General features: G+C 43.9%; 4 protein-coding genes across 14 annotated transcripts in view; 2 read left to right on the top strand and 2 right to left on the bottom strand.

Moving 5' to 3' along the window:
* sytl2b (synaptotagmin-like 2b) overlaps positions 1 to 11078 on the bottom strand; it is a 16692-nt gene extending 5614 nt beyond the window's left edge. For 4 of the 5 annotated variants that reach the window (XR_003932786.1, XM_030107971.1, XM_030107972.1 and 1 more), the window contains exons 1-9: positions 11044 to 11078; positions 10072 to 10201; positions 7034 to 7197; positions 6754 to 6865; positions 5228 to 5276; positions 5041 to 5134; positions 4525 to 4948; positions 4247 to 4449; positions 1318 to 3714 (exon numbers count right to left, since the gene is read on the bottom strand). Coding sequence is in view for 4 of the 5 variants with exons in the window: in XM_030107971.1 (XP_029963831.1) it covers positions 1318 to 3714; positions 4247 to 4449; positions 4525 to 4948; positions 5041 to 5134; positions 5228 to 5276; positions 6754 to 6865; positions 7034 to 7197; positions 10072 to 10172 (3544 nt within the window). In the remaining variant the exon portion in view is untranslated. Of the gene's footprint in view, positions 1 to 1317; positions 3715 to 4246; positions 4450 to 4524; positions 4949 to 5040; positions 5135 to 5227; positions 5277 to 6753; positions 6866 to 7033; positions 7198 to 10071; positions 10202 to 11043 lie in introns of those variants that run through there. The other variant, XM_030107973.1, reaches the window with a different exon arrangement.
* Positions 11079 to 13259: 2181 nt separating this feature from the next.
* On the bottom strand, positions 13260 to 32470 carry picalmb (phosphatidylinositol binding clathrin assembly protein b). 7 transcript variants are annotated; one of them, XM_030107976.1, is made up of 24 exons: positions 31874 to 32470; positions 25854 to 25996; positions 25680 to 25755; positions 25498 to 25600; positions 23614 to 23707; positions 23354 to 23465; positions 23138 to 23244; positions 23015 to 23056; positions 22381 to 22404; positions 21843 to 21928; positions 21625 to 21748; positions 21414 to 21547; positions 20636 to 20736; positions 20317 to 20469; positions 19966 to 20049; positions 19002 to 19088; positions 18750 to 18860; positions 17329 to 17445; positions 17215 to 17245; positions 17038 to 17137; positions 16035 to 16094; positions 15288 to 15392; positions 14861 to 14966; positions 13260 to 13953 (listed from the first exon to the last, which is right to left on the bottom strand). In XM_030107976.1, exons 1-23 carry the CDS (start codon positions 32001 to 32003, stop codon positions 14874 to 14876), a joined length of 2217 nt encoding a protein of 738 aa, XP_029963836.1. In that variant the 5' UTR covers positions 32004 to 32470; the 3' UTR covers positions 13260 to 13953; positions 14861 to 14873. The 7 variants fall into 7 exon arrangements, with proteins under 7 accessions (XP_029963836.1, XP_029963837.1, XP_029963839.1 ...); XM_030107977.1 differs by lacking the exon at positions 22381 to 22404 and adding an exon at positions 22512 to 22523 and having other exon boundaries at positions 31874 to 32469; XM_030107979.1 differs by lacking the exon at positions 19002 to 19088.
* Positions 32471 to 46630: 14160 nt separating this feature from the next.
* zpld1b (zona pellucida-like domain containing 1b) lies at positions 46631 to 53224 on the top strand. The gene is made up of 10 exons (XM_030108949.1): positions 46631 to 46769; positions 48466 to 48686; positions 48765 to 48946; positions 49295 to 49367; positions 50722 to 50819; positions 51158 to 51238; positions 52424 to 52595; positions 52670 to 52775; positions 52906 to 52935; positions 53052 to 53224. The coding sequence occupies exons 1-10, from the start codon at positions 46631 to 46633 to the stop codon at positions 53222 to 53224; spliced, it is 1275 nt and encodes a 424-aa protein (XP_029964809.1).
* A 4382-nt stretch (positions 53225 to 57606) lies between these two features.
* On the top strand, positions 57607 to 63797 carry LOC115400055 (zona pellucida-like domain-containing protein 1). The gene is made up of 9 exons (XM_030107705.1): positions 57607 to 57703; positions 58041 to 58261; positions 58628 to 58812; positions 58937 to 59009; positions 60290 to 60387; positions 61193 to 61273; positions 61512 to 61680; positions 61763 to 61877; positions 63733 to 63797. Exons 1-9 carry the CDS (start codon positions 57607 to 57609, stop codon positions 63771 to 63773), a joined length of 1080 nt encoding a protein of 359 aa, XP_029963565.1. The 3' UTR covers positions 63774 to 63797.
* The last annotated feature ends 6130 nt before the right edge of the window (positions 63798 to 69927 follow it).

Genomic DNA, 69927 nt, shown 5'->3' with positions numbered 1-69927 from the left:
TGCCAACACTGACAGCTGCACACGGACATGTAGATAAGGATACAGCTGTAACCAAAACACGGCGACAGTCAACCGTCTCAGCGAGCACGAGGTCTGGCTTCTCCTCAGCAGCTTGAAACTGCTTCACTCTGGAGGCATTGTGAAATGAAGCAACGAGGTCGTGAATAAACTAAAGCTGTAATATCTACTCACCAGCAGGGTTTCAGTTCTGTTTAGCTTTTACTTCTTCACCAACTCCAGCTTCAAAAAAGGATTAGAATAATTCCTAAAAATAATGTGACCAACATCCTGTCTGTGACACATTTATTGACAAATTTATGATGATTTTTTTCAAACTGGAATCTTTGTTGGGGTCGTTGGGAAGGAGCCTCAGCTCATGATTCTTTTTATAGTTTGAATATCTATTTATTCATCACTTTTTGCCTATTTTATTTAACCCTTGTGGTCTTCAAAATGTTTTTTATTTTCCATATTCATATTAAAAAAATAGGTAAAAATAGACTATGTGTTGTTATTGTGTGTTTTCTCAGCGGTTTTCTGCAGCTGACATTTCCTGCCAGGGATCGACAACATTCCAAGGGCTCATTAAAAAAAGGGTTAAAAATGATCGATTTAAAATACCAGATAATCTATACTGCCTGGATGCTATTGTTCATGATGTGAGATAAGCTACAGGCTTACTTTACTGAGATTTTCAAGACACTGATTTTTTCTTTTTTTTTTTTTTTTGGTAGCGTTAGGCCCCGTGTGCACGGAAAGCCTTGTGCATTTTTATTTCAGAGAAAGATTGCAGTCACACGGTTTTTTGAACCGTGTCCTTTACACAGAAAAAGCAAAAACACTGATGTAGTTAGTATGCCAGACCACCAGGAGATGCTGTTATCTATTTTAACTCCTGTGGACAGACTGTGAAGTTAGACTGCTAACTGCTAACTGGGACCAGGACCAGGAGAATCTGGACTGGGACCAGGACCAGGACCATATCCAGGAGAGCGTGGACTGGGAGCCATGATACTCTGGAGGAAAACATTGTTACTGTCCATCTCGCACATGAGCAGAAGAACTCTTTACGACCGCCGTGGTGCATATGGCAGTAGCAGTGTTTATGAAAAGTTTTGTTTTCTCCTGTCAACATGGAGACGGAGTCAGAGCCGTCTTCAAAAAGTTGTGCGAACAGATGTGCAAAACACAATGAAAATTTTCTGTTTTCACTCAAAAAATTTGTTGGGGTGAATTTAGCTTGTTCATGGAGAAAAATGTAAAGATTATAATTACAACAAAAACATCTACCGTACTCTAAAAAAACATGGCACTCACGGTTTTTTCTGGAGGACGACCAGCTTTCTGACGTACTGCTGAGCGACGACTCCTGCCCCGTGTCTGAACTGCTGTAGGTCGCCCACAGGGGGCGCTGGCCCGCCCTGCCGTCCCTCCAGCCGTGACGCTCCTCGCCGCTCACCGGCGTGCTGGCTCTCACCAGTCCCCCAGGGCCGGGTTCGTACCCGGACTTTCCCTCCGAGCCCTCGTCCTCGGCGGCCGGGGCGAGCGAGGTGTGTACGCTGGTCCTGTCGGTCATCCCCAGGTAATGGCGGTAATCGGTGGGGACGAACGCCCGCGCCAGCGGGGGAGTCAGAGCCTCCTCTCTGGACGCGCTGCCTTTGTCGGCGCCCTGCCTTTGCTTCCTGCTGTGAGAGTGCACGGGGCTGACGTCTATCCGGAGCTGGCTCTGGTCCGCGTCGTCCGGAGCGCTCAGGGAGAACATGCTGGTGGCGCGACGCAAAGAGTTTCCACGACTGCTGGACATGCTGAAGCTGTCCTTTCTCTTGGGGGAGCGGATGTCTTTCCGTGGACTGCTCTGGGGTTTGGGAGGTCTCTCCTCTCGACCGGAGTCCTTCAGGCCCCTCCTGGACTGCCTCTGCTCTGCTGACACGTGCTGGCTGCTTTTGCCGTCACTCAGAACTCTCGGTCCGGTTCCTGTCTGTCTGTCGTGCGGCGACTTCGGTCGGATCTGATGAGACGGAGATGATTTCGTGACCGGTGGTCTGCTTTTCTCGGCTGCCGAGGCTAATCGATACACCTGTGTCTCGCCACCTTTAGCCTCCAAGGAGGGCAGCTGTGCAGCTGTGGGCTCTTTTCTTTTGGGGCTTTTCGGTTTGTCATAAGGAGACAGACCCTTGGAGTCCGACGTGGTGTCGTCCCAGAAATCACGCAAGGTGTTGAACTGCGACCGGCTCGCGCTGAGGCTCGGAGAAACCTTCTCTAGTCTCTGATTCAGAGGAACAACCGTGAAATTGGGATGATTTTTGTTGGTGTGCTCCGGATCGCTGTCTAATTCATTCCCCAGTGACCTCAGGTCGTACTCCGACTTTGTGAATCTTTTATTCAGCTTTGCCTGATTGGCTCCACGTGCAGCTTTTCCATCTTCAGAGGGTTTTGGTTTGCCTGTATAGACTATGGGCCTGCTCCTCTCCTGCTCCCAGAAGGACTTGAGCTGCTTGATCTTCTCTGCTGTACTTTCTTGCCTATTAGAATGAGGACTATGAGCTCTGTCCTTACCCAAAGATTCATCTTTAGCTTTATGAGACGTGCCTTTGTCCTCAGAGTCCCTCCTTTTTCTCTCTTCAGTTGCCTCACTGTAAATATGTGCTTTCGTGGGGATTTGCACATCATTAACACTTAGCTTGTAGTCCATGTATGGACTGCTTCTGGACAGAGGGGCCTGCTCTGAGTCTAGACTTCCCCTGGTTTGCAGATTTGCATCTAGATGAGCTGCAGGAACGATCCTCGACGGCTCCTCCCTGAATGGTCTGACTGGAGCGGTGGTCTCAGCTACGAGGCCGTTGGCTGATTTTAAACCTGGGCTGCGTTTGGTGACACATGGCGTTTCCATTTCTGAGCTTCGGTCGGCCGCTTGAGGACTGTTCAGCAATATAAAATAATCTGAGCTGTACGTTACGTCATTGTTGCGTCTTTGAGGCGAATGCGTCACCGGATGGTCGGCGTGCTTTTGGTCATGAAGATGCAAACTGTCCGTCCGTGGGTTGATCACCAGCTGCTGCTCCCTCTCGTCACTGCGGCTGGAGGTGATCTTGCCGGGAGTCCCTCTCTCGCTGTGTGATCGAGGAGCAGAGAGGATATCAGACGCTTTCTCTGCTGGCTGCTCAGGAGGCTTTTGCCCTTTGTCGGCTGGTGTGACCAATTTGCTGACGAGTATTTTAGGGCCGGCGTTGCTTTTCTCCCAGAACGACTTCAGATGAGAGATTTTCGGAGGTTGGTTCTCATCAACACTGTTTTCTCCGTCTTGTGAGACCTTTCCCTCTCCTGTGCTCGTCTTCAGTTTTCCTTGAGTTTCGATCAGCTCCTTTCCACCTTTCCTGCCTGAACCTCTGAAGTCTTTCTCCTCCTCGGCGGTCAGTCTTTTCATCAGACTCTCCCTCTTTCTCCCGGTGGTGTCGGCCGACGGCTCCTCCCGTCTTGACGAGCCGACCTCGGAGAACTTTGTGGCTTCTGGCCCTTCGTCAGAGTTCAGCCACTCACTGCTGTCCACGCTGCGGCTGAACCAGTCCAGCACCTTGGCGATGGAGTCCTCCTCGTCTCCGTCGGGACTGCTGGTCTGAGTGGACAGTTTGAAGACGTGTGTCTGACCGGGCCTCTGGACACACTGATCGGACTGATCGATGAAGTGAAGATCGTAGGATATCGGAGGAACTGGATCTAAAAAAAGAGGAGGAGAGGTTGATGCAGCAACTGATACATTTGTTTGTGTTGTAAACAGTCAACAAGTGGCATCTAATTACTTAATCGATCACCGGCTCCTGATTAAAATTAAAAGATCTCAAGACAGTCCAATAGCTTCTTCTACATCCCCAAAACATCAGATATGTACAAATTGTTGCTGGAATTTGGCCAAACCGTAACATGAATGCACATGAAGGCAACACATGGATTTTAGTTTCCTAATTTCCAGGTTTTTAGATCATCAGAAGGTGAACAAGGCTTCAGCTAGTACAATAAAACAACATCACAACGTGGATCTGAACCGACCTATGTTGTTCTTTATAGCATGTAATAAAAACTATGATCTATATTTTTTAACTTTTACAAGTTCCCTTTCCCTCTTCCGGGTAGTTGATCCTTTTTGACTTTTACTGACACTTTATTGACATTGTCAGAATTTTTCTCCTGACTCTTTATTATGAACTTCCTTCCTTCGAAATGTACAGGGGTTAAAGGTCACTGAACTCACCCACAGTGCTTTGGGGTAAACTGAGCTCCTCCGGGGTCATTGCCGGGGTCATTGCCGGGTCCATGCGGCTGCCGATCTCTCTGAAGAGATTTAAATCTGGATGCTCTCTCTGTGTCCGACTGTCTTCTTCTTCTTCTTCTTCTTCAGTCCTCTGCTGACTCTTCCTCTCGATGGAGCTGCTGCTCCTGGTGAACACGGCTGGTCTGTAAATCCAGCAGACTGCGATGAGCAGTGGAAACATTAAAGGCTTTCATTAAATACAGAAGCTCTGAACTGACCTGTCAGTTTTTTCAGAGGCGGTGAGTCTTGGTCTCTCCAGACTGGAGTTGGAGGAGACCTGCGATGCGTGGCGTGGCGGCTGCGCTGGACGTCCGCCTGCAGGCCTGGACGGCTGAACAGGCTGAGGTATCCCATCAGGCAGCGGCGCTGCGGCTTTCGGAGGCATTTCTTCTCGGCTCTTTGGGCGGGACGACTCAGAGCTGCCGCTGGACGCCTGCTGGAGGCTTCGCCGCGGGGCGGGAACGACCGCCGCCGACCCGCCCGGAGCGTCTGCCCCAGAGCAGGTGCCTTCTGTCCGTCTTGCGAGAAACGTCCTTTTCTTCGGCACCGGCCTGAAAGCCACAGAGGAGGCGTCTGGCGTGACGGAGGCCTCCGCCTGGCTGGCCTCACACGCTGGGCGGCTCTTCAGCGGAGAGACGGGCGCTGAGGCGAACAGAGAGGAGAAAACAGGACCACTGTGCGACTTCCTGTTTCACCGGCTGAATGGAACGTGTTCAGGTCATCCGAGGTCAAACCTGTCTCTGGGTCCCGACTGGTCGAGAGGTCAGAACTGTTTTCAGGAGGCTCAACAACGATCAGAGACGGGCGGTTAAAAGGGTTGTGTCTCGGCTAGAAGAAGAACAAAAAGAGGAAAATGTTAACAGTCAGAACGGCTACAGAAGAAAAATGACCTTGAAAACAGGCTTTGAGATGTTTGCTCACCAGTCTGGGAGAACAAACTGATGAGTCCTGGTTTTCTTTCTCTGCATCGCTGTTGGAACAAAACACACAGAATGTTTAGTAACTAAAAAAACGAGAGAAACTTTAAAAATACGATGTAGCTATCAACACAATCCACTAATTTGCAGTTTTTTTTATATGCTTTAATTCATCCACAGTCATGTGAGTTAGTCACTTGTTATTTTCAAATTTGTATTAGTGTACTTTTTGACATTTTTGTCCAGCAGTCTATTCCAGTCTGTGCCTGGATCAGCAGGACTCCACGGTCCTCTCTGCAGAGCCGCCATCCTCACAGACTCCACCCTGACTGCATAGTTTCTGCAGTCTTGCACTGTCGGTATTTTTGCTGTCTTTTGCTATATTGATAATCCTCAGCAGAGTAAAAGTTATCTTTCCATAATCAATGCAAGGACATTTTTTTTTAAACATATAGGCACTCTGATTTGTGCTATTCTAAACGTAAGGAAGATTTGGCTATTTTTCACTTTTCACCTTCATGAAAAAGCTCTTTTTAAAGATGCACAGAGCATCTCTAGCTTTTTAAAAGAATTTTACATGATTTTCTTTCAAATATATAGTGTCAGATAAGATACAACTTGTCATTATTTCTCGGTTTCACAGCTAAGGCTGTGTTTTTTTTCCGCATGACTGGAGCTTGTTGGCTCGTGAATAATTACAATATCAAAGAGAGAAGATGAATCCTCATCCAGCCCGTCCAATAATATCAAAGATGTACCAGAAAACATCTCAAGAAAGTTATTTTACGCTTGAACACGATGAATGAAGTCTGTGTTCTGCATCAAAAGTGCTCGTAAAGTATAAATAACGCGACGGATTGTAAGAGTCAGGCTATAAATGTCTGAGAGGGGTCGAATGTTTTGAGCCTCGGCTCATCCAGATCAAATATTGACGTTAGCTTCGTCCTGAATGTGTCACATGAGTCACAAAATAACTTAACGCTGTGTTTCAGTCACAATGGCCGGTGTGTCCGATCAGGTGTGACAGAGAAAAGACTTCAGACTGTCGTAACATCTCGGTGTTTCTGAAAGAAACGCTTGGCGGTTCCGGATCGGGCCGTCCTGACACCTCCGGAGAACAAGCTGATAACTCCTGCTGAGAGGAGCTCGTCTTATCGCCGACAACTTTAAATAAACCTTGAAACCTTTTTTTTTTTTCCTGCTGTGGAATGAAGTGACAGTAGCTGCTGCTGAGCAATAAAACAATCAGCACCACCTATGTTTACACACACACTCACACACACCAAGTCACCATTAGCTCTAAACACACACACATTTATGCTGATAAAATAACAAAAGCATCATGAACAGAGAAGCTGGTTCAGATGTTCCAGGCTTCCACTCAGACATCATATCTTCTTATAATCTGGCAGTCTGTGGAGTCTCTGCTGACATTTGGTGTGCGTGTGTGTGTGTGTGTGTGTGTGTGAGTGTTTTTGATAGCTCTGAGACGAACAGATCACATTCTGAACGAAAAAAAGAATCTTTTACTTTCTCTGCTTCGGCTGCTGTGCCTCAAAACATCTGGCGGGTTTCTGCGGGGGCACGATGTCTGAACCGCGACTGCTGGACATCCTGGACCGGTCCACTCTCAGAGACCCGTCTGCAGCGGAAAGCAGCGTGAAGAAGCCTGTGAGCGGCAGTCCATTTCTCATTTCATTCGTTTCTTCCCTTTTTAACAGTCGGCCCTGAAGGAGAGAAACTCTAATCCCCGGCTCGAATTAAACACAACACAGCGAGTGAATAACAAGCAGCTGTGAGTTCTGCTGACCCAGGCTGGCCGCCCGGCCCTGCCTCATGGAGGCCAGGATGATCTCGGAGCCGTGGATCTTGTCCGAGTGCCTCTGAGACTTGGCCTCGTAGAACCACTCGCCCGTCAGGTACTTCAGCTTGCTGTCCGTCTGCGGCCCGCCGCTCAGGATTTTCTCCAGTTTCCTGTCGAGGAAAGCAGAAGCACAACAGAGACGTGTGTAAACGCTGGATTTGAGAGGCCTTTATCCGCCATGCTAATCCCAGCTGAGTGGCGTTTCCCGCTGAATGGCTACAGAGGCGAGGAGAGAACAAAACGAGACAATGCTTGCTTCGGGCTGCGGCGGCTGGAGAATCTGACACCGTTTTAATTCAGTTTGAGCTGCACTAATCTCCGAATATGAGGTGAAACATAAAGCTGAGGGCAGACAAAGCAACAGGGAGCACCGCCGGCTGTTTCATTCAAGCAAAGGAGGCACAAGTGGGGAAGCTTCTGTCGGATACTGAGTTTCCATTCTTACTTGTTTTTGTTTTTGATGTTAGGAAGTGTTTTTGTGGACCTTGGAGCAAAGGAATGAAATGTTTCTGTGATTTGAGTGAAGAAGAAAAAAACCCATGTGAGAAAAACATTTCCTTCAAGTTCAAATTAAATCAAAGAGAGAAAGGAGAAAAAAAAAAGACAGAGCAGTCAGACTCATCTTTCCTCTTGACAGGGAAGCACGCCGGTCATGTGAGGGAAGGGCCGCACATTATTACCGGCTGCTGGTTTAATCCTTTTACAGCCGAGCGGCGGAGACACAGCCGGCATTCAGGATCCCACTGATAGAAGGAGCCAGCCGGCCAGCTCCAGCCTGAACAGCTCATTGTTTCATGCTGACTTTTAAAGATGATTGGAAACGCATTCTGCCTTCTGAGGTATTCACATTATTCCTGTTAGATTGCAGGAGGCGGTTCGGACCGTCGCTTCAGTGGATGAACAGAGTGTTTGTGAACACACACCCATTGTTCAGTTCCTCTTCTCAGCAGGCAGAGGAGGCGAAACCCTGCGCTACTGCACCTCAGTAGATACATTACTAAGTAATTCACCTGAGTATTCATTTTTATTTCACTCACTGTTTGTAATTATTATAAAAGTGGCTCATTAGTTGTTTGAACCTCTGTAAGAACGATTTATAGTTACAGTTTATTACAACAAAACAGCTGAAAGTGAAGAAATAAATCAGCATTCGAATTATGGCTGAATACCAAGTTTTTTTGGTTTTGTTTCAATACTCAAAGTCCTTTAATAAAAAGAGGTTACATTGTTTGATATAAAGTAGAACTACGGTCGTATCTGTTTTCAAAGTAAAACATGGCATTCTGGTAAAAATGAATCCTACTTCTTTGTAAATTTCACTTCTTTGTAAATTTCACATTTGTACTGCAGTTGAGCCGTTTATCTGACCACACAGCGACTCTAAACTAACAATGATTAAAGCTGATTGGAGGTGTTAGTCGTTGAGATAAGGGTAGTTTCTTCAACAGATTCTGAAATTGGTGAGAATTACAAAAATCCAAAACACTTCTGCTTCTCAGACATCGTAGTCTGTCAAGTTTCAACATGCAAAAAAAATCATATATTTTCCACTTTTTGCAAACAGAACACTAGATTGTTTATTAAATGAGCTAAAAGGAATGTAAAACTTTTCCTACATCTCTGGGTTGATCTTTTTTTTTTTCATGTAGAGACAGTTTAAAGATATGAGATATAAAATATGATGCAGCATTATGCTTTAAATCAGAATACCAACACTTCTACTACTTCTACTTTAAAAGTCAAAATATTCTACAAACAGAAAATGAAAACTTCATTCATTCTTTACCGCTTTTCCCTTTCGGGGTCACTGGAGCCGATCCAGCTGCTGAGGGTGAAGGCGGGGTCACCCTGGACAGGTCGCCAGTCTGTCGCAGGGCTGACATACACAGACATACAGCCATCCACTCACACATTCACACTTAGGGGCAATTTAGGGCGACCAATTAACCTGACATGCATGTTTTTGGACCGTGGGAGGAAGCCGGAGTACCCAGAGAGAACCCACACACACACAGGGAGAACATGCAAACTCCACACAGAAAGGCCCCGAGCCCCGGCTGGTATTTGAACCCAGGACCTTGTGTGGCTAACCGCTAACCACTGCACCGCCGTGTGGTCCTATGAAAAGTTCTCATTTCAAAATATTTTAATGAAATATTTTAATGAGAGCTGAGTGAAAAATTAAATTTGTGCTTTTGCCTTGTTTCCCAGTCTTTTTCTACCCTGTAATTCTACTTATGTGAAGAATGTGACATGACGTTCCTGCCCTTGTTTACAAGCTTCAGATACATCAGAGATTCTCTTTTCACTTTACATGCCCTGAATACACACTGTGGGGCATCTAGACCTCCTCCATGAAGTGCACATTCTTCTTCTTCTCAAACCAAGCTTCAGTATTTCACACTTTGCTTCAGTCCCGGACTGAACGGAAGCAGAATCAGAGTCAGTGAAGCTGGACTGACTGGCCCCGAGGCTCATCGCGGCCGATGTGCGTCTCGTCGCCGAGGCCTTTCAGGGTTTCTATTCCTGTCCTGCAGACCGGCAGGATCCTCTCCCATGGCTGTAATCTAATTTCTGAGCTCACATTGAGGTTTCTTCTCATCCGAGGAGTCAGCGTCTGTATGGGCCCAGGCCGTTATTGTGTTATTCCATTATGGGCATGCAGGCATTATTTTAACCGTCCCACAAAGACGCCTTCTCACAGGGCGAGTGATGGAAATACTCAGGAGCGCTTATTAAATAGAAGAAATGACATTAAGTCAACAACATGACTCCAGCTTCAGTGTTGGCCCCAAAGCTCTCAGCTCATGTAAGATGAGAAGAAGAAGAAGAGGAAGAAGAGGAAGAAGAAGAAGAAGAAGAAGAAGAAGAAGAAGAAGAAGAAGAAAAGGAAGAAGAAGAAGAATGCAGGATTTCATTGTACGATATCAGACAGTGTAATTTAATGTGAGATTAAAAGAACAGTCATTGTCACTATTTTCGACCTGACTCGCTCCTCCTCTGCTTTCTTCAGCTCAGCGTCTCTCCTCAGCACCGTCATGATCACCTCCTGCTCCTCCTCCGTCAGGTGGCTCAGGTCAATCATCGCTCCTCCTCCTCCTCCTCCTCACTCAGCTGGCGGGGGGAGGAATGTTCAGTCCGTCACACATCAGAACCACAACAGCGTCAGTCGCTTGATAACTTTGTTTTTTTCTCACTCTGCAGCTGCAGATGGTCTAAAAACAGATAATTAAAATCCTTCAGGACTTAGTTATTTGACACTTTCCACAGCACGTCATTCACCAACTGCAACGCTGAACACATCTCCAAACATCACATCTCTGAATATACTGAAAACAGGCATATGTGACAGAAACTTCTCCCAAGACAAAGAAGATTCAGTCATTCTATAATGTGTGACAACTTCAGCTTCAAAAGAGCAAAATCAAACCATCTGATTTCAACTTTTTGTTACAGTAAGGCCATCTAATGTTTTCAATTCATTAATAAGAAAAAAAAAACGAACACAGAAAGATTACAAATAAGATAAAAATATAAAAAAAGATCTACTGAAGTGGAGCAAAATAGAAGCACATTAAATTCACTCAGGCATTCAGTTTGGCCACCTTGACCATCATCAGAAACTCTAATGCAAAAATAAATGGTCCAATAATAATAACAGCTGTCAAAGCAACGACTTAAAACAATGTTTTATCCAGTTGCAGGAAAAGTAAACTCCAAGTCTTGTCTCCGAAACTAATCTAAATAAACGTTGTGTTCATCTTTCACTATCTCTCACAACAGAAGAAGCACTTCGTTAAAGCAGAGAAGAAACTGGTTTTAAACTTCTCTCTGCAAAAACATCTTTCTTCTGTTGTTTAAGCTCAAATTAGCTTTAAAAGATTAATATGAATAATAAAGAAGAAGAGTGACAGAAGTTTGAGTTTCACCTGCAGCAGGACACTTTATCCTCTTACCTGTCGTCTTCACACCAGCTGCTGCTGTATTTCCCGGGATGACAGAGGAGCTCAGAGAGCAGAATGAAGTTTTCGTTTAGTTTTCTTCCCTCCTGCTCGACAGGTCCGCTGCCGCTGGATGCGCCCGGAGCTGAAGGGGCGGATCAGAGCGCGTGGACGGGGAGGACCAGCCGTGCTGCCCCGGCCCCCCCGGGGGGAGGCAGGGGGCTCCAGGAGGCTCTGGAGGGCCGTCTCTATCATCTTATGATCTAAATATACCATTAACTACCATGCTTAATGCAGATTTTAAGGTTTTATCGAGTCAAGCTGAAGCGTGTTTGCGGTGTAATGGCCGGTGCTGACCAGCAGGGGTCTCCAGCGCTCACTGATGGTAATAATGTTTGATTAAAGGGTGTGGGGCAGAAACACAGAGACCAGGACGCTTCAGACTGCAGCTGTTCTACTGAAACACTTCAGACTGCAGCTGTTCTACTGAAACACAGAGACCAGGACACTTCAGACTGCAGCTGAAACACAGAGACCAGGACGCTTGAGACTGCAGCTGTTCTACTGAAACACAGAGACCAGGACACTTCAGACTGCAGCTGTTCTACTGAAACACAGAGACCAGGACACTTCAGACTGCAGCTGTTCTACTGAAACACAGAGACCAGGACACTTCAGACTGCAGCTGTTCTACTGAAACACAGAGACCAGGACACTTCAGACTGCAGCTGTTCTACTGAAACACAGAGACCAGGACACTTCAGACTGCAGCTGAAACACAGAGACCAGGACACTTCAGACTGCAGCTGAAACACAGAGACCAGGACACTTCAGACTGCAGCTGTTCTACTGAAACACAGAGACCAGGACACAACTGCCCGGACTGCTGTGTGCTTTAACAGAACTATGAGGGATCAGGAGGCCAGCGCTCCGGCCTCTGCAGGGTCAAATGTTCAGGGGAAAGACCTGGAAACGTCCTGAAGTCAGAAGCAATATAAATATTTTATTGGAATATTACTGAACCCTTTACATGGAAAACACTAAAATAATTTCCTATGCACATGAATTTGGAAATAAAAAAAAAGATAAAATAAGCCTCACTGGATTTCTGTAATATGGCATAAAACATTACCAAATTCTAATAGTGTTCTTTTTAACTATGCTCAAATGTGTTCTACAGATTAAAACGGTGATTAAACTAAAAGAAATGTGATGAAAAACAGTCCAGGAGACTGTATTTGTGGAGGCAGTTTCAGAGCTTTGGGGGCATTCGGTGAGAAGGCCGTGACCCTGAGGGGACAGTGGTAGAGTGGAGGTCATCTGGTGGGTGGAGGCTGCAGGTGAAGCACTTCATCACATTTCTACTGTCACTGATGTACATTCACTTACCTGGTAAAAGCTCAAGTTTTCATAACTAAATGAAGTACTCCACCATCCTGTTTTATTAGGAAAAAAAAAAAAAAAAAACATCCAGCGTTTTGTGGAAGCTGCTCTTTATTTGAAAAAGAAAGAAAAGACTTCAGTCGTTGTCTGCTACACGTTCTAATTACATAAAGAAAATATCTGCGGAGACAAACGCAGAGAATATCCTGAATCAAACTTAGGTAGAGTCAAATTTGATTGAATTGCTTTCATATTTCATACATCTTTCACTTTTGCACTCAAAGAACAGTCAGTTTTTATATACACGGAGCGCCGATCAACAGCGCTCCACCGCTCCGCCCTGGTCCTCGGGATCTTTTATACAATTAAATTTACATCAAGTCTGTGAGCGCCCCCCTCCCCCCGTAGCCTCACCCCGCTGCCCCGCCCGCTCCCGCTGCCAGCCGGCTCTCTGAGGGTCTGTAGTGTGGAAAGATGTGTGCAACATGAAGACAACTCTTTCACATTCAGAGTAAAGGCAGCCTTGATTACAGTCAGTGAGTCAATGGCATGCCAAGCTTAAAGCAAATGGAGCCCGACACCCAGTGCGACGCTTCGGATTGGTGGATGAAGTGTTTGTCAGCTATTCAGGAAAACGGATCCATCGCGAGAACAAAACCCTAGAGGCACAGAATCGACTAGATACTGGTAACTGACTCGTACTCTAAGCCCTGCACTTTAAGTACAATGGAGACTGTGAAATCTTTCATCTAGTAGAAAATTTTCTTAACACAAAACTCGGAGAATATTTAGTGCTCTATCATTCCGCTTAATAGGTGTATTTCATATAATATCTATTTTTTTTTAAACTCTACCTCTTAATGATAGTCGGAGATCCTTGTTTTTAATGCTGAAGCACTCCCACACGTGTTCAACGTACTGCAGATTTTACATTACTATTTTTTTTTTAACCCCGCCCCCGGTCTTAAACCAATAATCATAAATAAATACAAACAACACACAAGGAATGTCTATTGTAAACACGGTAAAAAAGACAAAAACTAAATAGGTGTAAACGTCATTAGCATCACTACTTAGTGACAGTTAAATAACTGCGGGGAATGGATGACCGGTGATCGGATGGAGAAAGGGGAAGGACCGCTCTCCTGGTGGCTCCGCCCCCTCCGCCCTGAACATCCGGCCGTGACATCCGACCGCAGCAGCATCTCCAAAATACATAACGTTAACGTTTCTCAGCAGCCGAGACTATCTTTACAGATCGCGCTGCAAGACGGACAGGGAGTCCTCTGAGGGGAGGGGTCAGACAGCAGCGGCGTCTCGGACAGGTTACAAAGAGGTGGAGTGTGAGCTTTCGCCAAGCGGCCGCCGCTGTCCGGGACGGGCGCGGCGGCCGCACCGTTCTCCACACGTCTGCATTTATAGAAGGGGGGGAGGTGGGGGGTGGGGTGGGTGGGGTTGTGAATGTTTCTCTGAAGAGTTAGACCGCTGCTCGAGTGCTTCGTCTTCCGAGAGACACTTCCCGTCAAATTACATGAACTGCATCTGCAAGAGAAGGCGAGACGGCGAGTCAGGAAGAGACGGCGGCTGAATAAAAGCTGGAGCGTGCACAAGTGATCTACGTTTGCTAAACTCTGCCCTCAATTTAAAGAAATGAACATTAAAAGAATCTAAATGTATATTTAAGGCGTTTGACTTAGAGAGACAAAATGAGCTGGGAGAACATTTCCCAGCATGCATTCCTCTTTCAAGAAATTATGATAAATCTGTGTTTTTATCGCAACAAGAACAAATCAGAAGCGATAAAAGAGGCCATGGTGTTTAATTAACCATCAGGTGTGATCACTATGACATGGAACAGGTAACGCTTTGAAAATGATGTCTGTTTCCACACTGCAGTGAGCATGCTGGGCCACTAGTGGGTGCTGTTGGCTGCTTTTTGTGGTGAAACCACACGTGCAGAGAAGAACATGCTACAAACATTAACAGTGGCGAGTGCGCGGTCGTTCAGACACCATCATGGAGACTCAGCTAGAAGTTGTTTCAGTCTAGAGCGATTCCAGTGATTAAAAATAAAAAGACAATTTTCCTTAAAAAAGAAAAAAAAAAGTACTTTTATTAAATATTGTAATGTAAAAAAATAAGCATTAACTGCATTTGGTGATTAACAGAGGAGTCAGAGTTTAGCAAACAGGAAGTGAATTAAGTTCACCGATGGGAGGAAAACAGGTTTGAGCAACAGGTGACGGCGGCGGCAGAACAAAGGTCCGAGCGATCCCGTCTCATCAAACCCGTGCAACACAGGGGCAGTGGAAGCAGGGCGAGCGAGGATCAAATGCAGACAATGCAAACAATCAGGCGCGTTTCAGCGCGGGGCGTGCAAGTTCATGCAAAAAAAAAAAAAAAAAAAAAAAAAAAAAAAGAGCGTCTGCAAGCAAAGAGCAGGATGTACCTAAAGAGATGCTCTACAAGAAATCCTTGAGAGAGAGGTGTGCAAACGGGTCCTGTCCAGGGGCTCGGAGAGGACTCTGGCTGGAAGGACTAGAGGCTGCAGAGGGCTAGTTCAGGAAGAAATACAGGGAGGCGGGAGGACCAGAGGAGAAGTCAGAGTCAGTACGGAGACCGGAGGAGGGATGAGATTAGTGTGGAGGAGCTGTGATGGACGGAGGACGGGTTCACAGAGACCCGGGGGACAGGGAGTCAGAACCACGGGGGTGATTCACAGTTCTGCTCCATGTTCAAACTGTCATCACCGCCGGTAACGATGGCACAACGTCACGGCACAACGCGCACAACCTGCCGACTCCACCTGGGAACTGAGCAGGCGGAGCGGCGGGCCGGCCGGCCGCCACGCCGCCGCCAGGCCGGCGGGAACCCACCTGAGCGCTGGACACCGAGCCAAAGGGGTTGGGGGGCCTCATGACGGGCTGGCTGTACATCATGGTGGGAGGGTTCATCATCCCCATGGAGCCCATCTGTGGAGGCTGCAGCGAGTCCAGCGGAGGAGGCGTCAGTCAGGATAACAACACGGTTTACATTATCTGTCGGCAGCTCCTCGTTTCTCTCCTCTGTGTCGGTAAAATCTGTTTATCTTCCTGAATTACATACAGTTACAGTCCAGTGCTCTGTCATTCATTCTGAGCTCAGTGGATCAACGCGTTGGCTTTAGTTTAGCTTATTGACCTTGCTGATTATCACAGAAATAATCATGGAAAACAAGATGATTCAAAGTTTTTTTTTTAGTTTGAAAAATGCCGTTTCTGATTCTTCTAATCCTCGTCCTGTAACGTCACTTCCTGGCTGAACTGAGCAGAACTGAGCAGCTTCTGACAGGTTTTATCATTGAATGGAAAATCCTAAAAGCTGAGAGGAGCTCGTCTTTATTTCCCTAAGTCAGTGACAGCTGGTGATGGGGTTTAACATGGTCCGTCTCTTTACATTATATTCCTTAATAACGGCAGCAGTTACATTGAAAATGACTGAAACTGGTTTCAGCTGCTGTTCGTCCACCCAGTGCTTCATTTCCACCGTGAGTTCAGAATGTTTCATTTCATTAAATTAAAAAAACTGAGAAAATACGTCTGACAGCAGTTCTCTGCACACAGAAACCAGGGTGAAGGACTCACCATGCCGTATCCCATCATGCCTGTGGGCGTGGTGGCAGGGAAGGCCATGATTGACGGAGGCTGAGGAGACACGAGCGCATCAAGTCAGACGTTCGTTCAGGAGCAAAGAGAAGCAAGCAGGAAGAGTTTGACCAGCTGCTGATAGATTTCACTGAAAGAACACAGTACAGAAGGGAACTTTATATGTATTTGTGTCTGAAACCGTTCCTGCCGCCGCCGAGGCGACTGGAATCTCCCCACAGCGGGCTTCAGAAAGTCTCATCTTATCTAATGCAGTGAGACACTCGGTGGTGGTGGTGTGACCGCCTGTCGCTGGTGCTGGAGAGGAGGAACCTTCTGGAGAAACCTCTTCCTGGCAGAAGAAATCTGCCGCCGTCCGACGAGACGCTTTGCCTCCTCGTCATTTAGTTTGAGAGAATCTCACATAATGCTCACTCCGGAATCACTGGTTTCAAAGTTATTGTTTTATTTCTTTTAACCATTAACTTATGTGTGAGAATCATTCAATTCATAACAAGTCATAATACTGAAATATAATTATCTATGTTGTATAAATACAGAAAGAAAGATCCATAAACTGTTTTAAAGCATGTGAGAGATGTTTGTGTTTTTAAATGTATATATTTGTCACAAAATAGGGAAAATAACTAGAATTTTTTTTTTACTTCACTTCGTAGATGCATGAATTGAACTTATTAATGTCAGAAGTTTTTTTTTTTCTATTACTCATGTTTTCTCTTCTCATATTGTCTCATGGGTTTATCCTGCTGAAGCAGCTTCTGCCTCTGTGTTATCTGTCAGACCGTCTCTGCTCTCCCTCTTCATCGTTCAGGTCGCGGTCTGCTCGTTTCGTTTCGTCCTGATCCCTCTGAATGTCACCCTGATAACGCCCAAACTTCCTCCTTTACTTTTTAATGCAGCACTCTGTTTTCTCCCTGTAGCACGCGGTCTGTGTGTTAACTTGTACAATACGGGACGTCGCCGTCGCCACAGTGTGCGTCACCATGGAAACGGGGTTCCAGGTCGTGGTGGGTGCCGCCTTGGGCTGCCAGTTGGTGCCGCCGGTCATCCTCTTCTCCCCCGGCTGGCTCCAGTGGATGTCACTGCGGATTAAGACGGAGGACGTTAGCGCCGGGTCGAGAGCGCCCTGGAAGCCGTGAGAGAGAGAGACGCCGCTTACTTTTTCATGGTGCCGTTCCCGATGCCGAGGTCTGGAGGGGAAAAGAAAGGAGCGCGGCGTCAGTCCACTGAGCCTAATGAACACGTGCTCCGGTTAGCGGGGCGTCACACTCACTGCCGACGAGGTTGGCCAGGGAGGAGTCGAGGTCGTCCGACACCAGCTTCTCCGGCTGCTGATTGGACGGCAGGCCGGAGCCGGCCAGCGTCGGCTTCAGGATGCTGCCGGTGATATCTGGCCAGACAGACACAGGACTGACTCACAACCTTTTCTGAACCCCTGGCTTTGGCGGAGAGTGTTGACAAATATAAAGCAAGCCGGTTTTCATTGTATTACCAGTCAGATCGTTATCATTCAGACGTTTTATTGCTTTCTGCAGAAAACAAACAGCCGAGCGCCGACAGGAAATGAGAGGAGGACGCTCGCAGGAGTCGCACACCGCACGCAGCTCAGCCAGATGCAATCAGTGGGAAGGCTGCGGCGGTGGGCGCCTCCTAATAACTGTAAATGCACGTCGGCGCTCAGGCTGCCGTCACAATCCAACATCCGCTATAGAAAACGTAAAAAAAAAAAAAAAAAAAAAAAAACCTAAACTGGATCCGTTTCCTCATCAGCGTGGAAAGAAATGTGACATGATTCAACCTGAACTCAGGTTTCCTCTTTTAGAAAAAAGAGCAAGAGAAAAGCAAGCGAGAGAGGAACCTTTGTCATGAGATTGGAGTTCTATCTGACTGGAGTCGTTACTCATTTCATGTCTTTATCAGGTCTCATCAAAGTTTGGAGAACAGTTACTGACGCAGATTACTTTGGGGAGCATTCTAATACGATCGATTTGATCTATTTTGTGCATTACGGACCGATCAGTAAACAGAACTGATTCAGACTCATCTGAATCGATTCTGAGCCAAAGAGCATCAAACAACAAATAGTTTTATTAACTTTCCCAGTCTGAATAACAGCAGGTCTAAAATATCCAAATTTATCAGATTTGAAGATCTTAGCGTTGTTCTCCTCTGCAGCTTTAATGACATTAAATGTAGGACTGGATCATAGTTTGAATTTCCAAAAAGCAATTTGATGATTTAAAAGGCTAAAACACTCATATGGACAGAAATAAAAAAGAAAAAGAAGAGGAAGCAACAATGGAGTGAAACTGTGAGCCAGCTACATGCAGTTTTGGACGGTTTGCAGAGCGAGTTAAAAATAGAGCGGGGAAGATGACTGTGTGTTCTCCTGCTGGTGATTTGTGAGATAAAGCTGAGTGTTGCAGGTGATTCAGCTGGACTGACGTCAGGAGCGCAAACGGCTCGGTATGCAACAAATCACCTGACTTAACGTGCGTCTGGGATCATTATCCTCCTCGTATTGACCTTTCTGCTTCCAGAGGATCACCTCAACGGGTTGGAAGGCATTCGCGAAGCCTCTCGGCTTTCAAACCAAGTCCCATGCGGGACGGCTCCCGAGTCACGCCGCCTGCATGCGCGGTTATTTATGGTCGCCGTATTAAATATAGCGAAGCGTGGAGGGGAAATCCTCACCGTCTGAATTCAGGCTGCTGCTGCCTGTTGCTTTGGCTCCGAAAACCGACTCAAAGTCCACCTGGAGCCCTCCTGCCGGCGGCTGTGGAGGAGGCTGTGGCGTCGAGTATCCTTCAGGAAGAGATGAAGAAGAAGAAGAAGAAAGCTGGAGTCAAACGGCCACACGAGGCGGAATGAGTCTGAAAACTGATCGCCGACTCGATACGTCACAGAAACCCGGCTTCACTCTGGGCCTGGAGGAGCCTTCAGTACCTCTGAATAGACCTGCTACAGTAGAGGGCTCAGTGGGGAAGGGAGCCTGGTGTGGGAGGTGCTGGGCAGCCGGACCACAGAAGGAGTCTGACAGGCCGCCAGAAGCAGGAAGGCAAAGAGAGGAAGAGAGAGAGAGAGAGCAGAGAGACCACGGCATTGTCAGGTCGGGAGAGAGAGGCAGGTGGGAAATGACAGCACTGCAGGCAGAGAGAAGGCAGCGAGCATCACACATTCACTTAGCGGCTGGAATTTGGGGGTTTTAAGGGAAACTACAAACATCTGCAGGAGGATAGAACTGTGCAGAAAAAGTAGGATAGCATCCCAGAGAGATGTCAAAGGAATAGTTTGACATTTTACGGATATAAGCGCAACGACTTTCTGAACTTTATCCTGCGACGAGATGAGCTCAGCTTCCATTAGAAGATACAAATCAAAGTCCAGCCAAGCACAGCCGACCCAATCAGGAGTATCAACAGTTTTTATTGATTAAATGATGAGTTAAAGCTGAACTGAAGTACTTAGTGGAAAACACTCTTTCCTCTAACGGTTAGCTGATTTTAGCTTTTTGCATTTTGTAAATCTTGTAAATCTGTCCTGCTGCTCATCTTCTTATGCAGTCAATGGCTGAACTCTGAATAAAGTTCAGCTCATTAAGCACTAAGAATTCATAACAGGTGGAAAAAAAAAACTCACTGGTGCTTCTAAATAACAGTAAATTCACCTGTGAAGCTGTCAACGGTAACACTCCTGCTTTAACAGAAAGTGTGAAAACAAGGTCTTCACAAAGATTAAATCTTAATTATCAACAGGTATCTGAGAAAATGTCAAACTTTTCCTTTGGTACTGGTTTACGTTCACATTTCTACTTCTATCAATATGAAAAGAAGGAACAAGAGGCTGCGGGGGATTTGCACAGGACGCTATGTTTGCCAGCAAACATAGGCTGGCGGAGCCGTCATAGTACCTGAGATGGAGTGCTCTATCCGCACTGTGCGTTTGTAATTGGTTGAAACTGATGAGTTTGTGTCAATAAAGGGATTGTAACGATCTGGAGAATCAAAAATAGTGTTGGTGAAAAGGAAAAAAAAAAGAAAAAAGAACAGGTTTCAACTTAAAGCTTTAAGGCATGTCTGTACATCACGTGAGCTCGATATGAGGGGCAGAGACAACAGAACATCACTGACACACCGGCACAGACAGGAAACCAACACTGGAGCTACGGCGTTAGCAAACATGCAGCTCATGCTTATCGGTAACTGCAGAGAAATGAAGAAGAGCGACAAGACTTCTGAGGAGGAACAAAATGAGTCGTTACCACCAAACATTTCATGAGCAGATGTCCTAGAGGAAAAGTTAACACCGTCTGAAGACACGACAGGTAAGTGAGTGGCATCGACAACGAGTTTTGAGAGGAAAGGGTTAAGGTTTGGCATGGATTCATCCCCGGCTTCAGCAGAGGTGAAAGGATCTACGCAGGCAGAGGGGAGAGAAACAAAAGAGACAGAGAAAAGAGGAAAAAAAAGAGAGTGGAGAGGAAGAGGAGGGCGTCAGAGTCAGACAACAACAAGAGAAGGAGAGCATGCAGAACAACAGTCGGGAAGGTGGATGTGGAGCGGAGGAGCGCGACGCCGTACCTGCCCAGGCCGTGGCCACCGGGAGCCCCGAGGAGCCCGACTGCATGGAGGGCTGGAAGGTGGACTGCAGGTCGAACAGGTCGCTCTCCATCTTCACCGCGCTGCGCATCACCAGGAACATGAAACAAGCATGAAAATATCCACCACGGCTCAGGAAGCATGGCAGGATTCAAACTAACAGATGTTCCTGATGCTTCCTTTAAATTAATGAGGGTGATAAGGTGTGTAAATAAAACGAAAAGAAGATAAAAATGTAGTCAACGCTTCAGGGAGCTTCTACAAAAAGGGCCAAAGAGCCACATGTTGCCTGCAGACCCAGAGCCAGATCAACAACACACAACATAACGCAACAGCATACATCAGAACCAAAATGTAGAAATGGTTTCACGGTGCTGGTGCAAACCGAATCAAAATGGTTTTGTGCTGCCAGATTGCATATTTCCAAGGTTCTGTGTGGGAATTCATCCCATCCCAGATTACATGTTCTCATGACTCACCAGCTCGACTGACTAATAAATAATTATCTGTGAAGCCACACTGAGAAGAGAACAGATGAGCAGTCGCTCCTATAAGAGTTTTCAGGTCAATTTCCTGACTTTGTTACTTTGATTCCAAGGTTCAACTGAGAAACAAAAGTCAAGTACAAATCGGAAAGCTTCTTAATGCTGCTGATCACCCAAACATCCAAGCTGGGATCACAGAAGTGCCAAACTAGAATCACACAGTTCTGTGAAGCTGCTGTAGTTGGCTAACGGATCACTGGGGGGTGGCGCCGTACCCGTTGGAGCAGCTGGGCGTGGAGAAGAGGTCTATGGCTGGTGCTGTGCTGATGGTGCCCCCGGTGGTGGAGACTGGTGACGTGTCGGTGGTTGCGAACGACGGCCTCTTGGAGAGCTCCTTCAGCCTCTGTTCCTGCAGGAGTGACGAGAGCTCAGGCGCCGCCGCTCTGCAAACACGTTTAACAAGCGCTGTAAAATCCCGGCGCTCACCTTGAGAGCTTTGAGCCGAGCCTGCTCCTCCTCCAGGGCCGCCTGCTTCTCTCGCTCATCCACTTTGGTGAAAGACATCCCCGTGCTGGCCAGTGACGACACTGCGTTGGACAGAGTGCTGGCCCTGCAGAAAACATGAAAAGCCACACTTTATGAAGCACAGAAAAGGAATAAAAGGCATCAGAATTCAGAAATGAAGGAGAAGAGGATGAATGTACCTGCTGGCTGCAGTCGAGTCTTTGACCTTTTTGCCCTCTAAAGAGGCCAAATGCTGCTCCAAAGCTTCAAGAAGGCTACTGGGAGCCTGTCATGACAGAAAACACACAGTCAGCGGCTTCTTAAGGCGCCGGAAATGTAATCTGTGTGGACATCAAGACCATAAAGGGCAGTGGTGGGCAACCAAGACGAAGCAGAAAACACTACAGGCCATGAGAAGCAGCTCGCGCTCGCCATCAGAGTGCAGACGGCCAATTCATTTCCCTCATTTCCCGACCAGCTCTGAGCTATCTGGTTACCCACCACTGATCAATGACGGCATTCCAGCCAGAAAGCTACTTCGGATGAGAGCGACATCTGTGTGGGATGATGTACTGCACCACAGCGCCTTCAACAACCCGGGCGTTGTTGAATCGGCCGTGCCTAAAGCAAACACAGGGCAGCCATTTCTTTCTTTTTTTTTTTTTTTAACGGGAGATGAGCTACGCTGGCCTCAAAAAAAAAAAAAAAAAAACACGACCAAGAGTGAAGAGGATTTACCACAGCCAGTGTTTTTTCCTTCAACTGTTTTGCACCACGATGTCGTGGACAGAGTCAGAGCAGAGGCATGCAAAGAGACAACACTGAGGCAAGTCACGCACACACAAGAAGAGTGAAATGATAGTACTTACACAAACTGTGAACTAAAGTGGAAAGATAAAGGGGGGGGAAATACAGAATATAAAGGTGGTGACAGTCAGCGGGAAAAGCATTTCACCTGCAGCTCTTAGGGGGAAAGTATGTCTGTGAAATTGGAGGAGCACAATAGGATGTGCCGAGTGTTTCCATAATTAGAGGATAGGAGACTCTACAGTGTGGTCTTTATCTACACCTTTATTTACTGTTGAAACAGTCAGAAAAAAAGGTGGCGGTGAGAAGAAAAGGGGGGGGGGGGGGGGGGGGGGGGGGGGAGAATAAGAGGCAGCAGAAAGATCCCCTCCGTTTGGAAAACATGCGCCCGAGAGGGAAATCATGCAAAGTGTTCAGGTTTCTATCGGTGTTGGGTTCACTAAGATCTAGCTGGACAGAGACAGCTGATGGGGGAAAAGAGCAGTCAGTGCTGGAAGTCAGACTGAGGAAGCAGAGCAGGATTTCCTATTCAGAGGGGGAACCGCGTCGCAGGGTCACTGCTCACCTGTGAAAGGTCGGGGATATCGCCTCGATCGATTCCCACCTGCTGCAGGGCAGAAAAGCGAGGCGCGTTGAGTTCAGTGCTCTTCAAAGTTGTTGTGTTTATTAATGAATATGTCAACTATACCTCTGCTACTTTGAGGAACTCCGATATCCGAGTCATTCGGGTGAGAAACTTCTTATAGATGTCCAGCCCTTCTTTACACTGAGTCTTCTTCATGTCAAAGTATTTCTCTGCGTTCACAATGAAATCATCACATTCATGTGGGAGTCGGGACGGGACAGAAATAACTACAGCACAACCAGGAGGTGAAACGTGAGAGTGGTCCTTTAAAAGGCTCACCGAGCAGGTTAATGATGCCTTCATTATAGGCAGCGAAGAGCCTGATGGAGTCTTTGAAGAGGAGCATGAAGGCTGCATTGATGACACCATTAGTCAGCTCGTTGGCATTGACCTGCAGGAAGGCAATCAGCGCCAACATTTATCTTTCCGCTTCCTCAAAAGGATTTGTTGACGCACAGAGAATCTAACACAGCGGCCTCGGTCTCGCAGCAGACGGATTTCGTGCTGCAGACCGGCGGGAGGCTTCACCTCAGACTCACATTGAAATCGAGGAGGGCGTCCATCTGGTTCTGAATGATGGGGATGGTCTTCAGCAGCTTCTCTGTGTTCATGGTCCTCATTACGCCGTCCACTCTGCGTGGACGCCCGGCGAGAGGCGGCGGATCAGAGAAAGAGACGTTAAAACACCAGAGCTTTCCATACACTGACTGCAGGGGGCCAAACAACAACTGTCTGCCAAAGGAAATGATGTCAATCTGCAAAAAAACATATTTTCCACATCCCAAGGCAATCTGAGAGCAAAACACAAAAATATTTCGGCTTACAACCCTTCAGGTGTGAAAAATAGGAGCAAATACTTGAAAGTCTCACGACGTTTAAGCCCAAATTAATCAATAATGATTCTTCTGATATGAAAAATCTGAGGATAAACCTGCTCTCACTCTGGAAATGTAAACACTGAAGGCCAACTGTCACTCAAAAAAATAACATCAAAATCTATTAAAAAAACATGTGATTTAGTGTCTGACTGCTTCGGGTCTGAAACTGTTCAGATCACTGAAAACCTGCCTGCTGCTCTAACTCTGTGTGTGGGATCCTCCGTCTTTCTGCATTTCAGCCTGTGATGGACTGAGGACTGGTCCAGGATGAACCCTGCTGTCACCTCGACTCCGCTGGGACCAGATCCTGCACCCTGGAGTTGATTTCTGAGTGGAAATCTGTGAAGTTCGGTCATTTCAGAGCTCTTGAGCTTGTTTTCACTCTAATGGAACTTTAATAAATTTGCGATTTGCTTGGAAACACCTGGAGATCTTTGAGTCTAATCAGACTTTGTGTGTTTGTTTGCTGTGAACCTGGAGCTTCAACATGACCACTGAAGTAGGGCTGCACGATATTGGAAAAAACTGACATTGCGATTTTTTGGGGGCTTGCAATATATTGCAATATATATTGCAATATTAAAAATAGAATAATTTTCACCAGATGACCTGAATAGCTGTATTTGGGGAGATGGCCACTTGAGAGAAATACGTGGTGTTTCATACCGCTTGTCGAGCGTGTGGATCATTTTTTTAAATCCCTCTTTAACGATCCACGGTGTTCAATGACACCATGTCTTTTGCTAGGTAAAAAGTTATTGCATCCATGATTTGTCGATGCTGTTTGGAGTTCCTATCATGCGGTGTTATGCCGGCAAAGGCTTCTGTAATTTTTCTGGAAATACAGGAGCTTGTGATGGCGTTTCAAATGGTCCAACAGGTTTGACGTATTACCTCGTGTTGAGGCAACCACGACGAGGCACTGTCGGCAGAGAACGTTTTTTTGTTCTGTATCATCTTTTTTTACAGTCGAAATACATCCAAATTTTGGATGTTGACCTTCTTTTGAGGACTAAATCCTTCGTCGCTTCCTCCTGCATGTCGCCTGTGTTCAGAGTGGACCTGAGAGCGGCCCCTCCCCTCTCCTCTCTGCTGTGGAGGAGGGAGGGGGGCGGTGAGTGCCGAGCAGGAGGGAGGAAGAGAGTGCAGCTGTGCAGAGCATGGAGCAGCTTGCTGCTTTTACGAAGCAAAACAAAAGTTAATAATAATAATAATAATAATAATAATAATAATAATAATAAAAAAATATTGCACATCCTGCGATGTGACTATTGCACATGTGCACATTGCGATGGCGATGTTCAAACGATATATTGTGCAGGCCTACACTGAAGTTAATATGGCTGCTGTGAAAACTCCTTTCGAGAATCCAGAATGTTCTACATGGATTCAAATGAACACAATTTATGACCAAACAGCATCGAGCAGTTCAGAACTCAGGAGTGTGCCGCAGACAGTGAACATTAGTGGTAATTTCTTTAAAAAATAAGGCTAAATGTGTAGCTGAACGGTAGAAGAGAAAACCTCTGGACTGCTCAAACTCACCCGCGTTTCACTTTAGTGAAGTCGAAGGCGACCTGTCGGTACGACACAGCCTTCTCGTTCAGGTAGCGACTATACCTCCTGATGAAGGTGGACATGTCATAGCCTGCAGCACGAAAACACAAGACGGGACTCAGCCAATACTTATTTCTTTTTTTAAAAACAAGCTATGATCAAGAACGTACCTTGTAACCCACTTTTGTCCAAAAAATTACTGAGGTTGAAGAGCGTATTCCTCGAAGCCAGGTACTGCACGAAGCGCTGCGGGAGAGAGGGAGAAGCTTCTCCGTCACACACACGGGTGGTAAACATTCGACGGCGTCCGTCGGCAGGCGTGGGAAGCGGCCGCAGCCCCTCACCTCGTTGCCGTAGACCATGAGGTGGTGCGTGGTGATGAGGGACTTGAACACCACCACCCAGCTGGTGTTGGTGGTGCGCTCGAACAGCGAGTCGGCCAGCTGGGGGATGTTGACGTTCATCTCGTTGGTGCAGTGGATCAAATCTGAAGGACAGGAGACGACGGTCAGACGGGAGAAAGATGATCACGTTAATCCTTTCAGTTTGACGTGTTGGGAGTTGATGTAGTTTAAACATGGCCGCCCGCTTCACCCTGCACTAACATCCCCACGATGTGACGGAGCAGCGACGTTCATGAACGACCCGCATCCATTAAACACAAACGACGGGGACAGAGTCAGTTCGCTCTTTGTTTTCTCTCTGTGCTTCACACAGAGGAAAACACTGGAGCTTTTATACAGAGGCTGATTTAAAACCACTGTTCTCAGTGTGAGGGCAGAGGGATGAGCTGAAGTGTGTTTAGAATGAATGCAGATCCAAACTGGACCAATTAAACTGATCAATATCTCAGAATAATTCAGATTTTTCCTCATTTCTCCCAGTTTCCGTTAAAGTTGAAGTGAGTTATGCCCGAGCTGGCCAGTGGTCCATCTTCTTTAAAAGGATCTTGTCTGTTGACACGTTGTTGTACAGCTTTATTAAGGTGGAGTCTGAAATATAATGTGGAGACGCCAGAAAACATTGTTGATTCAAACGCTTTAATATCACATCAGTGTTTGTTTTTTTGCCTCATCAGACATTGATATACAGAACTTTTCTTTATTGCACAGATACAATTCCTATTTGTCTTGTATCACTGTTGTCACACCTTTAGATGTAATCTTATTCATTACAGCTGGCTTTTTATGTTTCGTGTTCCCGCATGTTCTGTGTTACTGTCTAAGAAACATATTTGACACAGATTAATTCAACTCCGTTTAAAGTTTGATGAATGTATTGATGAATTCAAAAAGCAAGCAGAAAAAGCCGCTGAATTAGTTAATGTTTCAGTTTGTATTGACCGAATGTTGCATACTGTTTATATCCCTTAATAAAATACAATGCGACATGTCTGCCCTATTTCTCAGTTAATTCCCTCCTGCTTCAGATCAGAAATCACATGAAGCAGATGTGAATGAGTTCAGAGATATAATAACTGTTGTCCAGCAGGTCAAAACTGAAGATTTCTGTGTGTTTTGACCTGTAAAGCTAAAGGTCGTCACACAAATCTGATATGGATGTATTCAAATGCTGAAGAAAAACAAACTCTTATTTTTAAATTGCTGGTGCCGGTGAATTTCATTTTTCATTTACTCTGAGGAAGTCACATCCCAGGCAGTGTTTCCTAATTCTATCTTCCTTCTTTTTGTGCTAATAATACATTCTAGTAGAGAACTGGGGAACTTAATAGATTAGATTAATCAATTTTAATACAATTTAGAGAGTATTTTAAGCTGGGAATGATAAAATATGGGTGACTTCTGTTTCTAATCAGAAAATTCATTAAATAGAAATAAAACCAAAGAATGATCAGTTATTTCATTAAAGTCAAAACTCTGGGATAAAATTCTAAATGCTGGAGGATTTTAATGAATGCTCTATAAAAGATTAGGTTCTCAAACATGTCAAGTTTGCTCAGTAAGTTTGTCTGCAAAAAATATTTAAAAAAAAAGCTTCAGATAACCTTGAACATAAAAGCAACAAACAGCCCCAACGTACTGGTTAGCCACTGAACTTTTATTTCGTTTTGCTAATAAACTGATAGAAGGTTAATTTTCTATCTTTATAATAATCACTCAATGGTTAATAATTAAATGTGCCAAAAGAAGCTCCTTAGAGCCTTTAAAACTGTGAAAAAAACATTTTCTCTCTTTAATACAGTCATTAAATACATAATTTTCTTTAATTAATTTCCACAGTTTTATCTGCCGTCACAGTGCGGTGCCACGGGCATACGAAAACATAATCATGCAAAACTAATTGTGGATAATTAACATTAAATTTTTTGTAAAAAAAAAAAAAAAAAAAAAACGTATTTTTCTCGAGTAGGTGTGTAATTTCATTTAAATAGTGTGATTTTACAAACTGAGGAACAGCTGCACTGTGCCGATCACCTTATATGGAACAAACCGACAACATAAAATGATAGAATAATGTCTATTGTGACACTTTTCTATCAGAACCAGCCTTAAATTCTGCAGAGCTATTGGATCAGAGCGGAAACAACTCAAACAAGCTGCAGCTTTTTGGGAGATGATTCAGGAAAATCCCCGAGACATTTTTAAAACTTGTTTATCGTCTTCACTGGTGGTGAAAGACAGAGTACAACTGATACCTTAAATAACTGGTGGCATCTGTGCTTTCTAGACCTGAGCAGAGGATCCATGATTATAATGGGCTATCAGTTTTTAAAAGATAAATTTACATTACAAACACCAAACCGTGGACTCATCCTGCAATCAGGAAATCAGAAGCTGTGAATGGCGGCCTTCATTAGAATTGTTAATGATAATAAAGTCTTCTGCTATCAGACCCAGAACGGAGAGTTAGACATCTTCACATGAAGCGTACTGTCCCACTTCTTCCACTCATATGTTTCATACTCCAATCCGGGTGAGCGACGTTCGGCGGCGCTAACGACCCCGCCATTCACAGCAGCGATCAGACTGATGGGGTAATTGGGTCTCCCTTTCTGTCCTATATTTGACTTTTCAAAAGGCGGGGGACTCTAAGTAGGACAGGATAACCTTCCAGAGAAGAAGAAGAAGAAGAAGCAGCAGCAGCAGCAGTTAGTATGGGTGGCTGAACTGCCCAGAGAGGAGGAGGAGGAGGAGGAGGAAGAGGAAGACACTGACAGCATGTCATGCTGCAATCAGCCTGCTCACTACCCCCCAAACTGTTCACATTACAGATTTCCAGCTGAACTCATTCACAGGACAGAAATGCCTTGGTGTCACGGCCGTGGCAAAGCGCGATGTGGCTGGTTGGAGAGCTGCAGTTCACTCATAAACAGCATCATTTGGATTAATTGTCATATTAAGTAGAGGAAACTGGACAAAGCCAGTGTAGAAGATGGAAAGCTGATATTTACAGATTTTATAGCTTTATTTACCAGAATCACAGAAAGCACTGTGAGAGAAAGGCCAGTGTGGCTGACGACTGGTGGAAGAAAAGTTTGTTTATGACAAATGTGAGTAAGGGTGCAAATTTGTAAGTCCCACTTCTCCAGAATTCTTTAGACTTGTTCTTTGAATTTTATGTTGAAGGTTTGATCGCCCTTACTGACAAATGCACAGCTATATTGCTTCTTTTCGAGTATTTTTACAGCACTTTTCATGCACAAGTGTTTTATGACTGAACAACTGGGGATTTTCCTAGTTTGTATTTATTGATGCAGTGAATAAGGCAATGAGAAGTCTGTATAAAAGGCCCAATTCCATTACTATGCCTAATCAAACTGAATGAATCAGTTAATCTGTTCATCACTCATCTGCTTTGTGCTCATAAATGTGAAGCTTTAATGTTTTTAATGTTGTTTTATTGTGCCGATAAACCGTGGAGGAACATCGACGCCTTCTGGACAAACTGAAAGGTTATGGAGGCAAATGGAAAAGAAACTTGAAGCGATTGATTTTACCAGAGTAGACCTGAAGTCGTGTGTGTGTGTCCGCCTCTTTTTAAAGGGACATCTGCATGTTTTCAGATGAACTCACCACTGAAATTCAGATCCAGAAACTGTGATTGGGTGAAATATGAGTGAGGAAACTGAACTATCTCAGATTTAGACCGAAAATATAGAACCGTAGCTTCACACAAATGTTCCCTCGATTCTGAATGTTACTTCAGACAAGAAGAAACACAAATCCAGAGATACTCACTACATTTGGTGATCGAACTGCATTTGTTGCAAACAACACGAAAATGTGACCTGAACATTCTTTCATTACATGAACTTCTGGTTCAACCCATCCAGCTTTAATACACAAGTTAAGGTTATTTATAGTTTGGTTTTTATTACTATTCTACAGCTGAAGAAGTTTATCATACCACGATACACAAAACTCCTTTTAAGCATTACACCGTTACAGCTGGCTGTAGCTCAGTGTGTTGGAAAGAGTTGATTCTGCTGACTAAGATGTGTGAAAACTTTTTATAAATCAGATCACTGCAGGTAAAGTTAAATTTTATATGACAAAGGTCAGCAACAGTGCAATGGTTTGTGATTTTCAATCACAGTGAAAAGGTCCAGTTTTCCTCCAAGAATTCAGGCTTATATCCACAATTTAAAGGTCCGAATGTGCCTGACACTTTCTGACAAAAGTCAGCTGGGATCAGCACAGTGTAGTTGGAAAAAGTGGAGTAAAAGATGGATTATTATGGATTATTTCATGTATGTGAAAAAAAAAGCAAAACAAAAAATTAAAATTGCTTGCTGGCTGTTTCTTGCTATTTTAAAAACTAAAGTATTAACAGACAATTACACAAGCATTAATCGAGTCATTTCTGGCTCTTTAACACACACTGGAGCTGGTCATTTTCCATCTGTCTCTCTCATCTGAAGTACAGTCAGCTCCCTAATGAAGGCACACAACTGTCAAAAATGTTCTTGAAATTATTGAGCAGTAAAAAATAATTTTGTCTGCCGTGTCAGGGTGGAGAAGATTACCATCAAGGAATCAAAAAGATCCCATTTAAACTTGAGCATGGCTCATCCTGGCTGCTGCCCAAACTGAGGCATCCTCCCTCACGAGAGGACGTCACGCCACCATCCACGCAGGCCGCGTGCGGCGCGCGTGCCCAGCCACGTCAGTCACAGGGGATTGCAGCTTACGTTGGGACGAGCCAACAAGGGAGTCGCTGCCAACCTTCACTCGTATCACCTCAGCCTGGGGGGAGGGGGGAGGGTGTGGGGGGGTCTGAGTGGCACAACAGGTGAGAAACCTGCAGCTTTTCCAACAACCAGCCAGAGACAAACACACTGAAGCAGTCCAGACGATCAGCTTGAGCTCCAGTATGTACCAGACAGCTGCTGTAATGATGAAGACACTCAACAGACAGAACAGATTTTTTTTCTTTCTGGGAGCTGGTAGGATCTGAATACATGCACAGGTCACAGGGTTTCTGTCCTTATCCTTTATATTAGTTGCATTTTAAAATTTAAGCCCCCGTATAATGTTTACTTCCTCTTCTGTGCTGCCCATACACATGCTGATGTAGCACAACTCAACTACACAGTTGTCCATACAAAAAAGTTCATATTATCACTTATATTAAGATGAAGGACCTTCATAAAATCACTGTTGTCAATGTTGATGAGCATTTGGAAGTGCAGATCAATACTGAGAAACCTTTGAACGACAAACAAGGATTTGAGCTTTTGTGCTTCATGGCCTGTGTGTGAGGAAAGGTGACAACCACCGATACACCTGCTACAACTGAACTACACTGTGACCTTTTAATTATCCCACAAAGTCACCTCAGTGTGTGTGAGTGTGAGTGTGTGTGTGAGTCTGAGTGTGTGTGTGTGTGTGTCTTCAGGAAACAAGGATCACATTACTCAGTGTCACTACAGATGGTTCCTGTAAATGTTAAATCACAGCCTGAGAGTGCAGAGGCCCGTTAGTTTAGGATTTGTACTCGTAATTGTTTGGATGTTAGTAAAAAGTATAAGTTACTGATCAGTTCAGGGATGTGTTTCTGTCCCAAACTGAAGCTACAAATCAATGAAAAGGAGAAGGACGAGACTAACCCAGACAGCCAGGCAGCCTGGTTTGACAGCAGCAGATGGTTAAACAGTGAACAGAGAGGTATTTATGAGGAGGGATGAAGGCAGGTGGTTAAAACAGAAGATGGTATTTAGGCACAGCTTTCTGTCAACAAGGCCTGAGCTCAGTGTGGCTCCATATAATCTCGGTTAGCAGCGTTAGCCTAGCCTAGCTTCAGCTCGGGCTTGAGGCCTGCTCAGCTCCACCATCGCCACAACTCACTGAGCCTGCCAGGCTTTAAACTCACAACACTTCTTTTAAAAACCCAACATACTCACAGTCCAGGTGTTTCTTTTTGGGGCCCATGATTTCGTGCGTGGTGGCCTTGCATACTGTTTTGGACACGGCGGATCCCGTTACACTGTGCTGGGCTGCAGTTATCCTGTCCGTAATGCTCTGCCCCGACATCTTCCTTCACTCCAACGCAACAAAAGACTGGGAAAAAAAACTAAACTAAACAAAAAAAGAAAACACCTATCGCCCCTCCGGATTCAGTCCTCAAGAGTTTGTGTGGAGGACAAGAAAATGAAATAAACCCTCTCCACCTCCTCCGCAGCCTCACCGGGCCCCCCCTTTTCTCTCCACCTTGGTGGGAATAAAAAAATCAAAACTAGGCTATGGCAGACGCGAGCCAGGGGAGGGCGGAATGAAGACAACAACAATACAAACAACAAAAAATGTTAGATTGTTTCTGTCTTGTTGCGCCGCTCGGATCCGACGGGATTCATTCGGGATTGGGGGGGAGCTGTGGTGATAGCAGGGTCCGGTCGCTGACTCATCCGACCCGGGTCTCTACCGCGCTCTCATCCCGATGTGGCTCCAGGTCCCTGCGTCTCTCCGCCGCCGCTCCTCCTCCACCGCCGCCTCCGATTCCGAATCCTCCTCCCGCCGCCGCCGCCGCTCCGGTTTTAAAGAGGAATGAGAGGAAAGAAGACCACCGAGGAGGGGAAATGGCTGCTCGCTCCTCTCTCCCCCAGGACCGGGTCTTTGTGCGCCCCCCGTCAGAGTGCGCTGCGGAGCAGGTGGATCCAGACAGAGCGCGCCGTGGCCGGAGGAAGACAGCGCACCGCCAGGCCCGGATCCCGACGGGAAGAGAGGAAAACAGGCATCAACAGGCCTGTCTGACCATCTAAAAGAAGTGTGGAACACGTTCCACCATTTGCCTCTGTAAAAAAATTAATAAAGATGCTATTGATGTTTGTTGAGGTTTTCACTAGATGTATGAAATCCACACATGCCAAAAAAAAAAAAAAAAAAAAAAAAAAAAAACTATAGATTTTCATAAATTCTGTGTAAAAATGTCAAACACAATTGAAAACATGTAATGAAATTTAATATTGTTTGGAATGACAGCTTCAAGATATGGAGAAAGTCAGATTTTGGTTAATTCATCCTCACAGTCTTCAAATCTAAAAGGTTTCTTTGGTTTTTATAAATCCAGATTTTTAGTTCTTTCCCTATCTTCGACTGGATCAGATGATCAGATGATTGTCTGGGCATTCTGGCAGCTTTATTTTCTTCCTCTGAATCCAGCCGGGAGTTTCTTTGACTGTGTGTTTGAGATCAATCTTCCTGAAATGTCCACCCTTGTTTTTTATCTTTATCATTCTGGTGGATGACATCAGATTTTTATCAAGAATATGTCTTTACATTTTTCCATTCATCCTTTATTTACATAAAGCCCCACCCCAAACCTGCCAGTCCTCCAAACATGGCGTGTATTATGGCATTCAAAGAGTTTAATCAGACTATATTCTCTCAGTATTTCACAGGCTGTTGAGTGCATTGCTTATTGCTTCTTTGAAACAATAGTTCCTGCTTATTCGGGATCATGGCCCCAGCAGTGCTTCCTGGAACATTCAGAAGTTTAGAAATCCTTCTGTACGTTTTGCAATAATAAGGTTGCAAAGGTCTTATGAGAACTCTTGGCTTTTTTACCCATGATGAGGATGTTCCTTGTGTGACACCTCGGTAATGAGAAACCTTCCTATAGGCCACCAGCGGGGACTGAACCCACTGATATGAATTTGCACTGACAAGGAGCAGGATTGCTTTTTATTCACTGGTTGATTTCAGCTGCTGTCTTGACTTTTCGTGGTTTTGTTGCACCTGACTTTCTTCATGTGTTCAATACCTTTTCCCTGTGCCATTTCACATAACAAATGGCTTAATTTATGAACATCCATGTCTTTGCATGTGGTGATTATGTGGGTCATTACCAACATCTGGTGAAAATTTCACATCAATATCACATTTAGAAATACCCTTACTGAAGTAAAAATGGTGACACGTTTGATGCTTATTTTACCTGCTGTATCTGTCAATCAAATTTTTGGTCTGTTTTTTAAATGTATCATTGAAATAAATATTTTTTTCTGGAGTTTTTTGAGGTTTTTCGAATTTTCTTCTTAGAAAATTACGTGTACATCTGCAGTTTTATTCTAAGTCATTGTGTGTCAACCCACCATAGGGCACTCTGAAATATTTAGAGATTCAAAAGGTTACCCCAACTGTTATCTATCTATCTATCTATCTATCTATCTATCTATCTATCTATCTATCGTCTATTGAGTACATTATTCAAGTTTTTCCACATTACACGATATGAATTATGCATTTTGTGTCTGAGTTTGTAGTGCTTTCATGATTTCCACCATTAAATCTCACTACAAAATGTCATTAAATCAAATATTCAGTGACTTTTTAAGTCACATGTTGTGCTGAAACACCTGCTGCTATGTCCGATAGATTTTATACCTCTTATTTTATTTCTAGTTGCCCTACATTACTGACCATATCTCTGCATAATGTGCTTTTTCAGAAATCACCCATTTGATGAAAATTCGAGATGTTAATCCTGTAATTATTTTTCCAAGTCAGTCAAACTCATCAATATTTTTCTGCTTTTCTGAAGGCACTGCATAAACTGAATAGAGACTAATTTCAGGAAGAACAGACATAAATGGTCAGTTAGAGCCATGGATCAGACAAGGCATCCTGTATTGATTGAGGAGTTGACACAGTGTAATAGGAGCACTGCAGCAAACAGACTGCCACAGGCCTGATACTTATAAAGAAGAGTCACAACTCTATATAGATTATTCAACCTTTTATGAATTTATACAGCTCTTATTCAGTATATCGTGTGCCAGCAGAGTTTGTGATGGTTTCCTGACTTTCAAAATGAAGTTAGAGATACATGCAAAAACTGAACCTGAACCAGAAACTACAGGAGAGATAATACTAGTGACATGGTGACAAATAGAGAGAAGAATAGAGTGAAGAAAGGAGGATTCAAGCATCCTAAACCTAGAGCAGCTCAGCTAGAAAAGGGTTCAGGGTGGCATGAGCCAGCCTTAGCTGTGAACTTTATTAAATAAACATTTTAAACTTCATCTTGAAGGTAGACATTGTGTGAGCTTTCCGAACAAAGAAGTGTGAGATGGTCAGTGAAATGTAACAATACTCTGTGCCTTGTTTAATTATTAATGGATTTCTGTTGGACATCAATAAATATTTAATGAATTATGACTTAATAAAGAGGATTCTGAAGGCAGGAGGTTCAGTCCTGATTTAAGGTGTGGTCTTTCCGCTATGCCAAGGTTTTCTCTAGAGTGGAAAACAACTATCAGAATAAAAGACAGACTCACTGTGTGCTGGGGTTTTCGCTTGGTACCACAGTTTCCTCCCACAGTCCAAAGACTTAAAATTGACCTGCAATGTGAAAGTGTGCGTTGTTGTCCGCCTCTCTGAGTTTCTGTGTGAGCTTCCAGGATGTACATTTTCCTGCTGGATGAAGCAGTGATCAGCTCCAGTGACGTTATTTGAACCAGCACGTCCTTCAGGACTGACCTGTAGCAAGTTTCATTCAGTTAGTCTTTCAGTCCCACGTCGGGGGATGATCGCTGATTGCTGATTGCTGTTTCAGTGAAGTCTATTTAATATTTAGTCCAACATTTCATTTTTGAGTTTAGTGACCTTTACAATCTTTTTTTTACAATTTCATTTAGCAGACGCTTTTGTCCAAAGCGACGTACAACACAAGCAAGAATATAGACATAAGAAAGAAAGAAACCCTTAGTGAATGCTTCAATTGCTTCAAGTGCGATTGGTCAAGGGAGTTGCCATCAAGTTGATTTAAATATAAATGAATGTCTCCATATTTTTGGAGAATAGTATACAACTGTTATTAAGATATTCTGTCAACTTCTCATTCACATTAACATCAGGCCGTATCCAGAGTAGCCTGCCGTGACACATGAGTACAATATGATTAAAGTTACCTTTAAACAACCTGTCTGATGCTGTCTGCATGTTGGGAGCTGAACTGTTTTTTTTTTTATCACTGTTAGTATATAAATCAATCCATCAAAAGGACTGATTATACCTCTTTTCTCTAACTTACTGATGCAACTTCACCGTAATTCAAGGCTGTCATGAAGCTCACAAAGTGCTGACGGCTCAGCCGGTCTGTCACAGCGACACTAACAACAGACGTGTCTTCCTAATAATGTTCAAAGTGATCCTGCCTTTTCAAACAGGAGTCACGGAAATCAAATTCTTAATCTGAGCAACATGCAAAACACTACAGTGTTTTAGTGATAAAAGTAGATTCCGCCCAGAAATAAAGTAAGAAGTCAGGTAATATGGCCGACCTGAAGATGTAACGACTTCCTGTTATTTTTGTGAAGACTTCATTGCTGGGCATAAACAGGGTTGTGGTGCAGTAGAATCCTCTTAACGGTAGTTCAGCCCATGTTTTCTACTTTGTTTTGCAGCAGTCCATGTTGATGTGTGTGATTTGGAGAAGCATGACTTATCATGTGGTTCCCAATTATTTTCCTTTGTGGCCCTCTCCCACAAGAACACAGAAAAACAGCGGCTTTCAGAAAGAAAGCGGCGCGCCTTGTCCCTCTCGGCCCCAGACTCCACCATGTGTCTCATCAATATTTTATTTGACGTGTGCAGATCTCCGTGTGCTCAGCACAGAGGTGTCCTGAACTACAGGCTGAGAGACACCGATGTCTAATGTACTGAGTGCCGAATGCCATGATTTAAAATGTTTTCAACAGTTTATCATGGACCTGATGTCAGAAATTGCAATTTTGAAGATCTGTGTTTTATTTTTTTTTAATTTGTTTGCTTGTTTAACTCATTCCTTGGATTTTGTTTTCTTGAAAAGATTAGAAAACATCAGGTTTCAGACACTTTGTCTAAGGCTTTATTCATGTATTTTTTGCTGATTGTCAATCCCGTCATGCAGAAGTAAGATCAGGTAGTATTGGACGACGCGGTTAACATGAATGGCTGATAATCTGACTGGCAGATTTCACACTTTGAAGCCTTATTGACCTGACAGATGATGAAATCTGAAGGAATGGAAAGCGTTTCTCACCATTATATTCTGCTGCATCACTGGTTATGGTGCATCTCATTGACTGCAGCCTGTTGATACGAGATTGGAAAAATCTCTTTCTGCGAGTGTTGGATTCGGTCCCTGCCATGTCAGACGGTTACATGATGACACAGGGTTTTGTCAGCTGATGCGTCTCACCGGGGCCTTACAGCCTGTCAACGCCGGCTCAGGAACTCACTTTTCCTTCTGCTGTCAATCCGTCCTGCATCAACCTTGACTTCTGCTTGAAGCAAACCTCCAGCACACACGATGCATCCACAAATGACCTGCATTGTACTGACGTTCACACTGCTGCTGCAATAAGAGTGTTGGATTTGATCAGTTTATTATCAAATAATTTTAAATCATTTATTATAAAATAATTTATCAGTTTAAAGTGACTGACTCATCTTATTGATATATCTGCGTCTCATTAGTACACACTAAAAAATGTTGGGTCATTTTGTTAACCCAATCGCTGGGTTATGAAATCGGTAACCCAATTTGGGCTAATATGATCCATTTGGAGTTATTTATTGCAACTCTTGTTTTGGGTTTGAGTCCATCAGACCCAACACAGATTTTTCAACTCAGCACATGGGTTGTTTTGACCACTGTTGGGTTGTCAGCGGGTCCGTGTGTCACTTCCTTCTTCTCTCTCTACAACACAGAAGAACAGAAGTGTTCCTCTGGCTCTCTGATGCAGTACAGGGTTGTGCTTATTTACATTACATATCTAACTCACACGACTGTGCAGCGCCACGTCATGTGAATTAGATGTGTTATGTAAATAAGCATGTCATCATGTCATGTCATCCACAGAAAAATATGCTTGAGCGAGCGTCCTCCATGTAGTTAGCGTTAACCAAATAGCTAGCTAATGTGTGTAGCTCGCTAGCGACACTATGTATAACGTTTGCATTGCCAGCTGTCGGGACGGCTGTGGTTTAGTGGGGAGCGCAGTCGTCTTACAATTGGGAGGTTGTTGGTTTGACTCTTGTCTGCATGTCGCAATCCCCCAGCTATGGGTGAAATAGCACCATTGCCTTGTGGTCGTCATGGGAGTGACAAAGGCTGAGGGAGACCCCCCTACAGAAAAATCTGGAGTGGAGCCCTGAAGATAGTTGGTCCTGGCATTGTGGCACCTTCCAGCACCTCCTGGTTAAGCTGGTACCAGCTGTAAGAGCGTGTCCCTTCCACTGGACACTAGCAGCGAGGCTGAGAAGGGGGATCTGTCGGTTGTATTAATTTAATTTATCTATGTATCAAAATTTTTGGAAGACTAAACCAATGTGTTTAGTTGAATTAACACAGAATTGTGGTTAATTTGACCCAGAATTTGGGCACATTCAACCAATATATTTGGTAAAATTGACCCAGGGCTGAAATTAATTTGATGCAACAGTTGGGTTAAAAATGAGCACAATATTCACCCCAATCATATGGTAGAATCAACCCGGACTAAAACTGATTTGACCCAATGATTGGATTAAATCTGTGAACCCATCTGTTAGGTTGAAAAGACCAACCCGTTTTGTTGGGTAAAAATAACTACTGTTGGGCTGGTCCAAAGTGTTGGGTTAAAAAATAAACCAATTTAGGTTGTTTTTTACCATTCATTTTTAGGGTGTACAGAACCATCCAGACTCAGGTTGGTCATTGTTGTTGATCCTGCTATTTCTCAATTATGCATGCATTTGAGCAAAACTGGATTAAAATGCACAATTTATCACACGCATACAAGCATTCATACATTTCATTGAGCTTTTTTTGTTTTTTGAAGTGAGTCGCAGTGAGTCAGTCCTTGCAGTGCCCCACAGTGACCGCAGGGAGGCAGCACAGCGACATGATGACTTCTACACACAAACTCCCCCACTTTACTTCCTCTGCAAACTGCCTTTGATGGCGGTAATTAAACTGAACGAAAGCTTTGACTCTCTAATGTGAATGTTCCTCAGAAGGAACTCAGACCCGAATTACGATAATTCATGACCTCATGGCAGATTCACTTTTAGTAAAACCTCAGCTTTTATTTTACAGCCTCACTATTGATTTACACTAATCACAGAGGCAAATCTTGGGGATGTAGTCTTGAGGATTTTATCTCTTATTTTCATACATTGGGATCGGATATTGACACGGGAATCTGATTAAAGTTTAATCTTATCTTATTTGTCTGCACAACGGAAGAACTGCCCGTCCAATCTGATTTTGACAATTCAGGTGTGTTAAAGTCAAAACTTAGATAAAATACAAATTAGTGCAGTAACAGTTTCCCCCAATGAAGTATCTTTGATAAACTCACAGATTAAAATATTGTGCTTCCCACATGCTCTCTATATTTAGTTGGGCTCTATGAATAAACTAAAAATCCCTCTTTTTTTTCCATCTCAACTGGGAATTTTCTGTATTTTCTCACCAACAAAAGAAACACAAAACCCAGAGAAAGCACACAAACACAAACACAAACAACTCATAAAGTATTTTCATTTCCTGAAGAGATAACTTTGAAAAACTAACTTTTAATCATCAGCAGCAGATTACAGTAATTGTACATTTGCACTTTTCTGTCTGTACAAAAGAATGTCTGTGGTTCTAAATTTAATGGGTTTATATTAGTGTTTGACTCTGCTGAATAATAAAAATAACAAGGCTTCTGGCTTCTGCAAGCATTAGTCAGTGAGGATCAAATGGCAGCAGGGCCTTTGATGAAGGCTTCACTTTCCCGCCTGTGTTAAAACTGGAGCTTCAGATTACAGCCTCACTCTCACGGGTTTTGTGCCGCAGCCCGGATTGTGTGATTTAGACGTCTGTTTGTTGAGTCTGGATGTTTCAGGTTGATCAGATAGAGGCGCCTCTATCAGGCAGATCTGAGTTTGGCGGTTGGTCGGGAGCCATTAAAAGTCTCTGAGCACGACGACCTGCAGGAGGCATCGACAAAGCTCGGGGGAGATGCACCGAGACTGCTGCATTTCAAGCAAAGGATAAAGAAAGTTTTCCTGCAGACAAGTGCCAGATCCGATTGAACACGAGCTGGATAAAACTGTTGGTTCCTAGTTTATTATTTCTGAATTTCTGGGAGGAAAACCAGAAACACGCACGATATTGTTTGGGGCAGAGGTTTTTTAAGGGCAGAGGAGAGCTTAAAGCACTTCGCTCTGCTCTCTCTCTCACTCACAACAAGCAGTATATCTTTTTGAAAGCTGGACTTTATAATGTTTCTCATATTGTGCTGTTGGGATCCATCGCCAATAAAAGCTTAAAGTCTTCTGTTAGTTGGATGCTTTCAATTTCAAAATACAAAAATTTGTTTACAGTCTCTTGCCAATTATTTTTCTCCTTTTCAGTCCATTTCAGACAGTATAGATCTGTTTTAAGGTCTCATTTCTTTTATAATTCCTCCTAAGAAATTGAATATGAGCGATCGCCCTGAACCCCGCCGTGCCCTCCGTTAGTGAAGCCCTGCCCCCCTAAGGTGGGAAACCTGTGGTTAGCTGGGTGCATGTGACTGTCTGACTCCTGGTTTAACCTCAGAAAGTCATATGAGTGAAACAAAAGCTCAGAAGTAGAGCACGTGGCTTTACATTAGGAGAAATAGGTCATCTCCTGGGCGGGATTTGTAAAATAAGTCGGATGGTAATGAGTTCAGCGAATGTATTCATTTCGTGGGTATGTGGCCATCTGATCCCGTGTGCTCTGAATGACACGTTTCTCCTTGTGAGAGCTTCAGATTTGATTTCAGCCCTACCTCATCAGAGGGGCGGGCGAGTGGCCGTGAATAGCAAACACCTGCAGCCAGCTGTGCTTCTCGGGGCTCGGAGGGGGCCGACAGGTGCCAGCGCAGCCTGGGGCCCGAACACGTGAGGCCCGGACGAGCCGGAGCCGAGTGACGCACAGGATGTGAGCTGGGCGAGGGCAGACGGACGATAGCTGGGAAAAGAACTATAATCCATACATATAATGTTCCCATGTGTCTGAGAAAAACATGCATGCTGAATGTAGGATGTGTTACAGATACTTTCCTCCTTTGATTTAACATATAGACACTGAAAACGAGCAGGTTTCACTCAGTAAACACAATCAGAATGACTCATCTTTTCACAACTCAGTTTAACAACAGTTTCTTTCTTGCATTAGACACAGATTTGCATCATAAAAATGACTTTAATGAACACAGGTATGGAAAAAAAGGTTTATATGATAAAACAGTCAAATACATGTTATCTGTAATTGCATCTTACATGCAGGTTTAGTGCTATTCTGTTACTCTGAAACATAATCAACTCGAAGGGTATAAGAACAACAGGGTGAAAAAAAGGGATTGAAAAGGCAGATTTGAAATGAAGGGATCAAAGATCAAACGAAAGCCTTTCAGTAGATAAACCTGAATGTGTTTGAATAAATACCAGCCACACACCTTGATATCTGTGGGAGAGAACGTGTGTGTGTGTGCGGTTTTTCGTGCTTGGCCTTCGCCCAGAGTCAGCTTGGATCGGCTCCAGCCCCCACTGCAATTGGATTAAGCAATATATAGAAGATGGATGCATGGATGGATGGATGTATGGAGGGATGGATGGATGTATGGAGGGATGGATGGATGGACTTCACTTCAGCTGCTCATTCCATATTTCTGCAGTTGCTCTGTGCTGCATGAGTAATTACCAGTGACGGCTGCCATGCGAGGTGCTTGCACAGCATCGGGAGCGACTCAACAGGGGATCAAACAGCCAGCGCTGGGATTAGAGAGCAGTACACTGCACCACCTGAGCACCATCCACCCGTTTAAATGCTTTGTAGAAGTTAGCGTAAACATCACCAATGACCAGTGTGTTGGGCAAGTTACTTTTAAAAAGTTATTAGTTATAGTTACTATAGTTACTGGTTACTTCTTGAAAAAAAAGTAACTGAGTTGGTTACTTAGTTAATAGAAGTATATAATTGCTAGGCAAAGTAAGCATTGCGTTACTTTAAAAAATGTGTTTAAATATGTCAGAGAATTTGGATCCTCTTAATGGAATTTTAAGATGCATGTTCAATTATTTATTATAAACTGAATATATGATTAATGACATAAATGGACACAGTTACAAACAGGAAACATTACATTAACCTAAATTATTCAAATGATGCTGTGTGATAATATGAGACAAGACAATCAAATTTCATTTGTAACTGTAAATAGCATTTCTACATTTGTAAAAGAATATTATCAACACAATAGCTGTATGTCAGCAGATGTCTGTAAAAGCTGCCTTTGAACGATAAGGGCTCTATGGCTGTGTCTCTGTCACATCATGTGATGCACTTTGCATCAATAGGATTCCTTCTTTCTGTATGACGATGTCATTTAGAACTTTCCTGACTGAGGAGTTGCAACAACGTAGCGGTTTGGAATGATGTCATCATCTAATTTGACCTATTATGCAAATGAGCAGCTATGCAAATGAGATGACAATATCATTTAGAACTTTCCTGACTGAGGAGTTTCTGCAGTCATTGACATACATTTATTGGCATAGGTGTATGTCAATAGATGTTTGCACTGATATTTAAAAACTGCCTTTGAATGATCAGGGGAGGATCAGAGGAGGAAAAAAACACGATGAATTATAGTAACAGAACTGACCACTGATTATTGTCAGTAACAATGGCGCTGTAATGCTGGAAAAAGCTACTAAAAAGTGATGCTGTATATATCTGGTTCAACCTTTTGCCTTGTGTTGTCTTGCAAGCTCAAATCCTCAGAGAAACTATGTGCAAAAAACTATGTAAAAAAAAGAATGAATGTTGGGAGGTTTCCACTAGTAAACTCAGACATAAATGAAAGATACAGATAGCATTTGTTGATCTAGACATCACCAACTTTATTTCAGAATCCTGATTTTCTAGAAGCAGCAGAGTTTGGTTCACTGCCATCAACGCTCACGTACCTCTTCGACTGTTTCCCTCATGAAACATCAGCAAAAGTACTAGGACTGGATGAAACAATGAACTTATGAAAGTTTGAATAGGAAGACACAAAACCTTTTGCTGCATATGAGGATCTGATAACTTCCATAACACATCCGTCACTCCATGTCAAAGCTTCAAAATTCAAAAGTCAGTTGCTGACACGTTTCATAATGAAATGTGAAAATGTGTCTGTGGAAGCCGCTGACATTTTTAGGGTGTATCTAAAATTATAGACTTTTTGATGAAGGAATCAGCACAGTATATCTTCCCAATAAAAATGGTAGGAGAAGAAGATTTGTTTCCGCTGATATGAGTGTGTGTCAGCGTTCTCTGCAGCAGTGGTTCCCACCATGAGGTCTGGTCCAGACGAGCCCAGGGGGCTGTCAACATCACATCCGCGAAGACATGGTGACAAATAAAAACAACCAAATAAAAACAGTGAAAACTCAAGCTGGAAAATAAATAAACCTGGAATTTAAATTGTTTTTTGAGGACTCACACTCTCATTTTGAATGTTTGTACAAACCTTTTTTATGCAGCTAAACCAACACCTTAAGTTAGGATTCTCTACCAAAAGATTAGGTATTAAAATTGATCATGCTTTTATTGACACATGTTCTGGTTTTGTTCCTGCCTTCAAGGCCATTTGACCACTATTTTCACACACCATTCTGAGGCAGTGTGTCGGCATCGTGTGATGATCCAGTGTCTGGAATGTTTCCAGGCAATGAAACAAACTGGACAAAGGTAAAACTCCTAAAATCAGCATTATTTTTGCATCTTTATTAGCATGCACGGAGGAGGATGCTGCTGGAGTGGAAATAACCACTTGCCCTCAAAGTATCTCTCTGGCTGAAACACTGCTTTTTTCTAAATGAGGAGAAAATGAGGTTTTCCTTGAGGGGGGACATCTGGGAAATTTGACATTGCTCGGAACCCTTTGTTTCACCATGTCCTGAATTTGAAGACTCTGCTGGTAAATGAAACCACTTAAACAAAGAAGTGAACAAACTGTTGACTTTTCTCGATGAAGTTGACCTTTCTGCTAATCTACTTCTCCCTCTATGTTGACGCACATCAGCAGTGACACAGAGGAGGAAGAATGTGCAGGTCATTGTTTTGTTAATTTTGCTGCTGTAATTACTTTTCCTGGAGCTGTAAGACTGTTTCTCCGCTGTTACTGTCATACTTTCCACGACCACCAGAGGTTGCAGTTACAATGTTTACTGAGCACTGTTGCCCATTTTGCTGGGATCCACTGGAGTTCCAGCTCCCCTCTTCAAGCCTTCACACTCGACACGTTATTTCCTCCGAGGCAACTCTCACACACGTCAACAGGTCAGAAAAGTTTAAAAGCAACTGTCAACATAGAAATAAGAGTGAGAGAAAACATGTGTGGTCCGAGAACTACTCCTGAAACATTTAGGTTTAAGCCCTGAAACGGCTGGATTAACCTTCCAGGTGCTTCCAGGTCCAAACCAACGTCAGTCAATCCTCTGTGAAAGTACGTCTGAAACCAGCTCCGCTTAAAGGAAAACACATCCAGACAGCAGCTCATCGACATGTGACAACAGACAGGTAATCTATTCGTTAAAGGGTATTTCGCTTCTGTTTTCAAAGAAAATGAAGTATAACAGAAATTTCTTTTTTGTCATACTGTTGGATGAACAGCTACGTTTAACATATTAACCTTTATCATAACAAGTTTTTGTCAATAATGTAATAAATAATCACATGATTGAAGTCGCACTGAAAAATTCTTAATGTATTAATTGTACCTAATAATGTAATAAAACATAGATATAACTACACTTCTTGGAAATAATGCTTTTTTTTGCAGGTTTTGTGGTATTTACCTATGAAAAAATAGGTAATGTGGACTGTGTCATATTTTTTCATTGAAGATAAATCTGACGCAACACTCTCAATTATGCTTTTTAAAAACATTTTACTGTTTCTTACTGGCCATTATTACATTATTAGTTGTTTCGAGGTACTTGAAACTGTTGATAACTGTCACCGAAAAAAAAAAAAAAAAAAAAAAACGGCTATCATCATATCGCCTTTCTAAGGATGTCTTGACACTGGGCGTGGGGTTGTACTGCAGGGACACAGGAGCCAAACTGTCAGCCTGGCAGCAAGGTGTATTTACAAGTTACATGTATTAGAAATAAAATCCCAGCTGCAGCAGGGAGATGATTTAGTCTGGGGAATAATCCTGTGCAGGTTGACTGCTGTGCTGATTCATTTGAAAGAAAGGAGCAAAAAAAAAACCCAACAGTTTTTTCAAGAGGAGGATACAATTCTTCGTAAGACCTGAGAGACAGCAGCTCTAGTTTCTACAGTTTTCATTGATGAAAAGGATAAAAGCTCCACAACAATCATAAGAACTTCAATAATTATATAATTATAACTGCATTATAGAAAACATAACAATAATCTTCCTGTGAAAAACAGTGTTCCAGTATCCATTCCCTCATTTACTTTGCATTTGTTTCCTGTTTTTCCAGAGTGTTGCCCCTCACAAGGAGCTGTTGCACTTTCCCAGCCTTGACAGTGAAGTTGAAAAGTGCACCAGGATGAACTGATTTTAATGAGAATCACTGAGAGTCAGAAATGTTTGCTCCGAGGCTTCGCCACAACTCCGCACACCTCTTTAACTTTGTGCAGATCAATTGAGAGGTCAACTTAGAAAATGTGCAGAAGAGGAAGGAGCTCTTTGTTCTGCTATAACTTCAACATATTAATGCAACTCTTGTTTTTTTGAGTCAAACTTCAGTAAAAATCAAAGGTGGGCGGGTTTAGGTGCTGGTAGAGTAACACGGTCTTAACCGCTCTGGAGAGTGTTCACCTTCTGCGGCTCTGAGCGTACCGTCCTGGAGCTGTGTACTCAGGTGAATGCCTCTGCTCTAAGTGATGCTTTGTGCATCACAATTACCCACACACAGCCCTGCATCAGACCGTGAGTTGACTTTTATGTTCATGTGAATGTGAGCCGCAGCGGCAGCCGATGACAGCTTAATTCCCGAGCCGGGTCCCCCCTGCTGAGGCCCGCCGTTTGTGTGATCTGACAGACGGAGATCAGACCGAGGAGAGATGAGTGGGAACCCTCCAAGCACGCTCAGGTTTCTTGGCACCGTGAAAAGATTTGTCCAGTCCATTCAGATCTGATGGAGTTTCCCATGTTCCGGGGTTTTTGTTGAAACATCTCTCTCATCTGAGCGCACACGGGAAGAGAGACGCGAGGCTGACGTTGTGTTTGGTTTGAGACCCACCACCAAAACCGCCGCGTTGAACTTTTCTCTCGTCACGAGCCAGAGGAAGAAGGGTTCCAGCCAATTACTCTGGAAAAGGCAGGAGACAGGTAAACAGGTGCTGAGGGAAGAGGAGAGGGGGGCCGAGAGAAGGGATGGAATGAGCTGAAAACAGGGGGTGACCTCTGTTTAAAGGAGGCTGGGTAATGGGGGTGTCGGGTCAACATGAACAAAAAAATAGAAGAGGGGGGCATGAGGGGCAGGATAAGAAGGATTAGGGGATGTGGGGGAAAAAGTCTGAACTGTGCTGATAGAGGTCAGAGCGCGCAGCCGTCGAGGAAAGAGGTGTTTCCGAACATCTAATTTTGAGATAAGTGCTGTTTTTGAAGACCTAAAGTGAGGAATGCGGCTGACGCGATGCTGACCTTCTGAAGATGACCGTGGACAAACCGCCCTCAGGTGCCGAAATGACGCCGACGTGCCTCGTCCTCCTGCTGATGAGTAACGCCGCCGCAGTCTACGCTCAGTTTAACGGATACAACTGCGATGCCGGCTTCCACAGCAGGTTTCCCGGTGAGAACAATCTTTACAGTCCACACTCCGCTCCGTCATCCTGCAGGTAAAAACGTAACACATGGTTTACAACAGCCGCAGCCCCGCAGAAAGTGCGGCAGTAAAATGGCACTTATCAACAGGGAGACAGGGAGCATTATCACCGCCGATACTCCAATGAATTTTTCAGTGATGTTTTCCCGCCGGTATGGAGGAGCTGCAGGTGCCCTGAGGACACCACCGTTAAATCCTCACTTCCACTAAAGCTTCTCCATGCAGGTTCACACTCACCTTTTTTGGTGCATCGAACAAAAATCAATCCAGTGGGCTCATTTGACTTCAAACCGTGAAACTTCCATATGTTAAATCTTTATATTGCACATCCTAAAATAGTTCAAACTCTTTTTGCTTGTGCATCATTTCAGAGTATCTAGAATAGACTTTGTCAAAAAATATCTTATGCTCTTAACTTAGTAGTTAGTCTGTAAATAGCGGACAAAATAAGCATTTTTTTTCCTTTTTTTCCAAATTTTTTAATTGAATTATCAAATTAAAAACTGTGCAATTGTCTTTTTCCAAAACAAATTTTAAAATGATATACAAAATATCCCATAGAAGAGAATCCAACCCTCTGCTATCCCAACCCCAGCAGTCTGTGATGCCAGAAATAGTCGAGAAACAGGTTAAAAAAGGGAATTTGTCAAAATTGTTCATTTTTTTTTCAGATGTGCCTACATTATATCACATTATGTTACTTTGAATAAATGGAAAAATAATAAATGAGCATTATCTGCTCTTTTTCTTAAAGCAAAGGCTACATACAGATGTTATAACTTCTTCCTCCAGCACTGTTTAAGAGGGACTAGTAAAGCATGTGTAGCTAAAAGAAAACAAAAAGTAACTTAAATACTTCAAAGATTTTCTTATTTGTTTTGAATTTCCTTGCTCTAGTGAGACTGAAAGTAGACTCTCAATCAGCTTTCCTTTTTGAATAACTCAAGTAATCTGAATTAAAAATGGAGACAGCATTTCACAACAAAAAAGAAGAAATTGAGGTGATTTTTTTTTTTCTATACTATGTCTGATCAAGAAATCATGTTTTGTAGTTGGCATACATGTATGATTTTTGTGCAGATTAAATTTCTTTTGAATCTTTCTTTAATCAGTACGAATGTCCTGTACGGAGCTATAGTAATAAGAGTTTGGTATTGATTTGAAAAATGCTGATTGCTCTACTCTTTTTACCGCTGGCAAATCACTGCAGCCTCACACAAACTATCTTTGCAGCAGCGTTGGTGATAAAACCCTCTTTTATATGTGCATATTTTTTTTCTGTTTTGAAAAGAAAAGACGAAAAATAACAAAAAAAGAAGAAAAAAAAAAACCTGTGGTTCCAATCCCACAAGAGTCGCACTGGATTTCAGCCTGACATCTAATCAGAGGCTATTTTACACCTGTCATGTCTGATAAACGCTGGGGGGATGGCGAGCCAGCCGCAAGGATCACAGGACAGTTTGGCCAAAAGTATGACTTGCAGGCCAGGATTTGCAACAAGTATTTTTTGTGAAATGACAACTAAAATAGATTTTTTTTTTCTTGTCCTGCTCTCTTTGACCCTCATCAAGTCGGACTCACGCCGTGACTCGTGCAGAAGCTGAGCTGAGCTCCGCTTTCACCGCCACAAACCCGCCGTCTCTTTCCGCCCGTGTTGCTGCAGGTGAGCGGGACATCAGCGTGTACTGCGGCGTTCAGACCATCACCCTGAAGATCAACTTCTGCCCGGTGCTCTTCTCGGGCTACACCGACGCGGACCTGGCCCTGAACGGCCGGCACGGCGAGGCCCAGTGCCGCGGCTTCATCAACAACAACACGTTCCCCACGGCGGTGCTGTTCAGCATCAGCCTCAGCACCCTGGAGGCCTGCGGCAACAGCCTGGTGGTAAAACCCCACGAACCCACGCTCACATCATCGGCACGCAGCTTCGTGGCTGAGCGCTGAGCGGGCCTCTCCTCACAGGTCAGCACGGCCTACGGGGCCAATGCCTACGGGAACATGTCTCTGGTCCAGATCGGGAACGTCTCGGGGTACATCGACACCCCCGACCCCCCCACCATCATCAGCTACCTGCCCGGCCTGCTGTACAAGTTCAGCTGCAGCTACCCGCTGGAGTACCTGGTCAACAACTCTCAGCTGGCCTCGTGAGTCACGCCACGCAGCGCAGGCCTGTGCCTGACCTTTCGCAAGTTACTCAGAGGATTTATTATTAGGAATCATCCAGTTAATTAGGAGCATTCTTTATTGTTTCTCAAGAAAAATACAAAAGCCCGAGTGGGTTTATGCATGATGGTATTTAAGAAGGATTTATTATTGAGAAAGCAGATATTTTCTGTCGGGTGCATGTATAGTTCTTGTTACTCATTCAGGCGTGAAATGAAGTAAAAAGCACATTATACTAAGTTGAAAACACAGTCTTTAAGAGGGTTGTATATAAATGTATTCCATAATTTATAATGAAAAGCACTGAAACAAGTCTTCTTTCTTCACAGCTCCTCTGCTGCTGTGTCTGTCAAGGACAGCAACGGCACGTTTGAGAGCACGCTCAGTATGATCCTCTACAATGTGAGTGCAGCGCACACAGATTTTACCATTATAATACACAATTGAACTTTATTCTAGCACATGAACTGAAGACACACATGAAGACACGGATCTAAAGCGGTTTTATGAGTGTGTAAATGTATCGATTTTTGACACAAAATCTGTTTTTGACCGGAATTTAAAGAATTTATTTCCACACTTCCTTTTTTTTCTGAATTTCAGATATAAATAGCAAATGTCTGTCACTTCTCTTCATTATTTCATCATGTTTAAATGATGTTTTTATGTTTTTGATCAATTGTTCATTGCCTTCATAGTCAGTGTACATGCATGGATTAGGAGTGATTGGAACTCACAAATAGTTTGCAGATTTTGTAGATTATGACCTTAGGAGTTCAGGGGTCAAACACATATAGTCCAGTTGAATCTAAGCTTGTAGTGTTTTTTTCTACTGCATTCCAGTTCTGGGACTCAGAGTTAAACTTACTTCACTGATCGAATTAGGCACAGAGGTGTCTTTTCTAAACAATCACAATAAAGAATATATTTGACATTTTTCCAGCATGCAAAGTCCAGCAGACCAGGTTGAGCCTCTTCCAGGCCAGTTTTGGCCAAAGAGCCACATATTTGTTTAGGAAACAAGAAAGTATGAATCATGATTCGTGAAAAAAAAAAAGTGTTTTTATTCTCGTTGTCTGTGGTCATTAGAGAGAACATGACTGACCACATCTGGCCTAGAGGGTCAGAAGAGCCATTTCTTCCTCCAGTCCAACCAAATACATTTGTTTTAATCTAAAAAATGAAGTTAACACAGCATATAAACTTTTGATTATAGTTGTTCTACATATATACACCAAAACTGTGCCTCATGATGTATTCATGAAATTAAAAAAACATAAGTAGCGCCACAAAGGATCTTCTATAAATGTTTCAGCTGCAAAAGCAAATAAAAGAACTCTGAGAAAAGTCAGGAAAAAGTTGAGAATGTTTGTTTAGACGTCTCCGTGGTCAAGTCGAACCTGCAAACATCAAAAACTGCACAGTAGAAGAAGTGAAAGGACGTAGCAGGATGTGACGCATATTTTAATGCACAAAATAAGTGTCACATTTGTCATGCTGCATTGAGAGATAAGAGTCCTTTTGACGGATTGTTTGCTGCTTAATAAATTTGGTGCGAGCTGCAGGGAGTCGGTACAGAGAGGCCGGAAAGCTGCGGGGCTGCAGACTCCAAGCTTTAGTTATGAATAGACAGACTGCAGAATATCAGCAGACTTGTGACTTTAATGTCATTGTGTCTTCTCTATGTTTTTTTTTTTTCTTTCTTAATGACTTTGTTTTTCCATTTCTGTTTCTCTCTGACTTTTTTTCCACACAGGATTCGACGTTCAACCAGCCGCTGTCCATCCCCATGACCGGACTGGCTCTGAAAACCAGAGTGTTTGCTGCTGTGAAAGCCACAAACTTAGACAAACGGTAGCAGATAATATCCCGTCATTCACCCCCGACTCCCAGCATGGACTGAAAGAGCGATGCTCATGAGGCTTCATCATCACAAAACCCACATCACAGAGGCACAGATAGCATTTTAGATACAGCCATCCGCATAATCTTTCCCACCATTATTACTGTTTTTTCCCCTTTTTTTATATGGATTTAGTTCAGTTTCCTGCTTTAGCAGCGTTCATTATGCCATTATGCTATTATTCTTTGAGAAGGCGCCAGTCTGCGGCGGAGAAAGCTGCACCTGTGCTTTCCCATGTGCAGCCAGATCTCTATCCTCCGGCCCGGCTCACAGTTTTGTCCTCCCGCAGGTGGAACATCTTGATGGACTACTGTTACACAACCCCCTCAGGGAATCCTAATGATGAACTCCGCTATGACCTTTTCTTTGGGTAATCGTGTGTGTTTTTTTTCTTCTTTTTTTTTTCTCTTCAAGATGATGACTTGATACACCACAAAAGAGAGTCATTACCCATTCATGCTCTCCACATGGCTTATCCTCATGAATGCTGCTCCCCCCCCCCCCCCCTGCCTAATGAGAGCTTAAGCTTTTACCCAGCAGTGTTGGGGATAATGTGTTACAAATATATGTAATGTCACTGTTTTTTGGCAGTAAAGTGTTCGTAACTGATTACTGTTATAAAGCTAATAACACGGTCGCAGTCGTTGATGGAAGCAGTTGATGATCCGCTCGCTCTGTCCGCCTTCCTACGCCGTACCACAGATTTTAGTCTCTCCGCGATGAACATCGGCCTCATGCGTGTTTTAAATCAGAAGATGGGTTTTCAACGGCCATCTGTGTGACAACACACACACACAAAAAAAAAGGGGAGTCAGGAGCACGAGTCGCACACAGAGCTTTATTTTATCGTCAACAATCCAGACGCAGGTCAGACAGGCAGAGGTTCAGCACACAGACAAGGAGGTATTTGGGAGAAAACACCAAGGAGTTAGAACACAGCACAAAAAAATAAAACAGGAGGATGTCCAAAGTAATGAAGATAAAACAACACCAGAAACTTCTAGTAGGGTTAAGGAACGAAGTAACCAGCAAAGACAAACTGGGATGAGTTTTACCTTAAACGCTCCTTTTAAAATAGTGTTTTAAGACTTTTTCTTCACAAAAACCTCAAGGAAGGAATTCAGGCCAATGAGATCTTCCTGTTGCCATTCGCATGTTGATAGTTTCAGGTGTTTGGTGACCTCTTCTTTTCATCGAAGTTCTCAACGAACGTGTTTCTTTCTAGAATGGGTGTTATGACAAATTCTGCACGACTGCTGAAATGTGCTCCTCCTCAGGGAATCGAGCAGTTTAAGCTCCTCTAATGATGACGGATTAAAATGGCAAACTTTCAGTCCTTGTTTTGTTTTTAGGGGAATTTGTAACATATAAAGTTACACAGGTGTGAAACTGAGCAAACTCACTTATATTTGATGATTAGAATTTGATGGAATTGCATCGATTTCTCAACGTATTTCCAGCAAATGCTGCAAAACATGAACAACCCTAAAATGTCTATAGCCACTTACTTAATGGCAAAACAGTTAATTTGTGATTTTGTGTGTGTGTGTGTCAGCTGTGACAAAGATCCCCAGACGACGGTCTTCGAGAACGGAAAGAGCCAGGTGGGACGTTTCTCCTTCGAGGTTTTCCGCTTCGTGAAGCACAGACACCAGAAGATGTCAACCGTCTTCTTGCACTGCCTCACCAAGCTCTGCCGGGCGGACGACTGCATCATGCTCATGCCGGTAAGAAACGCAGCGCCACCCCCCCTCCCTTCCGCTTCCTCGACCAGGTCTGATGATGATCATGTGATTGGCAGATTTGTGGCAGGCGGCGCCGGCGAGACGCGGTGGAGGGCCTGGACTCCCCGCCGGTGGCGTCGGGGAACGCCGTCGTCACGGCGGGCCCCATCATCACCAGGAGCGGTACGAACAGTAGACCTGTGTCGCCTGTTTAAATCTAGATTTAAAAAATTCACAATCATAATTAAAAGTTAAATTAAAAGCCTTTCTTATATAACATCTCTGGGTTTTTCTTTCCTTCCTTTTCTCTCAGATGAAACTCCCGTCAACAACTCCCAACTAGGTGAGCAGGCTTATGCAACCGTTACATGGCTTGTCCTCAGAGAGGGGTGAGGATAACTGATCTCAGAGCGAACGCCGTGTCTCCTCTGACTCTCTGTTTTCCTTCCCGCCCGGCAGCCTCCGGTGCCCCCTCCCCGCCGCTGAACCCGGTGACCAGCGCTCTGATCTCGGGCGTGGTCATCCTGGGCGTGGTCTGCGCCGCCTTCTTCCTGTTGTCGCTCCGCCTCCTGCTGAAGTCCCGCCCCCTGCCGGCGGCGGCCTCAGGTGTCTGGAACCCGGGCTTTAAATGAGAAAAGCATCCGCAGATTTCAAATATCTTCGTTTGACAGAATGTGTGTCGTGATCTGTCTGGCAGCATTTGAGTGTGTGTGCGTGTGTGTGTGTGTGTTTTCTTGTGCACTAATTATTAAATGTGTTTTTGGTTTAGGTGTTTTATATTTATTGCCTTCAATACCTCAATATTTTTTGTGTATTTTTTGTCCAGTAATTGAATTTAGGAACACCTAACAAAAAGTTGTGTTTAATAAACCATCATTACCCACTTTTAAGATAAATATTTCTCTTAAGTCAATTTTTGAAAATCAGAAAAAAAGAAAAAAAAATGTAAAATTGAAATTTTGATATTTAAACACTAACGGTGAGGTTTGGGTCTGAAACACAAACACACAAAATAACACACACTGTGGTTCCAGATTGCCTGGTTGCTCCTGTCAGTCAGTGTTAATGAGAATGTTGTAACTTTTGCTTCTCTTCTTTTTACATAGCACTCCCATATTGCTTTTGTTTTTATTTTATTTTTTGCGAATTTCTGATTTATTTGCTGTGTGGGCCTGATACCAGACACACAGTTTCTAGTGTATTGTTCTGGTATAAACAGGCCTAAAGCCCCAAAATACATCATTCTGTACTGATCTTCATCAAATTTCATGAAAATCACAATCTGAATGTGTGAGCATACAATTTGAATCGTAACAGATCAGGCCTGAAAAGATGCATTTATTTGAGATTAGGCCGACTTTGAAACATTTGAGTGCATTGTGAGGTTAGGATGATATTTGTAACCATTTTATTTAGAATAAAACAAATCCTATGAAGCGTAAGATATGTCCACAATAATGCTGAGTGTTGTTCTTCGCTCTGTATAATCAGCTCTCAGCTGAAACCTCCAGCCTGGGTGAAACCCCCCCCCCGCGTGCTGAAGGAGTTCCTGGCTGGTGGCCACGGACAGTGGCTCGGGATTTGCTTCAAAGAGGTTCTGGGGCGTCATATGAGGGGGGTTTGCTCAGTGCTTATTCTCTCAGGACATCATCAGCAGGAGGAGAGGCTGCAGGGGGACTTCAAGGATCTCCTGAACACAAGTGACACACTGACCTGGAAGGAGGCCGGGCTGGGGGCTTCTGGGAACGATTCTCTGCTCATTTCCCCAGAGTCTGCAACCCGAGGCTCCGGAGCCACTCAGCTCTTTGACGGCTCTGTCGCTTTAACAATATTGTCTGTAAATAAACTTTACTACGGTGTGTACACAGCAGACTCGTCGCTTTCAGAATTACTTTTATCACGTGGATGAAAACAGCTATTAAAGAAAGACGGTAAAACCATTAAAGCATTTCTTAAATAGCCGAAAAAGTGAAGACAATTAAAATGTCAAACATGATTGAAAGATAAAGTCACAAGATAAATGTAAAAAGAGGAATAAAGCAAAGTGGATAATAAGCTGAATTCACTGAAGATGTATTAAAACAAATAATACACCTAAAAATATTATAAAATGTCTGTTCTGTGCAGGGTGGGCAGTGTTTAGCGCTCTTGCCTCACAGCAAGAAGGCCCTGGGTTCAAATACCAGTGGGCAGTGGGGGACTTCCTGGTGGAGGTTGCATGTTCTGCCCATGTTTGTGTGTGTGTGTGTGTGTGTGTGTGTGTGTGTGTGTGTGTGTGTGTGTGTGTGTGTGTGTGTGTGTGTGTGTGTGTGTGTGTGTGTGGGTCCTACGGTCCAAACAACATGCATGTCAGGTTAACTGACCCTAAACAGGTGTGGTGTCTGTGTGACAGACTGCTGGATCCAGCCCTCGCCCATAAGTACCTGGGTTTGGCTCCACCCCCCCTGCAGACCTGGAAAGAATCAGCAGCTCAAGGAAATGAATGAATGTTCTCAACCACACACACTTCAAGAAAAATAATGATATATAAAAAACAAAGTAATAGATTTAGGAACTGTGTGGTGAATGGACAGACGGATGGACAGACGGATGGACAGACGGATGGACAGAGGATATCAGGATGGATGATAGATGGATAGACAGATGGATGATGATGGATGGATGGATGGATGGATGATGGATGATGGATGATGGATCATGGATGTATGGGTGATGGATGATGGATGGATGGATGGATGATGGATGGATGGATGGATGATGGATGTATGGATGATGGATGATGGATGATGGATGATGGATGGATGGATGGATGGATGATGGGTGATGGATGTATGGATGATGGATGATGGATGGATGGATGGACAAACCGAAGAATGGACGAATTAATGATGGAGGGATGGATGAATAGATGGATGGATGGATGGATGGATGGATGGATGGATGGACCAACGGATAGTCGGATAGATGATGGATGATGGATGGAAAGATGATGGAGGATGGACGAACAGACGGATGAGAGATTTAAAAATCTAAAATAAAGCCCAGCCTTCTTGCAGAAGTAACTAGTTACTTTTCACCAGAGTAAATCCAGCCTTTATAAAATACATATAATCTGTAGTCAATAACAACTTCCAGCAATACGCTGCTTTACAGTAATTGTCACTACACTTCTGTGATGGTCTACTTCTATTCACAACTTTCAAAGTGTTGGAGATAAAATCTGAACTTAGTTGTTTTTAGATGTTAGTTGTTTTACCTTTTTACCTTATTTCTTGAAAACAGAACTTGATGGAGAAAACAGCTCAAACTTTAGTTTCAACTTTTTGAAAGACTTTTGTCCCACATCTTGTGCTTAACCGTCGCTGTGTTCTACATCCAGACATAATAAATACTTAAACAAATGGGCTCAGTGGCATTTCTTCCATGATTAATCTGGGTAATGTTTAATATTGGAGCGTATCTGCGAAAGTTTTCCAAATGTCACGGCCTTGTGGCTGAACAGCCTGCAGAAAAATGAGCCAAATACCGGCCACTGCCAGAGCTCATTCCATGACTGGCAGAATTAATCTTTCAATTCTTCGCCGTATTGATTTTCTCTTCCGATGACCTATATAAATGTCTGTTGGCTTCAGTTGCGTCTCACGTGTCAAACTCTGGCGACCTGCTGCATTCAGCCCTCCTTATCAATCTAATCCCACATTTCAGCGGTCATTTTGCAGCGCGCTCGGCGCCTGCACCGTGCACAGACGCCAGCAATGAGCGGAGCAAAACGCAATCATCTCCCCTCTCAATTTACCAACGCCGATAATTGATTACGAGGATCCTCCCGAATGCTGAAGCCGGCGAGCCGAAAGTCAGATGAGCGAGAGTTTGCGTGAGCACCGACGGACTCGGAGCGTGTTTACTCACAGACACACACACAAACACACACACACACACACACACACACACACACACACACACACACACACACACACACACACGTCATGACGATAAAAACGTGTCCTGCATTTAGCAGTGAGGTTTCACAGATCTGACAATAGATTGACGGACACACCCATCCTCCAGCTTGACCCCGATCACAGCTTTCCCCTTCCCAGGTGGCTCGCCTGACAAGATCAGGTTTCTCTTCGTCCTTCACCCATTTCTTTATTCCATCTTAACTAAACCTTCACTTTAAAAACACACAAGCTGGAAAGTTCTGCTTTGACTCAAACTGAAATGCGGAAAAACTCCGATTTAAATTCCGTCATTGAAGCTTCAAAAACACAATATTTTCTGAGCTGAATGTCACTCGTGTTGCAGTCTCAAGACATTTGCTGAATTATTAGCATCAAAACGCCGCTATAAGAGAGCTTTTCTGCTAATTCGTCATGTTAAGAGTCACGTTGCATTAAGCTGATCAACACCTAAGAAGACAGTCGTCCTCTTTCCTCCATTGTGTGTGTGAGAACAGAGCAGAAACCACACGCATCCTCACTTTATTAAGTTTCATATTAGTAGGTGAGGGGGCTGCGTTTCACACACAAAGTCTCGGCGCCTCATGTACATTGTTTCAGAGTGTACCTTTAACGGGGGGGGGGGGCTGTGTCGGGTTTCGTTTCTCGCCTCCAGGAGGGGACCACGGTACCTCACTCACAAAAACTGAATTGTTCGCTGGAGCTGAAGCGGCCCCACCAATGTGACTTTGACCCTGTTTCCATCCAATCCCCAAACAGCGCCGTGACCATACAGGGGCTATGTTTACCGTATAAAAAAGGAAGCCCTTGCTCCACATCCCAAACTTGCAACGAGACTGAGGAGGTAAGATCCAGGAACAGACAACAGCAAAGCCTCCCCGATTGGCAGCTCTGGATTTAACGTCTAAATTTGGACTTTTTCTGTTAAAATCACCTCACAGGACTTACAAGGTTTTTTCGTTTTTTCTTGCACTGAGCTGGATACTTTAGGATTTGCCGTGTCTGACATCTCCTGTGTTTGCCGCAGCTTTTCCACAGAGGGAAGAGTGGGTGAGATGGCTTTATTCGTCCTCCTCATCCTGACGTCCCTGTGTATTGCGGGCCGAGAGGCCCTCAGCATCTCTGACTGCGGAGCTTACGCCAGACGGCCAGGTGAGACCGCCGCGACCTTCAATCCCGCAGTTTTGTTTTGGACTGAAGAGGCAATATTGATTTTGGTTAAGACCTCCACCTGTGGGAAACTGTATTGATTTTCATTTCAGACACTGAGATGTTCTCCAGATATTCAATTTACAGCAGAGTTTCAGCAAAAACAATCTAAATAGATAATTTCATTGTTGGTGGTGAGGAATCTGAGGTGCAGATTGATCTTTTTGTTTCATTAGCAGCTAAAATCAAACCACAAGAGTGATTTCCCTCAATCTCTCAATGATTTCCTCAGATTATTTAAGGCCATGAAAAAACCGCATCGTCCTCTTTTCATCTCCAGAATACACCGACATCGCCGTCGTTTGCGGCACATCTTCCATCGATTTGGCGATTCAGATCTGCCCGGTCATCTATACCGGGTACAACGGCAGCCTGCTCATCCTGAACCGCGTCCGGAATAATGTGGACTGTCAGGGGAAGCTGGACACTGCCGTGACGCCTCCTGTGGTGAGATTTAGCTTCCCCATCAGAGAGGGAAACGCCTGCGGGAGCAACTTCCTGGTAAGTGTTGCATCAGTGGAAGCCTCTTGATTTCAGGTCTTGAGGGATGGTGATCCTGGGGCTTGTTAACCTTTAGCTGAGCAGATTTAGGAAAGACAGAGGATATCTGAGCTCTGTGTTTCGGGCCAGGTGAGCAGACAGGAAGAGTTTCTCAGAAGCAAAGCCGCACAAAGTAAATGACTTGGCTCTCAGTTTAATTTGGCACAATCAGCCCAGCCACTCGGGAGATGAGGAGGGGAAAGTTAGGGGAGTCGTTCTACTTCATGAGATTTCATCAGCGCCTGCCTGCTGTCTAAGAGACGCTGCCTGACATTTATTTTTAACAAATTGTGAAATAATGATGGTTTCCATTCAATAATTCCTCAGACTACGAGCGCGCCGGGGACGGGGATATTCGCAGACTTCTCCAACATTCAGACGGTGAACGTCAGCGGGGTGATCCGGTCCTTCGACCCCACCATCGGCACCATCACCTACAACGCTGAGCTCAAGTACTACTACTCCTGCGCCTATCCGCTGGAGTACCTGGTCAACAACACCCAGGTGGATGTGTAAGTGGGCGAAGACACACACCATCACTTCTAGTATTTCACTTTCCTGTGTGTGTGTGTGTGTGTGTGTGTGTGTGTGTGTGTGTGCGTGTGAAGCGTAATCTGGTCTCTTTCTTCCTTGTAGGTCATCGTCCTCCATCGCTTTGAAGGACAACAATGGGAGCTTCATCAGCACCCTCAGCATGTCCCTGTTCCAGGTGGCAGCTTACGCAACTCTCACAACTCTCACACTCACAATACACAACTGGACCACTCCGCCGAATCGGCTCAGATTCAAAAACTTTTCATCATATTCATGTTCTGTATCTAAAGAGGCACATATATAGTAAAAATATTGTATAGTCTATCTTAAAATTACATTTTCAAACTTTTTCTAAATGTATCTTTCCTCTCCTAAACTTTGCAGCTACCAAAACACAGTTATACTGGAATAAAAACATATATATTGATAATTCTGTGCTTAAAGTTTTACGTTCTTTAATCATCTTTTCGAAATCAGTTCCGTATCAAAATCAATTGAAATGAATTTTTAACATAATCTGATATTTATATGTTCTAAAGGGATCAAAACTTAAATATTATCTTTCCTTGTAAAATGTATCAATTTCATGTAATTGATTCCTTGAGTCATAATTACTTAAAATACACAAATATTTAACAAATCGTTAATGAAATGATTAAAAGCAAAGAAATGTTGAGTTCTTAACTTGTAAACAATGAAGAGTCAACATTTTTCTGTAAGAAACGTTGAACAAAAGAAAGTTTTTTTTAACCTAAACTTTACTCTCTGAAGGCAGAGTCACTCTTCTTAACAAGTATAATAAAAGGACATGGAAAGGAAGGAAAACGTCTTTCAACAGATGGCTTCACAAATTGTAAACAAAGTGCAAAAGGCATTGCAAGTATAATTTCTTTTTTTTTTCTTTTTTTTTTGCAAATAACATTTACATAAACGTGACTTTTATATAAAGGTGTAATTATTGAAGCAGGTTTTTTTTGGTCTTTTCAGGTAGACTCTGACTTTGAAAGCATTTAAAACAAAAGAAGCAAAGAAAAGAAAACCTTGAGTTCTTTTCAAAGTGAATGATTAACATCAACACGTCAAGCGAGCTGGGATTATTTATTTAAAGATTAATTTTTACACAGTGCTACCAAATTTTTTCCAGGCAAATCTTGTACATGTGACGAACATGTTGTGTCTCAAATTTGGATTATATCATCTAAAACTTACTTTAATCAGAAATGAATGTCAGTCACTACCACAACGCTTCCATATGTTTTAGCATTGACATTTTATGATGTTTGTCAGCATAAGTCAACAATGCTAGGCACATGGAACGATGGAATGAATGATGGAATAGATCAAGAAATAACACTCATATGTTATTGCAGTCTGAACAGTTTTGCAGAAATAAGCAGTGATTCTAAAAGATGACTCCTCTGTAACCGTTTCTTCTGCCTTGTTGTGTCTGTCCAGGATATAAATTACACCAAGCCTCTTGTGATTCCCCCGCTGGGCCTCGAACTGAGGAAGAACATCTATGTCCAGGTGGATGCGTCCAACCTAACATCGCAGTAAGAACTACTAATATCATATCACCTCTGCTGCACTTTTGTTTATCTGGTTAATGCCCGGGTCTGTATTTATCAAACTTACCAAAGTAATCTGACGGCTGAATATTTTATGTAATTGCTTCAGGTGTAAATGGTCTCTACTCGTTACATTTTCAGGCATGATTCTGTATGTAAAGCTCAGAAAAAACTCAAAAAACCCAATATTGTCTAAAACTGATGTAGACATGACTCTATTAAAAACAAAGTCAGTGCCACCACTGATGCAGATAATGCAAACATGAAAACATTTGAAGTTTTGAGAAACTGACAAAAGAAAACCTCAAACTGAAGTGCAACAAAACACCACGATGAGGATAACTTCGACTCTTTCTAAGCTGCAAACAGAGGAAAGACAATAAATCAAGCAACGAGTTTGTCGCTGCTGTCTGGACTCCAAACAAATGGACTAAAGATTCAACTCATAAAGTGGTTTTGTTTTGATGGATCCACTGAAAACATCAGCAAAAAATCCATTGATGATGTTTAATGACATTTTGACACAGAACATTAACTGTTACATTTACTCCTGTCTTACTGTAACGTCCCCATCTTCAGTCTGGTGGATACAGATCCTGGGTGTTGGTAATGCGAGGCCTGAGCGAACGGCTTACGGAGCCAGAATAAGCAGAAGAGAGATGATTTCCATCCCTCTGTGTCACACCTCTCCAATCACCCGACCGGCTCTTGATAGACTGTAAATTTGAGGATTCCGCCTGTGACCTGGAGTCTCTGACTCGGTGCTGGGGACCTCACGCTTTCTCCACAGGTACTTCGTGCTGCTGGACCGGTGCTACGCCTCAGTGTCCTCGCATCCCTCCAACTCCACCTTCTTTAATCTGTTTGTCTCGTAAGTCCACAAACAACACCCACACACACCATGTTTGAGAGAAGAAGAGAAAGATGATAATAAATTCTGACCCAGTTTAAATTCAAACCTTCAGGTTTTTCTAAGCATAGCTACCTAAATCCAAAGGGAGCTCCAGTTGTAATTCCTTCTCCCTTCCTTTCTGTCATTAACACACTTCCTGTATGCATTCGTGTGACGTGCAATGGGGGCACTTGTGAGGTTCGCCTTTTATTGAAAGGTGCTCCATAGATCAGCTGACGACCATGCTGGAAAACGGGGACAGCCAGAAGGCTCGCTTCTACTTCCCGGCGTTCCGCTTCACCGAGCAGCAGAATGAGACCATCTCCACCTACTACCTGCACTGCATCACCCGCCTGTGCGAGAGCAGCACCTGCAGCACCTTCAAGGTAGGAGGGCGCCGCGTGCATCTCAAGCAGACGCCTCCGATCCAGGACCCGTGCTCCATCCTCCGCCTGCTCTCATCCACAGCAATGCAACGGGCGGAGGAGGAGGAGGAGGAGGGGCGTGGAGACCACCGTGATCAGGGACGGCATCACCGAGCCCTCCGTGCTCACCGTGGCCATCAAGGCCAAGACGGAGGACGGTGAGTCCCACTCCTGTGTGTGTGTGTGTGTGTGTGTGTGTGTGTGTGTGTGTGTGTGTGTGTGTGTGTGTGCGTAGAGCTGAGGGAGTCTGATGTGAGCCCTGCACCCTGTAATGACAACTCCCCGCAGATTTCACCAGCCGTCACCGAGTAAACAAGCTATATATAGACATGAGTGACACCCAGGTGGCTGTGATCCACTGACAGGCCTGTGTGTTGAAAACTGAACCGGTGGTTAACAACACGGGGTACGGGGGCCCAGGGAGGACACGCCACAACTCATTGGGGGGGGGGGGGCGAGGCATTTCCCGCACTGAGGCTGCTTAAATTAGACAGTAAAACAATCTACAGGCTCTTCTTGTGTGTTTTGTGGCGGTGTGTTTGCCAGAGTTGGCTTCACTGTAGTATTTTTGGCAGGTCAGAGGTCAGACGGCTCAGTTTAGCTTCACAACGAGCTTAGGACTGAGAGAAATACCCAAGTGGCTTCGTCCAGTGGTAAAAGATAATCAAAGAACTTCTAGGAATCACAAAAGACCTGCAAAAAGCGATGTCTGAGTGACTTTTGACCTTTTAGCGCGGCGTCTCTTTCACACTCCTTCTCAGTCAGAAGATTTTGCAGCAGCTGATGCTGAGGACACACCGGTAAAGTTTCTGTCCGATGAAGAATTATAGCAGGCTGTCTGAGTGCAGGGCAGGTTTTAAGAGTGTACAGGAAGTGAAGAGGAGGGATTTATAAAAGGCAAGGACTTCTGCGTTTTTTTTTAAAAATTGTTTGCGATAAATTAAGAGGTCAGAAAAAAGTCAGCAGATAGATGGAGGATTTAAAAAACTGGGAAAATGCAGTCGATTTTTCATTTCAGATAGTGTTTTTAGCTGGAAGGAACTTGCTGTTAAGGCCCAGGGTTTAAGCCAGAGCGTGTTATAATCGGATAATTCCTTTTTACAAGATGCAAAACGGGTCCGGGCAGCAGGTAGCAAGGTTAACCCAACAACACAATTTACTACGCAGCCGAGCGTCTCACCGCGCTGGGCGATATAAAATAACAAGACTCACTGGGAACATGCACAGTCAGCACATCTGCTCCCACAAAAGAGGCTTTCTGCCTCTGTTGTCGTAACTCCCATCGAACAGCGCATAAAGCTCCAGATGTGGCCACAACAAGTGTGTCCTCCATCGTCCTGGTTACTGGTGTGATGAGTCACATTTCATCTCAAAACGAAAAGAAGAATAGGAGGAAGGAAACAAATAAAAACACCAGCCACAAGTCCGCCTCATCACAAAGAGCAGAACATCTTTCCCTCGGGGGATTTGATCAAGTTTAGCGCTCACTGAGATCATGCTCCATGACGCTAACCGAAATCGTAGCGTCATTAAGGCTGATTAGTTTACAGATTAAACTGAAGTGATCAGTACCTGCTCCTGTAACCTCCTCAGGCTCACTGTTCAGTCTTCAGCCTGCTTCTCTCTGCAGACTCACGCCGCGCAGACAGAAGAGTGGTATCAATACCCTCATCTAACATTCGGCAAGACGGCAAACAAGCAATATTATGACTTTTTCCTGGAGGCGAGAAAAACAGGGTGTCAGCTGAGCGAAACTGAAACAAAGCACAAAACAATCCGTCATGAAAGCGCAACGCAATAATCACGCACACTGTCAAAGGAGGAAGTATCCAAGCAGGTTATTATAGAAACAACTTCTGCCTTCAATCACTGCCTTCCTTTTCACTAAATGTGTATTTTTAACCTGCTGCTTTCTCCTTCTCACTTTAATTCATTTCAATTCTCCAATATTGTGGCAAGGATAATATTTATCCCTCATAATGAAATATTGGTGTTTTCTGTCTTTTCTTGCAGCGTCTCTCTCCAAAGAAGAGGGTGAGTGTGTTATTTATTAACTTGGCTGCCATGAGAAGAGCGCCGCACCAAGTTCTCTGGCTAATTAGAATCCTCCAGAAATGAAAGGGATCTCTTATCTGCAGCGAGTCATGACGTTCTCTCATTGTCTGCCGGAACACAGCATCTGGCTAACGGTGTGTCAATCTCGTTGCTGCACAGCGCTGTCCGGCGGAAAGTCCGACGGCAGGGGCGCGTCCGTCGGCCTGGGGATCGCCGTGGCCGTCCTGGTCGTGATCGGGATGGCGGCCATTTTTATGGCGACGTCTTTCTACCGAAAGCTGAAGCGGATGAGCTAGTGGACGGCCGTGCCGGTGAGGTCGGCACTCGGCACAGGCCAAACGACCTTCAGAGAGTCACAGGGTGGAGGTGCTTCATGTGTGTGTGCGTGTGTGTGTGTGTGTGTGTGTGTGTGTGTGTGTGTGTGTGTGTGTGTGTGTGTAGGACTCTGCTGTACTGAAGAAAAGCATTGATTGGAAGCGCTTAATGTTCCTTTGCAATCTTCCACAGACAATTACAGGTGATAGAGAGTGAAGTCAGAATAATTCACCGATGATTATGATCTGAAAGAAAGAAACACTTTGCATTGTGGGAAATGTAATAACGATGACAGGTTACCGAGTGAGTTTTATAGGAGCTCATATCCACAGTTGACGTCTTCCAGCCTGCTTCATGCCAACTGTTCACCCTAAAGACTTTATTCCAAGCTCAGCCTGACTTAAACATACAGACAAGAAAGAGTCATTAATCTTCTCTGCAGTAATTGTATTTTCCACAGTGTCAAAACTGTTTTTTCTCACTGGTAGAGGGCATCAAAGCAATGAAGTGGAAGAAATTCTTCTTTTTTTTTTCCCATTTTGTCTCACTTTCTGATCGTCAGTTTGTAAATATTGTATCTGTCATGAAAGAAGTGTTTCACTTTGTGATTAAATCTCTACTTTAGTGCAAGAATCATGAACACACGGAGGATTGCATATGCACATGCTGCATGCTGTATGTAGAAATGCATGTTGATTTGTTACTAGAGGTGAAACAAATACAAAGTTTTAATGCATTTTGCTGCTCATACATGGAGACAAAAAAAAAAAACAAAAAACCCAAGAGGTATCACAGGTAATGCAAAGATACCAGGAGAATGAGTGAATAAAATAAAATTACCTATTTATTCACTGGAGATGCTTGTTTAAATCATGTATTCAAGCAAAAATACATACAATCAGGGGAAATTACTGAGTTAATATACATGTAATAATAAAATAATATATGTTGTAGCAACTGTTCTGTGAAAGTTGTGTGTATTTCCACAAAGTGAGAGACTGCTGCTGTGTAAATGTCTGCCACTCTTCATGTCATGCATGCCTCGTCACTATTAAAGCTCGCAGGGCGTGAAACTAGAAGTGGTGTCTTCCGACAACGGACCCGCGGTCAAACGTGAACCGTGTACACCGCGGGCCGTGCACACTGCCGGCCGTGCACACCAGCGAGCCGCGGTCCCTCCATAGAGTGCATCTCACAGTCCACATGAAACAATCCCAACCTTACAGGGAGGCTCGGGTTGTCTTCACTCGAAGGAAATGAAAAGGATTAATTCATCAAACTGAGTGAAAAAACTGACTCACTCACTCACACACACTCACACACACACACACACACACACACACACACACACACACACACACACACACACACACACACACACACACACACACACACACACACACAGACGGGCTGTTTCACAACTGGAGGGATGTAGATTGTACAAAAAGTTGAGCTGCTCAATATGAATATCAATATTTCAAAGTCGTGCTTTCAGGAGTTTCCTCCAGTTTGAGGTTGGATGTGCTTTACTTTGGAAACAGGAGAGAAGGAAGTTTGTGGAGAGATGCTTTTGTTCTCATCATCCACTAGAGGGTGTCTAATCACCATTTCTTTATTTAAATCTATATTATTGGAAGCCTTTTCCTGGAGCATATACCTGTCTACCCAACAGTCATTTCTACATGTTGAGGCGAGGTGTGAAGTGAGCCGTAAAGCATCAGGAGGTTTCTGGAGCTCCAGACTCCGTCAGGATGTTTTCCCCGCCTCTCCCTCTGCCTCCGTCCCAGGCTCAGTCAGCTTCTGTTGGCTTTGGAGAGTCCACTCCTTGCACTCTGTGAGCTGCAGTCAGGATTTTTTTGAGCAAAAAAAAAAAAAAAGTGAAATGCCTCCTTTTGTGCACCCTGGAAAGAACAAGCAAAGCAATCAGCTGACTTGACAAATGAGCTAATTACAAGAACCTGTATTGTTAAGTAGGCCATGACAAACCGGGCGACAAGACGGCCCACTTTGAAACACGAGAGGATAAATCAGCTGAGCTGGAAGGAAGGTGGCGCTCCATTAAGCCCGCAGTTACTGTATGTTAGGGATAAATCCCCATTTTATGAGTCCCCTGTAATTTAATTAAACCAACAGGGATAAACGTGTGCTCAGTTGCTCTCTAATGGCGTGGACATTAACCTTTGGATCCAGCTGCTTTGCCCTCTAAAATGTTAATAGCCGTGAGGGAGCTGGAGTGAAGAGCAGCTAGAAATCTGTATTGCACTTGCCTATGTGGCTCTCGACAGTGAATCTTTTATCAGGCCGTATTATATTTAAAGTCAAGTCATGTTGCGATGCATCTTTGTAAGCAGCATTTTTCACCGCCGCTTTTAAATTGTGTGTTTTTCTTCTTTCTTTCTGTCTTTTTTTTTTTTTTACCCCTCTCCAGACTATTATCTACAAGAAAACACCGCGTCTCCGTCTCCGAATGTAATGATGCTCTTTCATTACTGGCCTTAATGTTTTGATCGGTTTTGTCCTCAGCTGAAGGAATAATTGTCCTGTCATTTTTTATCTAATTAATATGCACATGACTCTGTCTGTAGGCTATACATTAGGCCTGGAAGACAGCACCATCATGAAATATTGATGGACCAGCTGTAATTTAGAGAGGACAGATGAGCAGGAAGGCTCTCGGAATATGAAGACTTTGAATACAAACCGTCAGAGTGTTGCTAATAGGCCGACGCTACGAGGTGCACAAAAGAAATGTTACCAAAAAAAAACTAATGCTGTGGGAAGGTTCAAGGCAGGTGAATGCGGGGAACTTCAGGAAGGTGGAGCGGACTGCTGAGCAGGCGAAGTCCGGCGGGAAGGGCCGGCTGTTCCATTAACCTCCTGTAATGAAACAGCAAAGCTGGGAAACCGGGCAAAATGCAATGCCATGTTCACGTCATCGCAAAGGCGGCCGAACAACCGGAGCGCAGGTCGGCATCTATTTTCTAAATCCTGCATTTGTTTAACAGCAATTGTTTTGCTTGGAGGCCGGGATGCTAAACTGGAGGGTCTGAAGAACGCAGCTCGCTCATCAGCACCTCAGCTGACGCCTCGTCTGGCAGTTTTTCACCGAGCGGCGCGACGCCGATCCCCTTTAAACAGCCCCGGCTCAGTCAGAATCTTGATAGGTCCTGTGGGATTTTTGTGCTTCTGAGTTTTCACAATGCTCAGTTAAGTTGTAATTTCCCGGCTTCACTTTCGCTGCAGGTAACAGATGTGAGAGGAGAAAAGCTGCCAACTGTCAGGCAGCGAGCGTCACACTCATGCCGCTGACACTAATCTCACACTTTCATGCCACACATGCTTTTTTTTTTTTTTTTTTTTTTTTTTTTAGGTTTGAAAGACCTTGAATTTAAACTTGCAAAGTCAAAACACTCGCTCTGGTGTGTGTGTGTGTGACTATACGCACCGTGCTGGCTTGCACTGTGATTCAGAGGCATTAATGACCCCGCTTGATTATGGGTTTTCAGTCTAAAAAGGCAGCTGAAACACCTTGCATCACAATTCATTGATGCTTTTCATAAAACTGACGGGACGCTAAATACTTTCACTGCACTTAAGTGGATTGCAGCAGCTAACTGCCACCAGAGCCATGTTGTGTTCTATCAAAAGGAAAAAGTAGATTTTGAGTTCTGGGAATCGGCTCAGTTTTCTCAGGGACTCTGCTTTTGTCAATTTCGTCTTTATTCATGAAAATTCAGGCAATCGGAGCCCAATTACCTCATGACCTGAGGTTGGATAAAGGAGCGCTGCAGGTGGATGGATGGTGGTGTTCATGCTCTTCGGTACCGTCCGCCAGTTTAAGGGCTTCAATTCTCGGTATTTCATTGCAAAACTAAAGACGCTGGAGTTTTGAAGTCATTTAAAAAAATGAATAGAGCTGAACTGTGCTGATTTCTTTGTTACCTGCACAGTGATTATTTGAGTTATTTCAGAAAAGAGCTGTAAAAAGGAAGATTTTCTTCTCTATTAGCAGTTTTCCTTAAACTTCCCTTTAAAATTACACATAACTGCATGAAGTTATTATCAATACTCTCTCTCTCTCTCTCTCTCTTAAGAAAACTGGATGTTCAAACAAATGAGGTTAAAAACGTGAAAACAAACTTTGTCCTTCAACAGCAGCACGGAGCTTTGTTGCAAATGAAACAAATCAGAACATCAGGAAGTGATTCTTTGTTCTTGTGAAGCCTCTGGCCCTCGCGGTGCAGATGTTGCTCCAACAGATGGCGCATATGTTAATTTACACAGTTCAGAAATGAAACAGATGAATTCTGGAGTTTGAGTGCAATGATCGATTAGCTACTCCATGAGATGACTGAGTGGAGTGATCACACACAAACACCGTCACCGTGCTGAGACTCACACATCCATCAGGACCCACAATTAGTATAATAAAGACTGACACCACAAGTGGATTTCTGCTTCTAAATCACAGCTGGAGAAACCAAACAGTTCATTTTGTTTGAACATGTCTGTATCAATCGTTCACTTTTCAACCTGTAATCATATTTAAACCGTGTTTACATTTATCCTGGAGGCAGGAGGAGCTGGACAACAGGTGTCACACCTTGAAACGGCGTTCTGGAGACGAAGAGCACAGATATATTCTGTATTTTTACACAAATATTGCTGATGACTAATTTTCTGAAGCCACTAATAAATTAGTGGATAAATAATAGAGCAGTTGAGAGGATGGTTGTGAAACGCTGATGACAAAATTAACACAAACGTGTGAAAGGCAGGACTTGTTGGCTCACAGTGTTGCGATTGGCAGAGTTTAAGGGGATGTGTCCAGTTTCCGCTCAGAGCTGGGGGATGCTCAGAGCTCCAGTGGGAAACACAAAATCAGGAGGAAAATTCACCTTCACTATTATTTTATTAAAACTCTTAAAATGGAAACGCTCTAACTAATGCAAATAAAAAGCAATGCTCAATTAGTGCTGCTGCAAATGACAATACCAAAGAAGTCAGGATGAAGAATAAGGAAGTATGAAGGTGTGAAATATTATACCAGGTTCTCTATCAGTGGAGGAAAAATCTGCAAAATCTGGCTCATGTGCTCTAAAAAGGAAGGCAGTTTACGCTGCTTCTGCTGGAAAGTGTTTTCAAAATGAGATTACAAATTGAATTGGGAAAGACTGAATGAGTGGAAAAATTCAAACCACTGACTCAAAATGCCTTTTTTTCTACATATTAGCCATTAGGCATGTAGTGGATTAGGAATGGCTCCGTTCATACCATCCACACTGCTTCACCCACATGAGTTCAGGTAAAAGCAGGATTTATATCCTCGACACCGATGCAGGCAATCACACACTCAAATTCACACATACAGACAGATTACAGTCTCCAATCCTTCTCAAATCCTTCAACGTTTGAGCTGTGGGACAAACCAAAGCTTTTCCATTTACTCACAGGCAGAACATGCAAACTCTACACAAGCCCTGCCAAGCCCTGCACAGACATCCTGCACCTAGAAAATTATTATTACCAGTGGTACGAAGTAGCTCAGTCCCCTCCATTGATAGGTCATTGATTTTAAGCCAACATGGATGTGAGTCAGCAAAAATGCAACATCCAAACGAATTACAATCCAAAGTCTGATTTCCACATGCAGAATCAGAGCCTTCTTCTTCCATGTGTTGTGCGGCGCCGCAGCATAACAGAAATGTCAAAAATGTAGAAGGCATTTTGTGACTACAGAAGAAGCTTCTGTAAAATCTGATAAATCGCTTCAAATAACCAGGGCTGCACATAAGTGGTGGGCTGGTGCGCATGCGCTACCAAATTAAAAAATGTGTA

The sequence above is a fragment of the Salarias fasciatus genome, chromosome 14, assembly GCF_902148845.1.
Source record: "Salarias fasciatus chromosome 14, fSalaFa1.1, whole genome shotgun sequence".
In the NCBI taxonomy this organism is placed as follows: Eukaryota; Metazoa; Chordata; class Actinopteri; order Blenniiformes; family Blenniidae; genus Salarias; species Salarias fasciatus.
The sequence above is the reverse complement of the archived record's forward strand: the minus strand, read 5'-3'. Positions and strand labels throughout refer to the sequence as shown.

Coding starts and splice junctions, on each gene's coding strand:
- LOC115400055 (XM_030107705.1), top strand. CDS start 57,607: ATGGCTTTATTCGTCCTCCTCATCCTGACGTCCCTGTGTATTGCGGGC. Junction 57,704..58,040: donor AGCTTACGCCAGACGGCCAG/GTGAGACCGCCG, acceptor TTTCATCTCCAG/AATACACCGACATCGCCGTC. Junction 58,262..58,627: donor CCTGCGGGAGCAACTTCCTG/GTAAGTGTTGCA, acceptor ATAATTCCTCAG/ACTACGAGCGCGCCGGGGAC.
- picalmb (XM_030107976.1), bottom strand. CDS start 32,003: ATGTCGGGGCAGAGCATTACGGACAGGATAACTGCAGCCCAGCACAGT. Junction 20,737..21,413: donor ACGCCCAGCTGCTCCAACGG/GTACGGCGCCAC, acceptor GGTGATGCGCAG/CGCGGTGAAGATGGAGAGCG. Junction 17,138..17,214: donor GGGAACGGCACCATGAAAAA/GTAAGCGGCGTC, acceptor CTTAATCCGCAG/TGACATCCACTGGAGCCAGC.
- zpld1b (XM_030108949.1), top strand. CDS start 46,631: ATGACCGTGGACAAACCGCCCTCAGGTGCCGAAATGACGCCGACGTGC. Junction 52,776..52,905: donor CCCCATCATCACCAGGAGCG/GTACGAACAGTA, acceptor CTTTTCTCTCAG/ATGAAACTCCCGTCAACAAC. Junction 52,936..53,051: donor CGTCAACAACTCCCAACTAG/GTGAGCAGGCTT, acceptor CCCGCCCGGCAG/CCTCCGGTGCCCCCTCCCCG.